Below are 51,145 nucleotides of genomic sequence, written 5' to 3'. Positions count from 1 at the left end.
TGGATGCTCATGATGTCTTCCTCTGGATTGTCCGGTCCAGGCTTGATTATTTACAGACCACTGGAATATTGCTGAGTGCAGTGTTAAACAACAAACAAACATATGTCATGTCTGTGTCAAATGTCTAGGTCAGTTTGCAGGCCATTCCCTCATGAAATGACATGTAAAGAGTTTCATTCAGGCAGTATTGGCAGTTTGATATGGAGACTTCATAGCTGTAGCACCACCTAATGCATGCAGATGCACATTTACTAATGCAAGTAATTTTACACATGTGTAACTATACATGTAAATTTGATATGCGTTCACATGAAAAGCATCTTAGGTGTGTAAATAAAGTATGTAAATTGTGTAAGAAACACATATTCGTCAGTCTGTTCACGACTTTCAACACACAACAGGTTGTTTTCCAATCAAATCGAGAAGAGAGTCAAGGAAGATTTTCGCGTGAAGTAACATGTGTTTGATATGATTTGTAGGCATAGTTTTGATTCCTGAAAACCAAATGACAACACCGTCCGGTCAACTCTGTACAGTGTATATACACATAAAAGTTGGCAACTGTTGACAATTTGTTTGGTGTTGGCGAAGGAACAAATATTAAGTACAGTCCGTTTGACTTCAAATGAGAACGATGAATTGCAAAATAACTCGAAATCCAGAAAAGTGTATGAAAAATCAATACGGTACTTGACCATGAATACCCTGTACCCAACAAAATCTGAATTTTGTTTATTTTAAGACTCATGACGGATGAAGTTCTTTAAGAAACTATCATGTAATTGTGTATAGAAATGTGTACACGGCACGTAGGGAGGACAAACCGTGGAAGGAACAGCGCAAGCGCGGATGCACTGCACGTTCTGTGGCAGGGGAAATGACAGTGTTAGAGGGGCCGTCTCATGATATTTTCAGTCGCAATCTGACTCGCTCATGCCCTAGATCTCGTCGTCGGAACTGTTGGTGCCTGAACCGACTGCCACTATTATAGGTTGGACTGTTGCTGGCCATCTCGTGACCAATAACGTGGCTCTATCTCGTCAACAACTAAGGCCACACAACGCCTCCATGTTTCTACTGTTACCCGACCAAGGGATTCCTTTACGAGTTGTTCAACGTCTCGTAATTTGAATGGTCGATCGTCCAACGTCACCCTTGACGATGCCCCATACCAACTCGATTGGATTCAGGTCTCAGTGATAAGGTGGCAGTCGTAAGACAGCGTGACCCTGACCCTTGATGTAACTGTCAACTTTATACACGGGGTCAGGTTTCATAGTTTTGATGATTTCATAGAGCTGTGGTTTCGTCGCTCGAGAAGGAATGGTAATGTTCCTCCGTTGCAGCCAAGTAACCATGTCTCCTCTACGGTTATTAGAGGTTGGAGTCTTGCTTTCTGGATACTGCACACTATGATACGGTGCATTGTCCATGACAATGACAGACTTGGTAGGCAAAGCAGGGACTAATTTATCTTTCACCCACTCCAGAAATACATTGCCGTTCATTTCTGTGTGGTAGTCCCTGTTGTCTTTGGCCTTGGCTCTAAAGACGAGGTCACAGTCTGGGAGAAAACCCTGACTAGCAGAACCAGCATGGAGAAGTATGAGTCTTTCACCCTTTCCCATTGGTAACTTTTTACCAGACTCCTTACAGTCACCACTGACTGCTGGCTGTGTGTGACGCATTTACCCATGTCTCATCTAAGAAGACGGGCTCATATCCTTCTTCACGTTTTTGCTTGATGGTACGAAGGTAATGATTTCGGAGACGAACAATGTCAGACCGTTCACACAACACAGCCCTATTTTCTCCAGTTATCTTTTTGCATTTGTAACCAAATGTATGCAACAGCTGCCATAGTTTGTACTTTGTAACACGTAAATCATGGTCAGTTTCAAAGTGTTTCTTCAAAATTCTTAGGGACAGGTACTTATTTTCTAATTGCAGTTTAACAATTGCACGTCTGACTTGATTCCTCTGAAAACTCTGTAATTTAACAACCTTGTGTGGTTTTGACATGTTCCCTACCTCCTTGGCCTGACTATTTGTATCTCGTCGACTAACAACATTTTTAAGTTTCTGAGGGGACATAGCAAGAGCTTTTGAAGCTCGTTTCAAGAATTTATTAATTGCATAAAAAGGCTTTGCTCTTTCTGCTTCACTTCTAAAGAAATCATACACATTCAACATCAACTGTTTAACATCTGCTGAGTAGCGCATCTTGTCATTGAATGAACACGGTCACTGTGTAGCACGTCCAGACCGTGCTTGCGCTGTGCCTTCCACGGTTTGTGTCCCGTACGTGTCATGTACACATTTCTATACACAATTACATGATAGTTTCTTAAAGAACTTCATCCGTCATGGGTCTTAAAATAAACAAAATTCAGATTTTGTTGGGTACAGGGTATTCATGGTCAAGTACCGTATTGATGTTTCATACACTGTTCTGGATTTCGAGCTATTTTGCAATTCATCGTTCTCATTTGGAGTCAAACAGACTTCTAGTGGTTTTTTCTTCCCTACCGGAAGAGGGCGGAAATAAAAAACGCACGTAAAATCCTCAACTTAAATAAAATGCGCACGTGAAATCCCCAACTTAAAATAAAAAGCGCACGCAAAATCCTCAACTTAAATAAGTAAGGCTGTCATTCGCATCAGGGTTGACAAGCAGAATAAACTGTATAGCTTGAAGAAGACAGAGGTGTCTCGAGCCAGACAGTTAAGAACATCTAGCCATACTTATTGTTTGACATTTAACCAAGGCTACTTGGAAGACATTTCACCACACAACCTGTCAACAGAACTGCACCGTTTATTGGACAGCGTGATTGATGACATCTACCAAGAGGTGTCAGGCCAGAAGTGTGACGTATTGATCTTTGTATCCCTCACCTCGCTTAGGAGTCTTCCGTACGGATTCCATTTCGCCACTTGGAAGATCTCTATGGCCATGATATCTTGTAAGCCGTGGAAAAGGTCCAGCAGTCCAACAAAGACCTTGCCGTCGATGACGCCATGGATGTGAAATTATTACATGTTGCAGATCCAGACCGACTAGGATCAGGTAGTGGACAGCATCTGAATAACGTGGTTGGGCTGGAAGACCTTTTAGAACGCAAAAGGTGCATTGTACGGATCAAGAACAAAGATCAATCCTGTTTGGCAAGGGCCAATGTGGCGCAACATTATGCACAGAAGACCAAACCCCCTACCCAAGAATGGCCAGATAAGGAGACTGATGAAAACAGGACGAGCCGGTGTGCAAGGAAAACTGGCACAGAAATTGTTTCGGCGCCTTGGCATCCCTGAAGGTCGCTGTCAGGGCCTGGTCTCCCGAGAACGTGCGGGACGTGCCTTGGCCAAAAAGTACTATCAACTGAAAGTCTACAGTCAAAGTTGACAGTTGTAAAAGAGTTATGCGGCTCTACCCGGCACCACCATTTTGCATTTATACCATCATCATGACCACTTTGATGTGATCACTGCCATGACAGACTTTTAATGGGTCTAACCATTACTGTGAGCACTGCGACTGTGGTTATGTTGATCCCGAAAGACACCCTTGCACCAAGCAATACCGCTGTCCTTCATGCCATCACCAAAGACCTTGTGGACCCAAGGTCTTGTTTGTCATGCAAAGGATCAAGCTATACGGTTCACTCTGCCAATGATAGCCTGATGTGCGTCTGATTTCCTTGATTTATAGATAAGCTTTCCAAAAACAGGATCGAAAATGCAACCAATCAGAAGCTTGGGTCTTGGACCAATCAAAAGACAGCAATCAGAAGACACAGAAGAACAGGGGAACATTTCGATCCGCGAAGCCAGAAACACTGCATTGTATGACAGCTTGGAGAACAGGGACACCATTTCTACGAAGACAGCACCATCACCACAATTGCCATCGCCTGCAACGCCTTACTTGTTTCAGTTGAGGATTTAACGTGCGCTTTTAATTTCCTCCTCCTCCTCGTCATCTTGGAGGCGCACGCCTCCCGGAACCGAAAATGCCGCCATCTTGGAGGCACTCGCCTCCCGGACGTGGCGCCCACTTCCGCTTCGGGGGAAGAGAAACCAAATCCGGTAGGGGAGATAACTCCTGCTGACTTGGGTGTGCTATTGCTTCCCTACAATACTGGCATGTCTCGTAAAACTAAAACACATCTGTAGTTACACCCTCTTAAGGCCCCTTTACACAGGGCTGCGACCGTTGTGCCAACTTTGAGCGATCAAAAGCTGGCCAGGACGCTCAATGGTCGCCTAAACCCAGAAAATCATGTTTCTATGTACACACTGAAACACTGCAGGTACAAGCCCTCTATTTATAGGCCGGCTGAGGAGGCATTACAGGTAGCTCAAATGAGGCAGAAACGAAGCAGAAGCATTGCCATGGTGTCTCAAGGGTTGCCGTGGTCGCCGAAGGGAGGCACGGCGGTCGCCATAGTCATCTTTCAATGCACGTTGTTGGTCGCCCAAGGGAGGCACAAGGGAGGCAGAAGCATCGCCCAGATTGACAGGAATATATTTCAGCAGAACGCATCTATTACCTGGCGACCATTTGGCGACCACTGGGCCTTCATTCTGCAACAACGACGATGCTTGTGCCTCCATTCAGCCCCCCTTTGAGACACCTTTGAGTAACCAACCTCCTCGGCGACCTTTGAGTGACTGTTTTGAACATGTTAAAAGATTCACGGCGTCCATGGCGTCCATGGCGTCCATGGCGATGCCTGAACCTCCTGTTTACCACATTGGAAGGACCTACGCAACCATTCTGCCTGCTTTGAGCCTCCAACGACGACCTGGGAAAGTTTATGGTTGCACACGGGAGGCACAAAGGTCGCTATCCTGTTGTAAAGGCACCATTAGTGTAGTGGAAGTCATTACGTTGCAAACTGTCCCGTGGAAATACCCAGACCGTGGTGGACCTCGCACTGCTGTCTAGAAGGGTCGCCGAAAATATAGACACTGTCCAGGCCGAGAAAAGTAGAAAAATAGGGATTTGCATGGGTCATATTTTTTGTCACTGGTGCTTCAAATTTGGAAATGACCTCCACATGTCTGCCATTAAGCGTTTTAAAAGCTTTACTGAGACTTTGGTTATTGTATCGTTGATCAGGCAACATCTGAGCTAGAGTCGTATGACGCCCTTTGAAATATTGACAGAAAGAGCATGCTCGAATGTACCTCAAAAGCTGTGAAATGTTGACACAAAAGACTTAAGGTTCAGGAGTATTGCTTGACAAAAAGGACAGTCGAAGTCTTCCTTCCCTCTTGTTATACACCCGTGTACTACTTTATTGTCCCCCTGAATCTACGTGGGGTGCAGGAATATTGCTCGACATAAAGGAAAGATGAAGTCTTCCTTCCCTCTTGTCATACACCCGTGTGCTACTTTATTGTCCCCCTGAATCTACGTGGGGTGCAGGAGGTGCAGGAATATTGCTCGACATAAAGGAAAGATGAAGTCTTCCTTCCCTCTTGTCATACACCCGTGTACTACTTTATTGTCCCCCTGAATCTACGTGAGGTGCAGGAATATTGCTCGACATAAAGGAAAGATGAAGTCTTCCTTCCCTCTTGTCATACACCCGTGTACTACTTTATTGTCCCCCTGAATCTACGTGGGGTGCAGGAGGTGCAGGAATATTGCTCGACATAAAGGAAAGATGAAGTCTTCCTTCCCTCTTGTCATACACCCGTGTACTACTTTATTGTCCCCCTGAATCTACGTGGGGTGCAGGAGGTGCAGGAATATTGCTCGTCATAAAGGAAAGATGAAGTCTTCCTTCCCTCTTGTCATACACCCGTGTACTACTGTATTGTCCCCCTGAGTCTACGTGGGGTGCAGGAGGTGCAGGAATATTGCTCGACATAAAGGAAATGTTGTCGATTGGAAATTTAAATAAAAGCAGCTAAACCCTTTCCATATTCATAAGGTATCTCTGCCAAAAACGACTGTACTGTGCGCGTTATTATTTCTATAAATTCTCAGACAACATACATTTACGTGGGAGGAAATTCATCCTTTTATATGCGAGCGTTCATCATGAATAAATGAATTTATTATGGGTTAAATACGGTAAGAGTTTGCCTGCCGCAGCCAGGTATATTGCACGTGAATGTGGTGTCACGAAGTCACGTGAGGAAGGTGACGTGTAGTGTTCAGTGACTGTGTTGAACCATTCGGGGTCTTCGCATTACACAGGCGAGCATATTTTACATCTTGCAAAATATTGGCTCAAGAATTTGAGGTTGCAAAGTATTGGAGTGTTTAGCCGTTGGGCAAAGTTGAGCCGTTGGGCAAAGTTGAGCCTTTGGACAAAGTTGAGCCGTTGGGCCAAACTGAGCCGTATGGCAGATCCTTGTATTTGAGTGGTACGATGCGTTTGGTATGATGTGGGAAGTTGCTGGTCAAGTTACACCTGGGATCCAAAACTGAGCCAAGGAACACGGACGAAAAAGTAGTCACAGATGAAGATTAATTTAAGATAAGTATATTATGATTATAATTTCAAACATTTCTGAATAACAACTGCAAAACTTGTTACATCACGTTTGCTTTGGTCACAATTTTAGTTTGGAATTGTATATTTCAGGTAACTGAAAACGAAGGCGTTTTTGACACGTGAATTCGCCTTGAAACACTGTTTACGAGTTTGACGAGTGTATTTATTTGTGATTGTTAATAAACCTGCTCGCTTGTCAGCTGCGGTAGGCATAACCCTTGAAATGCGGATGTTGTACATGGTAAATATTTTATGTTCGTTTGAGCGAAGCGAATTAGAACATAATGAATATAACCATCTATTCGAGGTAGCTTAGAAGGAGTGTTAAGAACGGCTTGAATCAAACCGGGAGGAGAAGGGGGGTGGGGTGGGGTGGGATGGGTGTGTGGTGTGTGGGTGTGTGTGGTGTGTGTGGGGGGGGGGGGGGGGGGGGGGGGGGGGGGGGGAGGGGGAGGGGGAGGGGGTGCTTACACAAATAATCATAAAGCTGACTGCAAACTCCAGAACTATACTGGCTGAATATTGTATCTCTTATAACCTTAGTAACAGACATTCCACAGATTCCTTGTTTAACAGTTATATGTCCACTGGTGTTTCTACATAGGTTATTTTGAAGCTTGCATTCTTCAACTTCGTTTGTAATTGTTTTCTTGCTGCTGGGTATAATATGTTCTGATTTACCAATCCAGATTTTTTTTCTGAAAATAAATATGTTGAAAACATACAGCTATAACATATCACGCTATACTGTCCTTAAGTCACGTCAGTCCTTGTAATACTGCTAATGTGTGTGAGTGGCCAGAGGTCGCAAGTAAGGGCTTTCGTATCAATAGTAACGATAAGAATAACGATATGTTATTACTTTCTTTCTTTCTTTTCTTTTTTAACGAAACTCTTAAAATTGTTCGAGAAGCAATTTAGAGCAGATAGGTTAACCGATATTCACGGGACAATAAAAAAAACCTGATTAAAGCTGTCGACGGAACTTCAAAAGCCAACTATCAAGCTGATCACAGGTGTAATTGGTGATAAGTTCACGTTAGTGCCTCTACGGACGCCCTGGGAAAGATCAATGGTCATTAAGCTGAGGCGTTTCTCCATTTAAAATTAGTGTAATTATATCACAATAACGCAAACGCATTTGTGTGACATGAATAACCAAAATTAGCGAATTGTGAGACGATGTTTGAACTGTGAAACCGCAGGGCAAAGATCTCTTCTCTTCTATCTTGGTCTTCCAGGCCTTTCTTAAACATCGACTTTCTGTGTTTTGTATTCACTGTAAAGCAGGGTTTATACAGCAAAGTTACGGTAGTGTTGTCTATGAACATACCAAGTCATCTCTTTATTATTTACCGTTAGACAACTTTATTGAAGTTTACTGAGTAATAAAAGCTATCATCATAACTTTGCAAGCATTTCTATATTATTATAGGGGGCACGGGTGGCCTAGTCGTCTAAGGCGCCGCGATTCGCTGAGCAGAGTTGCGTCCCTTGAACACGCCAGAAACCTATGGCCGTGGGTTCGAATCCGGGTTCGCCCCGATTCTAGGTTTGTCAGCACCATACCCGTGCTCGTGGGTTTCACCGAAGTGGTAAACGTATGAGACCTGCATCACTTCGGGCTTTCCTCCCACATTAAGCTGACACGCCGTGATATAACTGGAATAATGTTAAAAGCGGCGTTAAGCCGAACTCACTCACTGTTTGAAGGTGTGTAACAGACAAATAGATATTAAATTTTTGTTTCACCGCTGTACATAAAAAAACATGCATAAAATAGACGTGTATACATACAAAAATGACACTACAGTGCCGTGCAGACAACCCTGCCCTATGCTGTTTGAAGGTGTGTAACAGACAAATAAATATTATATTTTCGTTTCACCGCTGTACATAAAAAAACATGCATAAAATAGACGTTTATACTTAAAAAAAATGATACTACAATGCCGCTCATATAAAGTCATTAGGGACGATACAAAACTATGATATATACCGATAAAGATTCTTTACCCTTATAACAAATGCTTTCTGGGTTTTAATATTAAAAAGCAGATTTTGGCAGTGAAATATACCTCATGTTTAAAAAGGACACACAATTTCTCATTACTTGACAGGTTAAAAAAGTTGGGCATTTTTGCCGTTATACTCCTTATAAGACCGTCGTGTAATGGACATTGAAATAAAACATGTTCTTCATTTCCAAAACGATCATTACATTTCTCTGGGGCATACAGCTCTTGAAATAGTTTCCACAGCAACAACAATCTTTAAAAATCCTATACGTACGGAGTTTGCTTGTACCAGCATGAATATCATTTTTCCATTAAAGGTCCTGTCAGCTCATCTGACATTCTTTCATAAAACATATTGTATTATGCTGGAAATAGTTTTCGTTTTTAAACCAGTGGCGATGTTAAATATATGCTGCATGTGTGATTGCAGGGTGGGAGGACATCATGTAAAGTTTTTTCTTAATTAACAGAGCAGTGCAGTGCAGTGCAGATACATAGAAGTTATCATGCGAGTGTTTGGGGATGGTAAATATCATGCATTAGGAATAAACATTGTATTTAGCGAGCCTTGGCGAGCTAAATAAATAGTGTTTATTCCTAATACAGGATATTTACCATCCCTAAACAGACAAGCGTGATAACCTCTTTATCATATAATGTCATTCTTCAATTCTGTGCTTGAAAATCGCTTCCCCTCACTCACAAACATTACCTAAACATTGCGAGTGTTCCTGGAATGCGCGCATTAATATTTATTACGTCACAGGGTAGGTGATGTGTCAGTCGGACAGTGACAGCAGCCAATATAATTCAAACTGAAATCTGTTTCTTATACAGTGGCGAAGCAACATATACGCAAAACAACAATTGTTTTTACTTGCCTTTCGCGACAATCCATCGGTCTGTCCGCTAGAGTAACTGCCCTTTGTCAAAGGGAAGCTACTCTAACCCTAGTCTGAGACATCACGGCCAGTTATTGTTCAGTCGGCTTGTTCTGTCATAACGTTAAGAAGTGTAGTCAGATGTATACACAGCGCCAAAACGAAACAAGGTAACAAGTCATACATATTTCGCCTAAACCCAACTATTTTTATTTGTGGAAAAGGTTTCAAGCCGCAGAGGTCTACATGCACAGATATGGCTTCTGATCCCGCTTGGCTAGGCCTAGTGCCCTCGCAAAATTGTTTCGAAAATTATATCTCCAAAGTTGCCCAAACTTATAAAATGCCTTAGTTACGTCGCAGTTCGACACTGACTTTCAGTATATAACACTGTTTTTTTTTAATAATTGTATCAATTATCCCTGTAGTTTATCCAGATTCACGATGGTTAATTCTGACTCGATCGCCGAATGACAAGTGCGACGCCATGTTTGTTTATAAACAGTGAAAGTAGTCCCTATTTGACTTTTGATATTTGCATCTCTATCCGCATATGACCCCAACGAATATCGTTTTTATCCGTTGGCTTTATCCTGCCGAGAAACCTACCCATTATATGATAAATAGAGATTACTACACGAGTGTCTGTCAGATACCATTGATCTTACAACGAGTTGTTTCAAAACGGTTTCCGTCTTATCTGTGGAATATCAAGGCGATGATGAAAATGCAAACTAGACAAAAACAAAGAACACGCTGGGTGCCAAGTTGAAAGTTGACATCTCAAAGAAATTTCCAAATATGTACAACAGTGTTTACTTCCGTATGACATCACTACCGGTGACCGACGTTTACAAAATGGTGTGTTCACTGACAACAGTACGCGGGATTTCTAGAGGAGGATTTTCGTTGATTGTGGGATCGTATACACATAAATGTTTCACGTAAGTAATCAGAAACATTCTGACAATCTGCGTACTGTTATTTGTTTACCATGTTTTCCAATGTAACAAAGAGAATTAGTCAGAAATGCAGATATAACTACCGTCGTCGTTGTGCGTGATTTAGCGTCAGTCATGGCGACACACAGAACGGAAAAGTTTTTACGGCTCCTGTTGAATTTACCACAAGATTGTAATGTGTATATGTTTATTTCAATAGTTAGCCAATGTATGCACAAATTCGGCAAAGGTACCTCTACAAATGCTAGACAGTGTAAAATCTGAATTTTGCTTTGTTTACATTTACAAGTACAGTTTTCCGAGCACAGTTTTCGTTTCCATACCTAATTTATTTCGCATGATTTCATCTAGATAATTTGCATTGGTGACAAAGACCATTTATCCGTTGTTTCGAAAATGTATGAGGAATTCAGGGATGCATGTATAGCAGCTGAGTTTGAAATATACCTGATCAAATAGGCGTCTCATAACCGGCATTTTGTAAACAATCCAATATGGCGGAACGTACAATACGGCGTTCGTATATGCGTATTTTCCAAAACATTCTAAACGATTCTAGGCTTATCAGCGACGTTTCAGAATTGTCATTAGTGATGTGATACCCGTGATCACTAATATGCTATTTTTATACTTTAATTATTCGAGTTAATATCCGATATTTAGATTTCTAAACGCACAGTAAATATTTATATAACGCCGTGAATTGTGATTTGGCGAGGTTTACAATGTATCTAATTTTCAGAAGTCACTTTCAGTAATTTTGAATTGACTAAAATGACAGTAAATGATAAACAGAAGGGGAATTCAAAACTGCACATGAAGTGTATTAGTCTGCGTGATGTATTTTGAATTTTATTCGATTTCGAAGTGAGGGTTGAAGAGGAGGTATCCAGGGGTGTTAGACTCTGAGAAAACCCGATAATGTTGCCATAACAACAGATAATGTAACTGATAATAATACCAAACAAACTCGCAGACGAGGACGAGTTTGTTTATTTACACGGTCATTTACATTTATCAATTACACGGTCCTGTGGTTCAATACAGACGTAGGTGAACATTCGACTGAAGCACGAGCAACTTATGAATGACTTACACTCAGGGAAGTAGTCCGTCATCATCTGACCTCAGGTCATCACCATGGAGTAGCCAATCACGGGCCTGGAATTCGATCTCACACATATGTTTGATACCATATATATTATATATAGAGATTACTGCACGAGTGTGTCAGATACCATTGATCTTACAACGAGTTGTTTCAAAACGTATCTAACGAGCGAAAGCGAGTTAGATACGCTTTGTAACAACGAGTTGTAAGATCAATGGTATCTGACAGACACGAGTGCAGTAATCTGTTTCTTACACACCCTAAAATCGCACCTTTTTAACATCGAACCGATGAATTTTGTCAATTCTCATGATTGCAGTAGCGCATTAATACATGTAACACCACTGTCATAAGTGACGTCATCCTATGTGCTGCTGACTACTCATAAATAATGTAACCCTACGCAAAAAGTTTTCCGTCCTATCTGTGGATTATCAAGGCGATGATGAAAATGCAAACTAGACAAAAACCAAGAACACGCTGGGTGCCAAGTTGAAAGTTTCCACCGCGAAGAAATTACCAAATGTGTACAACAATGTTTACTTCCGTATGACATCACTACCGGTGACCGACTTTTACGAAATGGCGTGTTCACTGATAACAGTACGCGGGATTTCCAGAGGAGGTTTTCGTTGATTAAGGGATCGTATACACATAAATGTGTCACGTAAGTATTCAGAAACATTCTGACAATCTGCGTACTGTTATTTGTTTACCATGATTTCCAATGTAACAGAGAATTAGTCAGAAATGCAGATAACTAGGCCTACCGTCATCGTTGTGCGTGATTTAGCGTCAGTCATGGCGTCACACAGGACGGAAACTTTTACGGCTTCTGTTGAATTTAACACATCATTGTAATGTAAATATGTGTAATTCCATAATTAGTGCAACGATACTCCCTATGAATATTCTCAAACGCGTGATCGAGCCAATGTATGCAACAATTAGACGAAAGTACCTCTTTTATGCTACAGTGTAAAATCTGAATTTTGCTTTGTTTACATTTCAGTAAGTACAATTTTCCGAGCACAGTTTTCGTGTCCATACCTAATTTATTTCGCATGATTTCATCTAGATAATTTGCATCGGTGACAAAGACCATTTATCCATTGTTTCGAAAGTGTATGAAGAATTCAGGGATGCATGTATAGCAGCTGAGTTTGAAATATACCTGATCGAATATAGGCGTCTCATAACCGGCATTTTGTAAACACAATCCAATATGTCGGAACGTACACTTCGGCGTTCGTGTATGCGTATTTTCCAAAACATTCTAAACGATTCTAGGCTTATCAGCGACATTTCAGAGTTATCATTAGTGATTTGATACCCGTGATCGCTAAATATGCTATTTTTCTACTTTAATCATTCGAGTAAATATCCCATATTTAGATTTCTAAACACACAGTAAATATTTATATAACGCCGTGAATTGTGATTTGGCGAGATTTACAATGTACCTAACTTTCAGTCACTTTCAGTAATTTTGAATTGCCTAAAATGACAGTAAATGATAAACAGAAGGGGGAATTCAAAACTGTGAAGTGTTTGCGTGATGTATTTTGAATTTTATTGAAGAGAAGGGACATATGTCGCTGTGGCAGCCAGGGGGTTTACACTCTGAAAAAACGATAATGTTGACATAACAACATATAATGTAACTGAAAATAATAATAACAAACAAACTCGCAGACGAGGACGAGTTTGTTTATTTTTATTATTAATTACACGGTCATGTGGTTCAATACAGACGTAGGTGAACATTCGACTGAAGCACGAGCAACTTATGAATGACCTTACACTCAGGAAAGTAGTCCGTCATCATCTGACCCAAGGTCATCACCATGGAGTAGCCAATCACGGGCCTGGAATTCGATCTCACACATATGTTTGATACCAGTTATCTCAAATGGGTGTGTAAGAAATATATATATTCTAAGTATGGTAAAATATATTCTTAAGTTAAAATATCTAAGTCCATTTCCTAACCAAAAACAGCTTTGACATTACTATAAAGAAAAAGCTTTATATGTCGTACGTTACATAAGCTTTGTATAGACAAAAATTGGACATATACTTAAAGAGTAACGTCCATCCCTAAGGCGGTAAAACATAAATACATAAAACAAAAGGGTAGTGTTCATATCCTTTAGATAGTATTATGCATGGCAATATATGGTTTTCTGACTTTAAAAGATGGATAAGTTTGTTTGAATCAATCAAATTTGTAAAGATAGGTTGTGATAACATACAATGTTTAAAAAGTGTGTGTCTGAAATCTTCATGAAAAGGACAAACGGTTTTTATCTCATAAATACTTATTGACAAGTGATTGTAACATAAATACCGCCTCTGTTGTGAAATGTCCGTGTTTGAATCGGAACTTCGGGTCTGATATCTTAATATCAAACAATGTAGCAAACATTAAGAAATAGATGTTTAAGTAACCGTTTCATCTCCATACTCAATTTCCACACCCTTACATCCATTATCTGATTAGTTAAGATTCAAATTCATTTTTATACACATAAGAGAGAAGATTAGATACAGTATCCCCATGTTGGACGCCTGGGTCGTTTCAAGGCAAGAACTCAGATATGCTGTTGTTACTCGTAACTTTAATACCGGTTTAAATACCGAAATACATATTGTGGATAAGTGATAAAAAATACCATGGACTCCATTTCGTAGTAGTTTTAATCATAGTCAGCCCCCATACCTTGTCAAAGGCTTTAGAGAAATCAAGAAAAGCGGAATACAATTTTCTTTTGAAAGACTTTAATATTTTAGTGAGTTTGTGCGGAACAAAATTACTTTGAAGTAGAAAAACCTTTTTGGAATCCTACATCTGTGGGAGTTACGATTTCATTTGAATCGATTCTTCTTTATTTCATCCTGTGTTATATCATTATCTCTATCGTCATACATATAGATTAAGCTACGTTTATAACGAACACGCTTACAACGAACTTCCGGATATAACGAACATTTTTTTTTGTCCCGACCATATATGCTGTATATATGCTTCTAACGAATAACGGTTATATCGAACTAATATCAGTGGTCCCTTTGAGTTCGTTATAACCGTAGTTTACTGTAGTTAGTTTGTTTTGAACGTATTTATTTCAGAAAATGCATGAAGCTGGATTGCCTAATAGTTATATAGATATCGCTCCAGATGTTAAATAATGTTATTAGTTATAATGTACAGTCAAGGGTAAGTGATAGGCAGTTATTTTGCATAGTTTTTTCAGGGATTACCACTGTTAGGGTTAACATCGTCAGCTGATACATGCTTCATGTCTATGTTATTGCGGGAACATTCACCAGCTGGGCGGAGTTTACGGACTACAGCTCTACATTCCAAAGCTCTTCTGCTGAATGTTGCCTGTTATTACGAAAGAGTTTTGTCGGACTTCGATCTCTATATTCAGAGTTTCAGGACAATTTGTCAAAATTATAGGCAAATGTCATCTGAAGTTTTCTGTATGTGAAATGCTGGACTACCTCATTGATAACATGTGTGTACAATTCAGGGATAAGACATTCAGACAAGAAGTAGACATCCCAGTGGGCACCAGAAGTAACGAACGCTTTAACTACTAGGCCCCTACCTGAATTAGAAGTAAAGGAGACCAGTGAGACTAATCCATCTTTTTCATATTTAGATCTATACATAAAGATTCCACAATAGTGTCCACAATACTGTATGACAAGAGGGATGACTTCAACCTTCCAATAGTCAACTTCCCCTTTATGTCGTGCAATATTCCAGCAGCTCCAGCCTTTGGTGTCTACGTTTCACACCTTTTGAGGTATAATCGAACATGCTCTTTCATCCAAGACCTTAAAGAACGTCGTACGACTCTTACTCAGAAGTGGTGTGGTCAGGATTACAACATTCAAGACCCCAGTAAAGCTTTCCAAAGGTTTAATGGTAGACATGCGGAGGACACTTCCAAATGACGCGTCAGTGACAAAAATGATGTTCAATGCAATTCCCTATTTTGACTTATGACATGACTTTTGACCACATGTTCTAGTGTTTTAGAAGATCTACACTTGACTTGCCTTTGCATGTGTTTGTGATGGTATACCAACGATGGGGCAGGATACGCTCACCTTTTCGCGGACACCTGGTGTCACTATTTGATAGTGATTCATAAACACATAAACACATGTACACGATACAGTGGTACAATCGACTCTGCTTTTGGCACGTAATTCTTATGAATATGGAATTAATTTTGTGGCCTTTACTGTTTCTATTGCTATTGTTTTGTATAAATATATTGGTTTCTAACGTTTTTTCCTTTCATATTCTTTTTTGCTTTTCGAACTTCTTTTCGTTCCAATCGACATGCAAGCCATTCCTCTTTTTTCGGAGTGAGTATTACCTGTCCTCCATCTTAGTTTACCTTCGTCAGCGCTGTCTCGTTTTACCCCAGACGTTGCACATGCAGTGTCTCGTCCACGATGGCAATTGATCGCCTAGAATATTTACTGTCGGGAGGTCAGGATGGCCTTCCAGTGCAGGTTTTGTTAGCGTGTTTGTCTGTGTTTACCTCTCTATTTGCTCTGGGGGGCACGGGTTACCCAGTCGTCTAAGGCGCCGCGATTCGCCGTGCAGAGTTGCGTCCCTTGGGCACGCCAGAAACCCATGATTGGGGGATCGAATCCCGGTTCGCCCCGATTATGTTTCTAGGTTTGTCAACACCATACCCGTGATGGTGGGTTTCACCGAAGCGGTAAACGTCTGAGACTTGCATCACTTCGGTCTTTCCTCCCACATTAAGCTGACACGCCGCGATATAACTTGAATACTGTTAAAAGCAGCGTTAACCCCAACTCACTCACCCACACTCTATTTGCTCTGAACAAATCACCTTGGATTTCTTGGCATTGTTCACGTATATCCATATTGTTGCCAGTATGGTTAGTGCTAGCAGTAGGTCATTATCCATATTGTTTTCAGTTTAGCTAGTGCTAGCAGTGGATCATTATCCATATTGTTTTCAGTTTAGCTAGTGCTAGCAGTAGGTCATTATCCATATTGTTTTCAGTATAGTAAGTACTAGCAGTAGGTCATTATCCATATTGTTTTCAGTATAGTAAGTACTAGCAGTGGGTCATTATCCATATTGTTTTCAGTATAGTTAGTGCTAGAATTGGATCATTATCCATATTGTTTTCAGTTTAGCTAGTGCTTACAGTGGGTCATTATCCATAGTGTCTTCAGTATAGCTAGTGCTTACAGTGGGTCGTTATCCATATTGTTTTCAGTATAGTTAGTGGTAGCAGTGGGTCATTATCCATATTGTTTTCAGTTTAGCTAGTGCTAGCAGTGGGTTATATCCATATCGTTTTCAGTTTAGCTAGTGCTTACAGTGGGTCATTATCCATATTGTTTTCAGTTTAGCTAGTGCTAGCAGTGGGTTATATCCATATTGTTCTCAGTTAATTAGTGCTTACAGTGGGTCATTATCCATATTGTTTTCAGTTAATTAGTGCTTACAGTGGGTCATTATCCATTTTGTTTTCAGTATAGTTAGTGCTAGCAGTGGTTCATGAGCCATTTTGTTTTCAGTTTAGCTAGTGCTAGCAGTGGGTCATTATCCATTTTGTTTTCAGTATAGTTAGTGCTAGCAGTGGGTTATTAGCCATATTGTTTTCAGTTAATTAGTGCTTACAGTGGGTCATTATCCATTTTGTTTTCAGTATAGTTAGTGCTAGCAGTGGTTCATGAGCCATTTTGTTTTCAGTTTAGCTAGTGCTAGCAGTGGGTCATTATCCATTTTGTTTTCAGTTTAGCCAGTGCTTACAGTGGGTCATTATCCATATTGTTTTCAGTTTAGCTAGTGCTTACAGTGGGTCTCTAGCCATATTGTTTTCAGTTTAGCTAGTGCTTACAGTTGGTCATTATCCATTTTGTTTTCAGTTTAGCCAGTGCTTACAGTGGGTTATTAGCCATATTGTTTTCAGTTTAGCTAGTGCTTACAGTTGGTCATTATCCATATTGTTTTCAGTATAGTTAGTGCTAGCAGTGGGTCATTATCCATATTGTTTTCAGTTTAGCTAGTGCTTACAGTGGGTCTCTAGCCATATTGTTTTCAGTTTAGCTAGTGCTTACAGTTGGTCATTATCCATATTGTTTTCAGTATAGTTAGTGCTAGCAGTGGGTCATTATCCATATTGTTTTCAGTATAGTTAGTGCTAGCAGTGGGTTATTAGCCATATTGTTTTCAGTTTAGCTAGTGCTTACAGTGGGTCATTATCCATATTGTTTTCAGTTTAGCTAGTGCTAGCAGTGGGTCATTATCCATATTGTTTTCAGTATAGTTAGTGCTAGCAGTGGGTCATTATCCATATTGTTTTCAGTTAAGCTAGTGCTTACAGTGGGTCTCTAGCCATATTGTTTTCAGTTTAGCCAGTGCTTACAGTGGGTCATTATCCATATTGTTTTCAGTATAGTTAGTGCTAGCAGTGGGTTATTAGCCATATTGTTTTCAGTTTAGCTAGTGCTTACAGTGGGTCATTATCCATATTGTTTTCAGTATAGTTAGTGCTAGCAGTGGGTTATTAGCCATATTGTTTTCAGTTTAGCCAGTGCTTACAGTGGGTCATTGTCCATATTGTTCTCAGTTAAGCTAGTGCTTACAGTGGGTCTCTAGCCATATTGTTTTCAGTTTAGCCAGTGCTTACAGTGGGTCATGAGCCATATTGTTTTCAGTTAAGCTAGTGCTTACAGTGGGTCATTATCCATATTGTTTTCAGTTTAGCTAGTGCTTACAGTGGGTCTCTAGCCATATTGTTTTCAGTTTAGCTAGTGCTTACAGTGGGTCTCTAGCCATATTGTTTTCAGTTAAGCTAGTGCTTACAGTGGGTCATTATCCATATTGTTTTCAGTTTAGCTAGTGCTTACAGTGGGTCATTATCCATATTGTTTTCAGTTTAGCTAGTGCTTACAGTGGGTCTCTAGCCATATTGTTTTCAGTTTAGCTAGTGCTTACAGTTGGTCATTATCCATTTTGTTTTCAGTTTAGCCAGTGCTTACAGTGGGTTATTAGCCATATTGTTTTCAGTTTAGCTAGTGCTTACAGTGGGTCATTATCCATATTGTTTTCAGTTTAGCTAGTGCTTACAGTGGGTCATTATCCATATTGTTGCCAGTATGGTTAGTGCTAGCAGTAGGTCATTATCCATATTGTTTTCAGTTAATTAGTGCTTACAGTGGGTCATTATCCATATTGTTTTCAGTATAGTTAGTGCTAGCAGTGGGTCATGAGCCATATTGTTTTCAGTATAGTTAGTGCTAGCAGTGGGTCATTATCCATTTTGTTTTCAGTATAGTTAGTGCTAGCAGTGGGTTATTAGCCATATTGTTTTCAGTTTAGCCAGTGCTTACAGTGGGTCATTATCCATATTGTTTTCAGTTTAGCTAGTGCTTACAGTGGGTCATTGTCCATATTGTTTTCAGTTAAGCTAGTGCTAGCAGTGGGTCATTATCCATATTGTTTTCAGTATAGTTAGTGCTAGCAGTGGGTCATTATCCATATTGTTTTCAGTTTAGCTAGTGCTAGCAGTTGGTCATTATCCATATTGTTTTCAGTTAATAAGTGCTTACAGTGGGTCATTATCCATATTGTTTTCAGTATAGTTAGTGCTAGCAGTGGGTTATATCCATTTTGTTTTCAGTATAGTTAGTGCTAGCAGTGGGTTATTAGCCATATTGTTTTCAGTTTAGCTAGTGCTTACAGTGGGTCATTGTCCATATTGTTCTCAGTTTAGCTAGTGCTTACAGTGGGTCTCTAGCCATATTGTTTTCAGTTTAGCCAGTGCTTACAGTGGGTCTCTAGCCATATTGTTTTCAGTTTAGCCAGTGCTTACAGTGGGTCATTATCCATATTGTTTTCAGTTTAGCCAGTGCTAGCAGTGGGTCATTATCCATAGTGTCTTCAGTATAGTTAGTGCTAGCAGTGGGTTATATCCATATTGTTTTCAGTGTAGCTAGTGCTTACAGTGGGTCATTATCCATATTGTTTTCAGTTAATTAGTGCTAAAAGTGGGTCATTATCCATATTGTTTTCAGTATAGTTAGTGCTAGCAGTGGGTCATGAGCCATATTGTTGCCAGTTTAGCTAGTGCTAGCAGTGGGTCATTATCCATATTGTTTTCAGTTAATTAGTGCTTACAGTGGGTCATTATCCATATTGTTTTCAGTTTAGCTAGTGCTTACAGTGGGTCATGAGCCATATTGTTTTCAGTTTAGCTAGTGCTTACAGTGGGTCATTATCCATATTGTTTTCAGTTTAGCTAGTGCTTACAGTGGGTCTTTATCCATATTGTTTTCAGTATAGTAAGTGCTAGCAGTGGGTCATTATCCATATTGTTTTCAGTTTAGCTAGTGCTTACAGTTGGTCATTATCCATATTGTTTTCAGTTAAGCTAGTGCTTACAGTGGGTCATTATCCATATTGTTTTCAGTTTAGCTAGTGCTTACAGTGGGTCATTATCCATATTGTTTTCAGTTTAGCTAGTGCTTACAGTGGGTCATTATCCATATTGTTTTCAGTTTAGCTAGTGCTTACAGTTGGTCATTATCCATATTGTTTTCAGTTAAGCTAGTGCTTACAGTGGGTCATTATCCATATTGTTTTCAGTTTAGCTAGTGCTTACAGTGGGTCTTTATCCATATTGTTTTCAGTTTAGCTAGTGCTTACAGTGGGTCTCTAGCCATATTGTTTTCAGTTTAGCTAGTGCTTACAGTGGGTCATTATCCATATTGTTTTCAGTTTAGCTAGTGCTTACAGTGGGTCATCAACCATATTGTTTTCAGTATAGTTAGTGCTAGCAGTGGGTCATTATCTATATTGTTTTCAGTATAGTTAGTGCTAGCAGTGGGTTATTAGCCATATTGTTTTCAGTTGAGCTAGTGCTTACAGTGGGTCATTATCCATATTGTTCTCAGTTAAGCTAGTGCTAGCAGTGGGTCATTATCCATATTGTTTTCAGTATAGTAAGTGCTAGCAGTGGGTTATTAGCCATATTGTTTTCAGTTGAGCTAGTGCTTACAGTGGGTCATTATCCATATTGTTCTCAGTTAAGCTAGTGCTAGCAGTGGGTCATTAGCTATATTGTTTTCAGTTTAGCTAGTGCTAGCAGTGGGTCATTATCCATATTGTTTTCAGTATAGTAAGTGCTAGCAGTGGGTCATTGTTCATATTGTTTTCAGTATAGTTTGTGCTAGCAGTGGGTCATTACCATATTGTTTTCAGTATAGCTAGTGGTAGCAGTGAAGCATTATCCATATTGTTGTCAGTATAGTAAGTGCTAGCAGTGGGTCATTATCCATGAGTGGATATCACTTTAAGGAAAAGGTTATAAAGTTGGTTATGTAATCTGAATATACAGGTAAAAATCCATTATTTCCAACTCGCGACAAAGTAGCTAGCATGAAGGGGATTCAGTGACATAATCTATACACTTTTATCTCATCGTGTAGCACCTCCAACGTATTTATCATTTCTTTGTAGACAAACGATAACGTGCTTTTAGGAATATCCATTGATTTCAGCCCATTGCTGTTCGTTCCAGTTATATCTTCTATATTTCTTTGTTTTAATAGTCCCATATTTTCAAGGATAGTTCTCGGATTGATATCTACATATAATTTTTATCATCTAACTCCTTCCATTCATATAATTGTCGTAAGAGGCGACTAACGGGATCGGGTGGCCAGGCTCGCTGATTGGTTGATGCATGTCATCGTATCCTAATTGCGTGGATCGATGCTCATGTCAATCACTGGATTGTCTGGTCCAGATTCGATTATTTACAGACCGCCGTCATATAGCTGGAATATTGCTGAGTGCGGAGTTAAACAACAAACAAACAAACAATCTTAGGTAACATAGGGTAGACCAGTCAGTGCTTTCAGACATGACCTATGTTGTTTTAGTGAGTGAGTATTGTTTTACGCCGCTTTTAGCAATATTCCAGCAATATCACGGTGGGGGACACCAGAAATGGGCTTCACACATTGTACCCATGTCGGGAATCGAACCCGGGTCTTCGGCGTGACGAGCGAACGCTTTAACAACTAGGCTACCCGACCGCCCCCTATGTTGTTTTAGGAGGTGTGACAAATGGGACGTGTAACTAACGGGAGGATGCCGTATGTACATGAACTAGGGTCACTGACCTAACGCCACATTACGTAATTCCTCTACAAGACCTGACTGACATGGTCAATCAGAGAGTCGGGCCCAGATCATTGACAGAAGCGGATCTCTGCGCCGGGAACATTGGCCGCTCGGTCCCGGTGTGCGTTCTGTCACATTATCATCCACCTGTAACCTTGGGACTTATTTCAACCCATAAACATTAAACATGGCTGCTGTCGTCTGAAACTTCACCACTTCCGTCATCAACATGAGCTACCATCAGAGGGCAAAACAATGCCCTATGGACACTGTTGTTCTCCAAAACAGGGATGTTGTGATTTCATAAATACAACTTCCGTACATATGAATGTTTCTCTAAGAAATGTATTTTGAATTTGAACACAATGTAATGAAATGTAAAATCAAATGGCAACTATTTTCATGATATTTCCGCGGATAGAACACGCAACCACCAGGCAACAGACGAGCTGATAAATCACAATTCTTTTAAGAATGTCTTTTTCAAGTACCGTATGCCAGCAACAGATATTTTACGCCGGTTTCCCTAAAGGTTCATGGAAAGTGTGCTTGCAACATGTTGATAAATGTTGTGTTAAGTTTCCTTTTTCGGTTTTAAGTTAGTTAACTTACTTACCCTCTAGTTTTTAATGAGATTTAAAACCCTCATCCTCAGTTTTTAAATATGATAAAAACCCTCTGACGTGTCTTATCCAGCACATTAAGTATATTGGTCAGACTTGTCTTCAATGGCCACCAGGGCGGTGTTGGTAGATGTATGGACATCGGGGTCCATGCTAACACATTCAGTGCCAGTAGTAATAAGACATTCAACATCATTATTATTAGCCAATAATAACAATAGGTAATTTATATTGCGCATATTTCCACACCACTCGGATATGCTCCAAACGCTATTATTACCCCGGCCACTGAATTAGTGTGCACTCAAGAATCATTCTCATCTCCCTGGGGAGTATACGACGCAAGCTGCCTGTTATGCGCTGGGAGGTTAACATCTCATCCTACCGGGTACCCATTCACTGCTGGGTAAACAGAGGCACATTTCGAACAAAGTCACTTGCCTGAGGAGACGTCACATCAGTTTCATGTGCTTCAATGTCTGGTCAATGTTTAGTTTAATCATAAATTTGTCAGCTACTATAGAGTCAATGTTTCAGCGTTCAGTTTCATAATTATTAGTAAATAATTAAATATTAGTCAATATTCAAATGATCAGCATCAATTACAGATCGAAATTGTACAGCAGCACTCTGGACAGTAACCTGATCAGTACAGTGACTTGTTAACTAAACAATGGGTGATGTCTATCCATTTAACGGTTGTAACATTTCTGTATCAGAACATTCGGTTTTTTTACCACGGATTTCAAATTGGGGAATTGCTAATTGTGTAATTAGGATTTCCTTTTAAAAGTTAAAATGTTGAATTAAATGTTCAATTATATTTAAGTCTAAGAGGATATAGACATTTTGGCCAAGGCGGAACCGACACGTGACAGAGATTATGTCGAGAGTTAGAGGAAATGGCTTCACTTAAACAACCGAGGTCGTTAAAGATATACCCGTGATGTTTAAGTTAAATTTGAGCAGCCCTGGCCGTCGGACCAGACCAAACACATGTAATAGAGACTATGTTGAGCGTATAGAGTCAAACAGGTCTTAACTGTAACCAATGTGTTTGCTTTAATACGAGAAGCTTATATGCGACCATATTGTGAGACTTTGTATAACAGGAAACTGCTGCGGCGACAGGCCACTGGGCCACCGTACGTCCTTGACACATACGTGTCCGGGGTCAATGACTGTTTGTTGTTGAACGCCGCACTCAGCAATATATTCACTTATCGAGCCTGGACCAGCAAATCCAGTGGTTGATAAAATGAAAATCGATCCACGCAAAATGGGATACGATGATATGCAACAACGAACACAGCGTGCCAGACCACCCGATCCCGTTAGTCGCCTGGGTTGCTGGGTTGCTGAAGACCTATTCTAACCGGGCTTTTCACCCGTATCGCAATGACTGATCAAACTGTGTGGTTAAGGGTTACACCACGTTCTGTGTAGGCAACCTTCCACTTCGCGCAGAAGGAATTTCAAAGTCGCTGACATACACAAAACGCAAAGGAATTTAAGATACAAATTTATTACAAAACGAAGCGTTGTTAATGAAGGTTATTGGGACACACTGCCGTATATCCCATAACGGGCGGTGCAGCAAAATGACTCATTTTGAAGTTGAAGATGAAACTAAACCAAATTGTATCTACATGAATACTGTGAATGAGATGTAAAACAAAAACATGAAAGTAATACGTGTGACGGCAAGAAAAGGCTCATAAAGAAAGCACTACAGTTGACATTCACAACGAAACTCACTTGGGTCAAAGGCACTTAAGAACAGAGCACGCATCACATGTATTGATACGTTCAACACCTACGTACGTAGCGCAAATCAAACAAGTATAGGTAGCAATGTATGTTTGCACAAGTAGAGCGCCATGCAGTTAATTTAATATGGAGCGCATTGAAATAAAGTCGACATATGGTCGGCGAGCGCCATGCAAAAAAGTCGACATGTGGTCCGCGAGTGCCAGGCAATAAAGTCAGGGTATTGCGAAGTGAGGTTTCACAAAACCGGCGTATGCGGTGAGCTCTTGTCACGACTTAAGTATAAGACATTGTATAAGTATAAGACATACAAGTATAATTGAGTGAGTGAGTTGGGTTTAACGCCGCTTTTAACAGTATTCCAGTTATATCGCGGCGTGTCAGCTTAATGTGGGAGGAAAGCCCGAACCAATGCAGGTCGTTTATCACTTCGGTGAAACCCACGAGCACGGGTAAGGTGCTGACAAACCTAGAAACATAATCGGGGCGAACCGGGATTCGAACCCCCAATCATAGGTTTCTGGCGTGCCCAAGGGACGCAACTCTGCACAGCGAATCGCTCATACAAGTATAACACAGATTATGGGGTTCATTGGCGCGGACCTAAACCTCTGTAAAATGTTTGTTGTGTGAAACGCGAACAGTTGAAAATAAGTCTAGTTCACAAGATATCCAAGTTATACCCAGTTCACGCATCCAACATGTACCACTTATCCATAACAATAAACATCCAAATACACAATAATAAACAATAATAAACATGATATCAATATCATTCAGCTTGTGACGCAAACGTTAGCATTGTGACCATTACCTAAATGAAAATCCTAATTCCCTTTGAATAAATTTAGTATTCTTTGCTTGGCATCCGGTTGATTTAGGGGGCCCAAATTGTTGTTGCTAACCTAGAATAAAAACCCTCAATGAAATATCTGCAAAACAATGTGAACAATAGTCTATATCGAAACTACCACTGAATTTATACTACTCAACATTTGCTAAGGACAGACAATGACCTTTAGTAAAAGGTGTCTTTGACCCGTGAAGATCCATGGTCTTCAGCAACCCATGTTCGCTATAAAAGGCGACTATGCTTGTCCTAATAGGCAACTAACGGGGTCGGGTGGTCAGGCTCACTGACTTCGTTGATGCCTGTCATTGATCCCAATTGCGTGGATCGATGTTCATGATGTTAATTACTGGATTGTCTGGTCCAGACTCGATTATTTACAGACTGCCGTCATATAGCTGAAATATTGCTGAGAGCGGCGTTAAACAAGCAAATAAACAAAACAAAAGGTGTCTTTAGCAAATGTTGAATGGTATGGTTAACATGAGGGCGCAAACTGTAGATGTCTAATCGATCTAAAGCAACTTGGCTGCGGAAATGACAGCGATGATGGAGACGATGCTGTAACGGACGATGGAGGTGCCGCCAATAACGCTGGTCTCATACTCGGTGATGGCAGCCTGTCTCCTCACCGCGTCCAGCTTACAGTAGGGATACTTGACCCCTTCAAACACACGGCCGTAGATGACACCCACGGGGCTACAGTCGTCCTGGAAGGGGTCGGTGAAGCAGCCGGTGAAGGAGTCGAAGAACCTGAAGGGACAACAAACGATATTTGTTTACTTGTTAATCTCGACCCGTGAAGATCCGGGTAGAATAGGCCCTAAAAGGCGTCTATGTTTGTCGTAAGAGGCGACTAACGGGATCGGGTGGTCAGGCTCCTGACTTGATTGATGCATGTCATCGTATCTCAATTGCTTGGATCGATGCTCATGTCAATCACTGGATTCCAGACCGCCATCATATAGCTGGAATACCGCTGCGTGCGGCGTTAAACAAGAAACAATCTTGTTGATCCCGTGTCGCTATATTCGTGTCAGATCACGTACGTTTTACCAGAGGCGTTGACTATCACAAGCAGCAGTGTTAAACCTAATGAAATACGACAGTGCATGTGACCAAAGCCACATCTGGGATGTATGGTTGAGTCGGTGAATCTGGTTTTGTCCTGCTAAAAACCAATACAATGGGCACTGACATCAAGAGTGGGCTTGGCACATTGTATCCTTGGAGAGAATCGAACCGTGTTCAAGGTGAGGTGAAGGTGAAATTGGGTTTAACGTCGCGTCCAAGATTTTTGCACTTATATAGCGACGTACATGCACGTGTGTGTGTGTGTGTGTGTGTGTGTGGCTGCTTGTACTAGTCCGGACTGATGCCTATTTATAGTGCTAGCTCACTGAGATACCATGCCGCAGTTTAACATGAATACCCCACTCAGACACAGTATACTGACTCCGTGCCGACCAGTCCTTGTTTTAGCCCCTTAATGCCGAGCGCCAGACAGGGTAACAACAACTGCCATCTTTTAACGTCTTTTGCTGTGACGCGGCCGGGCATCGAACCCCGGACCTTCCGCTCTCCGGGCGGACGCTCTACCACAAGACCACGGAGCCCGTGTTCGCGGCATACCAAGCTACCAAGTAGTTAAAACCCTCACACTGTTGCTGTTACGTGAGGCTAAAAGAATAATAGTCTTGGTTCTCGGCCACCGCCCGCATCATCCTAAAGTCCGCCGCATGATTCGTTTTTATTTCCATTTAAAAAAAAACAAAAATCCCTTATACTTAAAAACAATGCGATCCAATATATCACACAGTTACTTCCCTTTACAATCTTGATGGCACACAAATATTTATTTGTTACATACTAGTTTGAACAAGCATGAAAACAAAACGAAAAACCGCCCGCACTATATTTTCAAACGTCATTGCCCGAGAACCAATTCTAATACTTTTAAAGCCTAATTGCAAAGCATAACGTGTACATAACTTCATTCAGAATATCATTTTGTCAGTATCGAAACTAAGGACACTTAAATAGGAGTAGGTACTGCTGTTGAATGGTGACCCACATTCGCCAACCTATCCCAGGGATACCATGGAACAATGCCCCATATAACTGCCGGTTCAGGCACACAATAAACCACTGGTTACAACATGGTTGTAAGGATCTCATTGTGGTAGTGCCCCGTCGAGATTCTGTGTTAGAATAGGACCCCGAGCTGGTCGTAAGCGGCGATCAAATGGATCGGGTAGTCAGGCCCTGTCACTTGCTTCATTGCCTGCCATCGTACCCGATCGCTTGGACCGATGCTCACAATATCAATCACTAAATTGTCTGGTCCAGACTAGATTATTTACAGGCTGCCGTCAAATACTGAAATATTGCTAAGTGCAGCGTTAAACAAGAAACAAACAAATCATAGCAGTAGAAGTAGCAGTACTATATTCATAACTGTATATATCAGAGCTCCGGAGTCCTTTTTGAGAGGCATTTAGAACTTAGAGTACTAAGTAAGGATAAGATATATTGATGAACAACTTCTTTATCTGATATCTACTCTACTGTATAAACACTGACCCCTACATATTATTTACTTGTCAACCATACGTTGTACTTCACTTGTTTGATAACGGTGTTAGAACTAACACTGAAATGTGGCTCCTAATTGTAAAAAAGAAGTTCATCCATATATCTTATCCTTACTCTGTAGTGCGCTACGCAATAGGACAACATATGCAAATAAAACCAGAGTGCAGCTAGACTTACTTGCAGACCATGTCCAGTCCAGACTTGATGTCAGTTGGTTCTCCAGCGTTGGTGATGGCAGCGACAGCGTTCTGTAGGCAATCAAAGAAACTCGACTCCCCAAAGGCAGAGAAACATGCTGCCTTCTCCACCAGAACTAGATCAAAAATGGTGAAAATGAGGCTCTGATATAAAGCAACGGATACGATGTTATACCTCACCTACATATTGCAACCTTCAGAATCTACCCAATGCAAAAAGTGGACGTTTTTAAATGCTATATACCCCACACAAAGGGCATACTGATCATTTAGTTCTGCTTCACTATCACACTATCTAAGGCCAATGTTTTTTTGTTTCTTTGTTTGTTGAACGCCGCACTCAGCAATATCCCAGCTATGTGGCGGCGGTCTGTACATAATCGAGTCTGGACCAGACAATCCAGTGATGGACATCATGAGCATCCATCTACGCAATACGATGACATGTATCAACCAAGTCAGCGAGCCTGACCATCCGATCCCGTATATCGCCTGCTACAAACATGGGTTGGTGTAGACCAAGATTAACACTGGTCTTCACGGGTAGCCAAGGCTTAATATACCATATACCTTAGGTTAATGACAGATATTATTGCACAGGCCAGGGAGGTAATTCACCAGAGATGTTATTGCACCCGTAGGGGAGGTAACTCATCAGAGATGTTATTGTACATGTAAGGGGGTAATTCACAAGAGATGTTATTGCACATGTAGGGGAGGTAACTCGCCAGAGTTGCTATTGTGCATGTAGAGGAGGTAACTCAGAGATGTTATTGCACATGTAGGGGAGGTAACTCACCAGAGATGTTATTGCACATGTACAATAGGCCTGCCCTGGTGTCGGGGATACTGACCAACAGATTCATCAGCTTCATCTCTTTCTGATTGTCGACACAGTCCTGCATGTGGCCTTCCATGCAGTCCGTGATGTTGTTCATGTTGTCTCTGAAAGAAGGTATGCTTATAGTTATGCAAGATATTGAAGTCCATACATGTTTTACGTTTTACTTCAGAAGACAGGAATCTACGAGAGGTCGTGTGGGGAACAGGGTAAACCGACCTACTTGCAGAACGTTTGGATGGAGGCCTCATCCTTAGGGGTTAAACTTGGGTTGAAGAGCTCGGACTTGAAGAGGCACTGCTGAATCTTACCGCTGGAAGTGGAATCACAGATGGCGGAGACAGAAGATCCTATAAACAAAACCCCAACAAGTGTTAAAGGGACATTCAAGATTATGACCACATGATGTTTGTTTGTTTCTTGTTTAACGCCGCTCTCAGCAATATTCCAGCTATATGACGACGGTTTGTAAATAATCGGGTCTCGACCAGACACTCCAGTGATTTACATAATAAGCATCGATCTACCCAATTGGGATACGATGACAAACATCAACCAAGTCAGCGAGCCATCCGTGACCAACTCGTGTTATTCCGGGACAAGCCGAATAGCGACTCGTGACCCTCTCGTGGCCATTTTTGCGACTGGGTTCCATCTAAGCGCAAACGGGCATAGATAAAAGAATTGTCAACTTGTTGTGTAATGATTCACGATTATTTCACCCATATATCATATATATTCCAGATGCTATTGAAAACAAATCGGGACTTACAGTATTATACAGTGTGATTGAAGACACTTTACTCTATCTTGGGTATATTTTTAAATGCAAGACAGATGCAAAATCAAAAGTTATTCCCGAGGGATTCTTTTGACCGTACCCTTAAAGTTATATGCGCATTTTGATTGGTTTGTCGTATTTTCGCACATAACATTCATCGATAGGGGCACGAGTCTTCTTGTAGGTTACACAGAGAGAGAGAGAGAGAGAGAGAGAGACCGAGAGAGAGACCGAGAGAGAGAGACCGAGAGAGACCGAGACCACCCTATCCCGTTTGTCGCCTCTTACGACAAGCATGGTCACCTGTTATGGCAAGCATTGTTTTTTTGACTGAATACCTATTCTAACCTTGATCTTCACAGGTCGACCACATGATGACCAGCGATGGTTTTGTGTGATTTACGAGTAACCCCGCTTTGAGCAGTATTTCCCATGTCACGGCATGACGTGTGTACTTTTAGGTGAGATGGCAGTCTTGAGAGGTATAGGTTGTACACAACTTTCAGTTCGGTTAACTCACTCCCATGGGTTTTCTGGTGATAAACCAAACATCGTAGTGGAAGTGATATCTGTGTGGGCACACCCCGACCTGTTATAATGTTCACCACAAACGTGATGATTTACTGGCGGAAATGAGCCTGTTTGCACCACCTCATTGCCAACGGAACCACCATGAAGTATCCCGCTGAATACCGCCGTTTTTAGCTGCAGATAGATACATTGTGTGGCCCTGGCACAATGGTTAGTATGTTTTACTTCATTGTGTGTTCTGAAATAGATTTCATCATGTTTGATAAGCGCTTTTTCTCATATCGAACACAATTCTTCTGGGTTATCGGCAGCCATTGTTATATGCATCGATGCGTAGCCTGTCGATAAATTGATGTTTTCATACGCAAGTTTTTTGCGTGAAAAGGCATGTTAATTTTCAGGTATCGAATGGAGTAAGGTGTTTTTAACCCTATTTGGCCCTATGCATTCGTCGGTGTCGTGGTAAAATTGGAACCATCGTGAAAGCAGAAGGTCAAAAAGATTGTCAATGCAATGTTATTCCACTAAATGGGGATTAAGGTGGGCAAGAGTCTGGACAAGATTTAAGCGGGAGACATGACGATGAACGTAGGCAAATTAGAAAAAAAAATCGTTGACCTGTAGGGAAAATGGATCATTCACGACAATCAGGAGAATACAACGTGGGCTAATGTTTTATAGTAATCATTAAATACGTCAGAAGAAATCAATCCCATTGTGTAGATGTGTCATGGGAATATCTGACTTCACTACACAACAGAGAAGCAAACTGAAGACACCATAACGGTTAGTCAAACACGAACAGTGTTTGATAGCTTGCTTTGTAAATACTGTCCATAAAAACATCATTGCTTCAGCCCCAGAAGAGTTTCTGGGTCACAATGCCCAAGCAACCTATGTTTGTCGACTATATGGATTAGGCGGTCGTACAGCAACTCTGGACAAGGTTTCTGCGAGAGACAATGAACAACATAGTAACATCAGTAAAAATATATTGATCTGCAAGCAAACGGACCCTTCACCACAATCCCGAGACTACACGTCCAATACCATATGGTAAACATTAAATACGTCAGGAAAATATCAATTCCGCATGATGGTTGTTTTACGTCATTACTCTGCAATGGAGCAGCTATTTGAAGATTCCATCACTCGCTACTCCTTAACTACACATGAAATATTCATTACAACGTAGGGGGGACGGGTGGCCCAGTCGTCTAAGGCGCCGCGATTAGCAGAGTTGCGTCCCTTGGGTTCGAATCCCGGTCCGCCCCAATTATGTTTCAAGGTTTGGCAGCACTATACCCGTGCTCGTGGGTTTCACCGAAGTGGTAAACGTCTGAGACCTGCATCAGTTCGGGCTTTCCTCCCACATTAAGCTGACACGGAATGTTAAAAGCGGCGTTAAACCCAACTCACTCACTCATTACAACGTACGACTAACGGTTGGTCAGGCTCGCTGATTGGTTGATGCATTCCATCGTATCCCAATTGCGTAGATCGATGTGCATGATGTCATTCATCGGATTGTCTGGTCCAGACTCGCCGTCATGTAGCTAGAATATTGCTGAGGGCGGCGTTAAACAAGGAAACAAAAACATAACAGCGTACACGACCTGGGTATTCCAACTCTCAGATTCTAAACAATGCCAAAGTAACGAATATTTGAAAAATTGTATTCAATATCAAAGAGGTAAACCTGGTAACGCTAAATCACTACCTTTTCACAAACATCCCACTGCTTGAGGTTCGAATTCGAGAGAGTGAGTGAATGATTTGGGTTTAACGCCGCTTTTAACATTATTCCAGTTATATCACGGCGTGTCAGCTTAATGTGGGAGGAAAGCCCGAAGTGATGCAGGTCTAAGACGTTTACCACTTCGGTGAAACCCACGAGCACGGGTATCGAATTCGAAGAGGTGACTATATAAATAGATCGGTTTGTCAGGCTCGGTGACTTGGTTGATTGCGCGTCATAGTACCCAAATGGCGTGAGACGTTGCTCACAATATCAATCACTGGTTTGTCTAGACTATTATTCATAACTATCCGTCATATAGTTGAAATTGTGTGATCACGGTGTTAGACACGAAACGAACAACCATATAGCGATGAAGTGTTAAATGACCCCTACAAGTATGGACTCTGCAAAGAGAGCCCCCGACTTGAAGCCACGAGAATGAACATAGCTGCGGTTGTCGTGGCAGTCACGGACGCCTACACGAGTAAGTGAAACTTAGACAATCAGACTGCAATGCATGAGGGCTCTAAATATAAACATATATTTGGCATAAACTGGACTGTGGTTTGGTAGGTTTATTGGACGTGAGCCGTAATTCCTTTTGCTCTTTCTCAAGTCTGCGTTATAGAAAGGAGTCGAAGCAGAAACGGGCAGTTCGCCATGTGATCTGATTTCATGGCCTCATTATTTCAGGTGGAATCTATAAAGTATAGAGTTGTGAGATGAACTCCCCTAAGGGCTACCACTATAGTAAATCAACGTCACAGTGTAGATGTTATGGCCATCGTAAGGGACACGGGTATCGACAGCGGCCGCATACAAATCCATTCTCAGGTCGAGATGTATTTCAGTCTGAGACGGGGACGGATCTGACAGTTGTGGGAAAAGACAAGCGTCTACAAGTGTTTGTGTTCCCCACTCTCGTGTTTGTTTCTCTCACTCACGTGTTGGTACATGCTTCCCTCTGTGACGGAGGATGCCCTCGCATATACACAGCCGGACACCCAGTGATGTGGCGGGACAACATGGTATCGAATGAGGTCGGTGTAACACAACACACTGTGTAACGCCGACTACGTAAGGCCTTCTGTACAGGTTCACTCAGCTTATTTAGGAGTCGTACATACTAACGCAATAATGCCTCGCTTGTGGATCTACGCCCAACAGGTTCCACATTGTCTAGACATCAGTATTTCATACAGCTCTCGCGGAAAAATACACAACCCACAAAGCGTCCCTGCACTAAACACAGTTACTACAGTATACAACCCACAAGGCGTCCCTGCACTAAACACAGTTACTACAGTATACAACCCACAAAGCGTCCCTGCACTAAACACAGTTACTGCATTAACCAACAAGGCGTCCCTGCACTAAACACAGTTACTACAGTATACAACCCACAAAGCGTCCCTGCACTAAACACAGTTACTACAGTATACAACCCACAAGGCGCCCCTGCACTAAACACAGTTACTGAATAAACCTACAAGGCGTCCCTTCACTAAAAACAGTTCCCACGCTACAGCATACAACCCACAAGGCGTCCCTGCACTAAACACAGTTACTACAGTATACAACCCACAAGGCGTCCCTGACCCGGAAGACTTGCACCGGTTTGTTTACAGAGGGCTTTGGACAGTGATGCCGTTGTTGTAAGCGCGGAACACATCACGCTCTGACGGCCAATAAATGTGGAAATATAAACCCCAGTTTACAATTTCTTCTGTTGCTATTGAACATGGATAAAGTGAGAAGGTATGTTTGTTCGGATATTCGTTTCGACACCTCCATCCTTTCAAAAATAAAGTAGGCGAGTTGAAACGTCGCGTTGAAGAATATTGCACTTACACAGCTTTGTTTGTCTATTTATTTGTCGTTTAACGCCGCACTCAGCAATCTTCCAGCTATCGTGAAGGTGGTCTGTAAAAAATCCCATCTGCACCAGATAATCTAGTGACTGATATCATGAGCATCGACCTACGGTATTGGGATACGATGTATCAACAAAGTCAGCGAGCCTGGCTGTCTGTGACTCCAATGTTTTAGTTTATTTTTCAAACAAGTAAAGTTTGGATTTCATTAGTGTAGTACATGTATGGAATCAAGTCACAAAACCGCAACTGCTACAGAAAAGCAAGCATTCCATGCAAAAGTTGACTTTTATGCAAGCCCCATGCATTTCACTACCCAGGAATGGTATAAAACATGTGCGTTAACGGGATTCCATGTGCATTGTTTAGCATCGTGCTGACAACCACACAGAAAAACAACAAAATTACGCAATTATTCAACATTACGAAATGCCATGGCTGTCCGAAAATAAGCGTCTGTGAGCCATTGGTATGTTTGAAGCAGGATTGAGTCAACGTGATGTTGCAAGACAATTTAACGTCCACAGAAACACCATTTGGTGTTTATGGCAACGTTGGCAACAGACGAATGCAGACCATCCTCGGAGTGGCAGGCCACGCGTAACCAATAATCGACAAGACAACTGGATTCGAACAACACCTACGAAATCGACAGTGACTGCAAGAAGCATCCCTGGCCTTCGACGAATATCTCCACAAACCGTACGTCGTCGCCTCAGATGTGCAGGGATTGTCGCCAGACGTCCCATCTTGACAGGAAACCACCGTCGAGCACGTCTACAGTGGTGCAGACAAGTTCTATTCCCTGACAAGTCTCGTTTTCACTTTAGCCACAGCTATGGACGGATTCGAGTGTACCGACGTCGAGGCGAACGTTACGTCAATCATTGTATCATGGAAGAAGATTGTGGTTTGATAGTGGTAGAGGGAAATCTCAATGGACAGCGCTACTGCGACGAGATCATCGGCCCTATTATTCTACCTTTTTTGCGTCGTCATGGCCCGGGCATTACCTTTCAACATGGCAACGACCGGCCTTATATTGCTCGACATGTTCAGGATTCTCTTCAACAAAACAACGTGAATGTCATTCCCTGGCCGGCTCGGTCCCCTGATCTCTCACCAATCGAGCACATGTGGGATGAGATGGATCGGCGCCTTCAGCGTCAACCACTTGTTCCACAGACACTCCAGGAACTTCGAAACATGCTCCAGCAGATATGGACAGATATCCCACAGGACCTTGTGCGATGCCTGGTCCATTCCATGAGACGAAGACGTGTTGCATGTATCGCAACCAGAGGTGGACACACACGCTATTGACTTGTAAATTGACATTTTGGCATGTTCATGGTTGGTTTTTTAATGAAATCACACATTTTCTGAAGTCAATGTGGCAAATGAAACCATTTGAACACTTACAGGAGTCTTTTATCTGTTGCAAACTGAAATTGTTTCAAATTTTGTTAAAAACCTAACTTTGCATTAAATCTTATTCAATGTCACAGGAATTTGTTGTTCAGTATATATAGAAAAAAGTGAGGAAAAAACCTCTTTGTATGCGAAGTACTTTCGTTAGTGCGTGTGCGTAGTTTCCATAAAATCTGCATGTCATAGAGCCCGATTGTGAGGATCGATGCTCATGATGTCAATCACTGCTTTGTCTGGTCCAGTCCCGATTATTTACAGACCGCTGTCATATAGCTGGAATATTGCTGAATGTGGCGTTAAACAAACAAAAAAACATTTACGCGGAAGGAAATCCATTCTTTCGTATGCGAGCGTTCAGCTCCAACGAGTTTCATCAGCTCTTACATAATGAATATAACCATCTATTCGAGGTAGCAGAGACGGAGTGTGAGGAACGGCTTAAATCAAACCAGTTATAACTACCTAAGCCTAGAATCTAATTAATTTCGTATTTACATCACATCGTGAATTGTGTGTGTGCTGAAACTCCAGGTCGACTCAGTGCAAATCGTTACAAGATGGATGCTGCCATCGTCCCGTCACCTTTGATCTGAGAAACCTGGTACCCTGGGTATGCTGCGCTGGCGCTTCACTGACCCAGACAATGACTGCACAATGGCCGCCTCCACTTGACGAACAAACATGGCGGACACGACATGTAGAAAAACTATAGAAAAACGCTAGAACGGGTGGTTATAATTTTTCTTAGCATTTTCATGAATGCTCTTGCAATGTATACGTCACGGGAATAACGTCCATTGTTACTTTAAGTGAAGGAAATCATTATTTAAGCTGTTTGGACCCGTTTTCTCCCATTGTAAAAAGGTGTGTTTAGAGGGGTTATTGAACGCCCAGTATAATAACTAGAAAAACAAACACTTTTGATCCGTAATAATGGTATTTAATTATAGGGTCTGTCATTGGTTCTGATTTTATTCACATGAAAAGCGATTTATTTGTTTTCTTATTACACAATGATTTATTTCATTGTGTAATAATTTTGGAGAAATAATTGATTAATTACAATATCGTGTTTTTTTACTAAGCGTGTTCTTGTAAAAATGTCGGATCTGAATGGCATAATAACTAAAGGAATATGTTAATTAATTTGGTACAGTGGCATACACATCCACGTGTATTCTCTTTTTCACGGGATGACAAAAATAAAAATTTAACCGTCGTCATGGTATGGCAATTAATTAACTGGAGACACTTCCACGTGAGGTTGTAGAAAACTGTTATAAATTACACCATAGGCAGGTTTTCTTGTTGATATGGAAAATCACTATGCCATGAAATTCTACTAGATATCATTGCCTTGTTTGAGATCCAGACACCCAAACAGTTTGTGCTGAAAGTGGCCGCTGATTTTGATAAGAAAACCAGAGGAATATATGTGTGAAGGGACTTTCAAGGGCTGTAGTTTATCAAAGACATATTTGGTAAAGAGCAAAGCAGTTAAAATTTAATAATGTTCCATCTGTCCATTGTCATAAACATTATATAAACATTATATAAACAAATAACCATAACTTCCTAGCAAATTTAACATAATTGTAATTTAAGATGATTCTACTGACCAATCTACACGAAATCCAAAGGGTTTTCAACAATCAGACATCTGAGAAAATTCCAACTAGTTTTTTACAGCAAACTGAACAATCTGAACACATGCAAAGCATGATGTCCTGAATAAAAGCAAAAACAAAAATTAACATAATCAGTTTTGGAGCTTGTTAGTATGTTAATTACAATGTACAATTGGTCAACAAGTTCAGTACAAATTCTCCTGAATTCAAAGATTCTGTGTTGAACCAGGCATGGAAGAAGTACTGATCAAGAGTTAGAGTGAAGCAAACAGATTCAAATGCATCATTTTTATCCACTGGCTGAATAAATGTTTGTTTGTTTGTTGTTTAACAGGGCACTGAGCAATATTCCTGCTACATGGCGGCGGGGCTGAATAAATTATGACATCATATTACATGTATGTGATTTATTACTTTTGTCAGATCTACATGTATATATCATGCGCTGAATGATGTCAGTGTATGCTTGGATCCTGGCTTTAAGCCCCCAAAACTATGGTGCATGTACTCATAGTCAACACAGGTTCCGTTGCTACCCGATAATCATCACCCTTAATTCAACACTTCACAAATAAATAGTGGAAAGTACACGTATCTCCAGCTTTCATCCTCAAGTATTACATTTCTGTGCACTTTTAATGTTATGTATTACCATCATGATCGTATTGGTGTTCTTTTCCTATACTTGAGCAATATGTAACTTAATTTCTTTTATTCGAGTAGATTATATGTGGATAACATCGTACACATATTTCATCTAACATGATGATTATTATCATAGCTATTTTTCAATAATAATGGCATGCACACATCTTTACGTTATTCTGTACACGATTCCCCAATGGCTATATTGCATCAAATAGAATACACATGAATGTGTATGCTACTGTACCAAATTAATTCAAAATTATGAACATAATCTTCATTATTATCCCATGCAGACGCAACATTCTTACAAGCTCACACAAAGTCCAGAAACACGACTGAAATTAATCCAATGTGTTTCCAAAATAATTAGATCTATTTATGATTAATTTCATTGTGTAATAAGAAAACAAATGCCAAATAAATGGCTTTTCATGTGAATAAAATCCAAATGTCAGAACCAATGACAGACCCTATAATTAAATACCATTATTACGGATCAAAAGTGTTTGTTTTTCTAGATATTATACTGGGCGTTCAATAACCCCTCTAAACACACCTTTTTACAATGGGAGAAAACGGGTCCAAACAGCTTAAATAATGTTTTCCTTCGCTAAAAGTAACAATTGACATTATTCTCGTGACGTATACATTGCAAGGGCATTCATGGAAAATGCTAAGAAAAAATTATAACCACCGGCTCTAGCGTTTTTCAATAGTAAATACATGAGGTGTCCGCCGTGTTTGTTCGTTAAGTAGAGGCGGGCCTTGTGCAGTCATTGCCTAGGTCAGGCTGAATCAAACGAAGGCCTCGTCCGCCATGTTTCATGGGGATGCAGGCTAAAACGGCACCGCAGCAAAACGGCTATGTACAATGTGTCAGGCGAAAACGGCAACTGTATTTTAAATAACGATAAGAGCGATTTGTGTAGTACTTGTTATTGTGTAGTACTTGTTATTGTGTAGTACTTGTAGTTATCTGGTGTATTTGATGTATCTAAATACAGTTTCAGCTTGACATCGAGTTAAATTGAGTAAATTTAAGGTACTTAAAGGGGATCTGATCTAAAGCAATTCCCCGGGACTGGTTGTTGCCTTTGTTATTATTTTTTCCTGTGAGTATCAGGACGATATCCCAGAAATCTAGACTAGTTTGCGACTTGTGTTCCCCCATCTGTAAGCGCATTTGTCACCTTTATTGATAGTATAAGGGCGGATGGTCATTGATCGACAAAATGAAATAGTTTTGGGAAATAATAAGGAAATGTAGGTATCTTTGTGGGTAGCATCGGTAATGGTGACGAAGTTTTGATAAGTCACTTGCTTGGTAATTGTGCGATTTTCGTTTACACTATTATGACTAGCAACACAAAGTAAATATTTCACCTGAGCATTGCTTATTTTGTAGTGTTTATACTTTAACAGTCAAAATGAGCAAAATTGCAATTAGGAAATTTATTAAACGACTAAATATTCAGTTATTTTACAAATTGACTGAAAAATATGTCCATCAGTACTATGATAACAAATTCCAATATTTTTTATGTTTAATATCATCACCAAGTGACTGAAAATGTTAGGATTAAAAGTACATGTGTATATTGTTTGGCTTCTAATCCTAGCATAATTAATCTACTGTGCTTTTTATATGCCCTTTTGGTCGTCTTAATCATTTTTAGTCATTCTCTAAAATAAATGGACATATTGTTCAGTCAATTTGTAAAACGACTGAAATATTCAGACATTTCATAAATTGCCTGAGTAAATCACATTTTACAAATTGACTGTAATATATGCATGCTTACAAAGGAAAAGACTTGTGAATATGTCTTTCGCGCATCGAAGAACTTCCCGACCGAGACGTAGAGGGACAAGAATAAATCTGTTCAATGCTGCAGCAAATGAATAAAAACAAAATGCAAATATCATAATTACAACCTATCAAATTAATATGTATAATTTTAGGTAGCTTCCTTGTTCGGGGAATGTATTCGTGACTATCCACGCAAAGGAACAATATCCCACACTTCTGCAGCTGTATAAAGAAATCTTTTCGATGTCACGTGTCTGTAACATCAAAATTTTTAATATATATATATATATATATCGTTTCGGGATTTTATAACCTGTGTTCGTTTCTCAACTGATCACTTAGATTGTTTCAGGTGTTTCACATTGGTGTCAAGTCTCAAATGTCAGCTGAGAAAGCCCACGTGACAACTATTTCCATAATGTCCCAGGTTCTTACAAAAATCCACTGCGTTAGATAACAATGAGCAATCAATCAACCGATTATCGGTTAACCCTTTAAACACGACATGATTAAGTGTATTCCCTTTGCTGTAGTAAACCTACACATGTAAACACTTACTTTCTGACATATCCACTGTGCAAGATAACAGTGATAAATCAATCAAGGTATTTTGTGTTGATCCTTTGATGGCTCAGTTGATTTACAAAAAAAATTTACAAAACAGTAAATCAACTGATCGTTCATCTCTTGCTGGGTTGCCACGTGCATATCACATAACACACATTTCACCTCACTTCAAACCTGGATTTAGATTGAATAATTACCCCAGGCCCAAGAAATGTCAAATTGGAACCTTTATCGGGTAATGTGAGTGGTGCTGCCACTAATAATAGCTGTAATAAATCCATTAACTGAGCATCTTTTGAATGACGACAAATACACAAGTGTAGGACCAACCAGAAAACGTGGATGACAAGGGGGTAGTAACCATAGTAACCGTATTATCCACGCAATCCGAAAATGTTTTCACTGCAGGGATACTTTTTTTATTAATAAACTATAACCATCATAGGTATTTCCAAATGACGACATCCGATGAGCTTCCGCCGCTCTTTTAGTCTGTTTAGGCTGTAGAAATTAATCAAAATGCGCCCTTTGCCGAGATCACGGGTAACCAACAAGTGTTAAAAAATGCGTAAGAGTTGTCTTTACAGACGGTAGCCCAGTCTCTTGTCACTCTGTTGCGTTGGCGAGCAAATCGACTCACGGCCAGTGTCTAGAAGCACTAATGTGAAAGCAGCCAGAGATTAGTGCTCCTTTAAAACTTCAAAGCGTATGTTTTCACCATAAGTTAGCTGCGCCTCCCAATTAGAGTCGGCGAGTAAATTGGAATAGGGGGGCTAATTTCTAAGGTAAACCTGTTTTAACATTTCACAATTATTTGTGTTTGTAAGAGACGATGTGGGTGTGATTTCATTTATGTAAATTACTGCAAAGCATGTTATGTTTTCACAATAAGTTGAGTATAGGCTAAGTTGGAATATAGTTGGAGGTGCCGTTTTAGCTATAACCCGTTTCATAGACATGCAGTGAATTCAGAGCACGTCTTCATCTCAAGGTCGGCCTTAGGCGCTAAGTTAAAGCGGAATCCACGACGGCTCTTGTCCTGCCCATGACCTATACACCCTGCATTCCAGGAGTCACGGTTATTTGCACACACTGATCAAGAATGCGACACACATTATGAACTTTTGCAACATACGACATAACGGTCAGTCTTTGCGTCATGGAATGCTGTGGATTTTTATGTGATAATTATAAACTACACGTACAAAATATCATATTTGGAAGAAAACATTAGAGAATGCAAAATGTTCTTTTTTATAAAACATTCATAAATTAGTTATGATATAGCCTCTAGGGCAACACATATGAATGTTATACAGTCTGTCACGAACTAACTGCAGCCGACATATGAACCTGCCAACAGGGTCATCCATGGCTTCAGATTACCAGGTAGGACTGCTACAAGTTCTAGTCGGCCGATCGATCCATGGCCTGGTTAGGGATAGTAACCCATATAATTATGAAACGAGAATGTAAAACTCAAACATTATTTGACGAGAATCTGTTTCGGGCATACGCGTGCACGTTTCATTAAACTATGTGGGTTGTTCCCCACAAGTAAAGGTCCCGGTGTGGAGGCTGCACAAACTACAGGTAAACTACCTGTTGAGAACGCTACGGTCTACATACCTCCAAACAGCACAGAAGCCAAAACTGCTACAATATATCCGTTCATTTTGGAAAATTCAAATGTCGATCTGTTTCACGAGTGAAAGTTCCCCACGTGCTCGTCTGCAGCAAATAACTTGATGTCGATCAGCCGCGGGTTACTTTAAAGTTGCATGCCGGGAAGATGTCGCCAATCAAATCGAGGCGAATAACAAAGGACAAATAGACGTATTGTTTGGCACGACAGTTACAGCGGCCTTTCCGTGCCTACAGTATGGGCGCCGCAATTAATTTTAACTGTGGAGGATATTCACGAATACAAATTACTGCTCATAGCTGCCAAATGGAATTTAATCATACAGGAATATTGCTGATGCAGCCTTAGTCACCTTCTTGCACCTCCTCTATCCCTTATCACCCCTACAAAAATAGAATAAAATTTCATCTTGTTGCATAATGTTCTCAAAGTCTGTTCTGTCAGTAATAAAATGTCAAAGTGCGTTGGGGCAAAAACTATCTGACATATCATCCCCAAACATTGTTATTTTTTCTGTTTCCAAAACCTGAGTAAGTGAGTATCGTTTTATGGCGCTTTTAGGAATATTCCAGTAATATCACAGGAGGGGACACCAGAAATGGGCTTCACACATTGTGCCCAGGTCAGAATCTTCTGTGTGATGAGCAAGCGAACGCTTTTACCACTAGGCTACCCGACCCCCCCAAAACCTGACAATACATTTAAGGAATCACTATTCTTATTTGGACAACCTGGAAACCAAATAATAAAAATCAATTCTTATATCTAGAACAGTCAAATAGATTGTGTGTTGGTTCAATTAAATATTTCTGATTTATCTTATGGTCAGATATTAGTTAGTGCCTGTGATGCAGCTATCTGGATTCCTCATATTTAACAAAGAAAAACAAACCAAAATTTTCATGTCTTTACTTCTCAGAATATAAGATTGTTTATCTTCAGTTATACAGACATTTCAAAACTTAACATGGCCCGGGTGTCTTTGTCAGTCAAAAGCACCCTTATTAAATTCCAGGAGTAAACAATTTTCTTGTTTGTAAACAAATGGTGCAATGTGCTTTTTAGAACAGTTACATTCAAACATCATGAATCTGATAAATATTAGCCATGTTGTCGAGTGAGTGAATAAGTGAAATGTGTCACAGGAAGCACATTGTAACATCCATCACCGGAGATGGTTTCAGTTTCAGCATAAATCTCTTCAGTGAAAAAAGGAAATCAACAGAGTGGATTCTGTAGACTGTGTAGATATTCATTGTGTTGAATCTCTGGACTCAAAGTGTGAAATAAATAATTCAATAATATTGTAATAATATTTCTACTTTCTAACAATGAATATTCACCTTCTCACAAAATATTGCTTATTCAGAAAACAACATTCTTCTAAAACAGAGAAATATTACATGCTACTTTAGAACAATCTTGAAGGTATCAATTCATCTGATATGTCTAAAAACCAAACAGTAACTTCTGTGTAAACACAATAGATGCATCAATTTAATAACACAGTGTACTACAGCTCTTTATATCAATGTCACACAGAAATTCACTCTTGTTTTAATGAAACACGTTTTGATATTTGTATTATGTATTTAATCATGAAATACTTTGTTTAGTCTGACCATACTGAAAACATACTTTCGCTTGAGTGAAATAAATAAGATTATTAAAATCAGGTGAAATATCATGTTTTGTCACACCTACAGTCAGTCTGCCTCATTGACACTATGGTTTTCTGAGTAAGGTAATGAAGATCACAATGATAATAGAATATGAATTTTTTTTTGACAAATAATATGTTTATCTCACATTGTGGTTTACTAAAGTTGATATTTTGACTTGTGGCTGTGACACTCATGAAAATTTTAACTTTGTCAGATCACAAGATGAGATAAATGCATACTTTCATCTTTATTTTATCTTTAAGGAGAACAAATTTCCATTATGTATTTATACATTTTTTTATTTCTCGTCTTGATTGAATTATCAAAATGATCACACCACTTGACATGATTAAAATAAAGTTCTAAAGATTGTTAACAATAGCAAAATATTACATCATAATATAATTATTGCACACTGTAAGCACAACTATTATCTTATATATGCACGTAATATGATTAAAAATCAATAATACATTACATGGCATTTGCTTGCACAAAAGAAATTATTTTTTTAACAGCTTCAAAACATGTTTGAGTACATAAAACAAGATGGGTTTCACAATAAAACAAAGGGAATAAATGAGTGATGATTGCAATACCCATGGGAATTACACAACATTCATCAAAATTATTCTGTTTATAGAAATCTCAATCTCAGTTTATGAATTTGAAATATTTGAATACAGACTGTTGAGTTATCCGTTTCTGTACATTCCATAAATCATTTTGGTAGAAATATTGTTTACAAAATTGCAGATGAAACTGCACTTCACTTTAAATATTTACACACCCTTTATGTAATAATTCAGTTGAAATTTTACATCTCATGCTATCTAGTCTGTCAACATTGATGATTAAAGTAACTACTGTTCACAATCACAGCAGCACTAGTAGACCTAGAGGTTAGGGCTGGGACAGGTCCAAATGTACTACCCGGATACCCACCTCCCTATTACCCGACCCTACCCGGGTACCAGCTGTAGATTTTTAGAGATAGGTACAAACTGTCCAATTTGGAAAAGTTTGACCGTAGCCCTGGCAAAATGTATTTTGATACACGTGTAAGGCGATCCGCTCATGTACACACTGAAGTTTAATGCATGACGTTTTATCTTTATTCAAATATATAAAAGTCAGTAGGAATGGGTGCATTGTCAGAAAGAAATGGGATATTAGTGACTTATAGTGTAACCATAGAGTTTAAGATAACTTTTGTCATCAAACAATATATATCATGTGACTAACTACGGGTCCGGGTAGTCCTGTGGGTACCCGGGTCCTTACTCAGGACCCACCCGACCCCAGTACCCGAGTTACCCGTCCCAGCCCTACTAGAGGTCTAATATTGTAATTGGAATGTCCAATTTGAGTCCATTACAGTTAACATCAATTACACAACTGATGCAAAATTCTGATTTGTTTAAGATTGTGAATTCTCAATAGGTAACAATAAGATAAATATAATCAACATATCAATTTAGTTAGTTTCTGACATCTATGTAGTTATGGTCAAAAGGTCAATATTTTCTAGACTTCAAATAGGCCTACAACTCGCTAAGTTATTCAAACTCATTCCTTGACTAAAACACATAAATATATAGTTTGGGTTAATGGTGTGTAAACAATGAATTATTCCTTACATGATCCCAGTATGATCTGTATCAATGATGTTGGACACAATAAGTGAAACCCACTACAACACTCTGAGATGTAACATAACATGAAGAGAGTGTATAGTATACTTGTACCGAATAAAAAAACAACTGTACCTTTCCATTCCCTATTTTATTGTAGGTGGCACCCACCTCTAGTGGGGTAGGCCTCAAATGACATGATTTACCATCACTATAAAACATTGCTTAAGCTGACACCTTGAAACACATTAACCTAATAGTGTTATTAAACTTACTTTGTAGTATTTATTACTATTTATCTTAACTACATACAAGTCGAGAAACAATTGAGGGAAAATAGCAACAAATTTAATGTGGCTCGGGTATCAAAGGAGAAATAACTCATGTAAATAGTTATTTAGAAGATCAAAACCCACTACAGAGTGACCATTTTCACACATAACGTACAATATCCACCAAGCAGCATATATTTATAAAAAAATCTGTAGGTCTCCATGCAAAATATTGAGTATTTGCATGCCCAAAGAAGTCGAGGGATGACATTCCTGAAACCTGAAAAGGGAGATAACTCATTATCTAGATATGATCAATCACATATTATGCTTGTCATTGAGTATTGTTTAGATATAACATAATAGGCAGATTTGATGTTCTACAATGCTTTCTGTTTATCCATTAATAGCAATTACTTAATCATAAATAGCTATGCTTCTCGTTCAGGGAGGAGAATAAAATGTGCGAAGTTACTAAAATAATGTGTAGGAACTCTACACACTGTTTTCCCACTGCATCTGAAAATTCAGAAATGCATTGGAACAGTTATTTATATTATTTATCGGCTCATGTTTGGGAAGGTACATGTTGCAGGTTTCCACAATCACAAACGGACATCATGTTGCTTCTACCACCAATTGTGTAGGGGATAGGGCGCGTCAAGGGAGGTAATTCATCACGGTAAACTCGCGTGCAACGGCGTGCTGAGGTGCGCATGCACGAACTATTGTATCAAACGTCTAAATCTGTTCAGCTACCATAAAGTGCACTGGGAGTTACCAGGTGGCCATGGATATTTGAAATTGAAATCACAACAGAACGGCCAGACGCACTTCCTAATTTTATATCAGTAACGAGGCCAGATAACAGTAGAATATTTCGTCAGTGATCGATAAGAATAATGTTCAACACTTACGATAAATGTTGCCGTGATAGTACTGGAATGGTTAAATTGTCACTGTTTGTCCCGATTGCGTGCCTTGTTGACATCTCCATGTGTATCATGTGCCATCCAACCTTCACCTTCTGCTCTCCAAGCCTCGCTTTAAAACCGGATGTAGCGAAGTGTGAAAAGGCATTCGTGACCAACTCGTGTTATTCCGGGACAAGCCAAACAGCGAAAAATCTTCTGTGCAGGTTACGGGAATGGGGGAGTGGTGAAGAATGGTGAAAAAGGTCTATAAGAGTGACAAGCTCCTTCCCAGCGCGTGCCACCTTCGTTACACGCAGTAACATCGCTGCCACCAGTGTGGGCGCGGCCATTACAAGAATTGAAATTTGGCCTCTAACCCCAAATGATGTTGTTGGTTGTTGGTTTGTTGTTTAACGCCGCACTCAGCAATTTTCCATCTATATGACGTCGGTCTGTAAAATAATCGAGTCTGGACCAGACAATCCAGTGATTAATGTCATGAGCATCGATCCGTGCAATTGGGATTGATGATGTTACAGCTGGTTAGACGCCAAGACATGACTCGCTGTGGGGTTGTGATCGGTTTTATTCAGATTTAGAAATGGAGAAATGGACCTGAAACAATTACAATAAAATAGTAACGGCCATAAATTATATCAATTATACATAAATATCACAAGAAGCTTACAAAAAATATATTGGTACTATGGCATCTTACAACACATGTAAATTGTTACACACTTATCAATTAGTCATGACATACGTTATCACGCCAAGGGAGAATTTCCCACCAAATACAACATTTTGCCCACATACTCAAAATTAAAACATATTTACATATATACCTAACATACACATCATTCCACAAGTAAGATGACGTACTTTTAAATAAGCATGCCGTAACCCTCAAAGGTTACACAAAACGTGTACATGAAGATAAAATATATTTAAACATGCTAATAAGCCTTACCTATTTGTGGAATTGAGCCATGTGAGTAAGGAAAATATCGTCGTCGTCATACATCCTTTCTTGTGAACAGTCAACGACACAGTGTCGTGTGGTACGACGCACGCGATTCTTTCTGCACGTACAGCCCTCTTCTGCACGTGCAGTCCGCGCAGCGGCCCGCGATAACAACTGTTATAAAGCGTGTCTCGTTATACCGCTTATTTGCGACCCGTATACCGCGTATATATAAGCTCCAAAAATGACATAGATTAATGGATAGCGGTTTATAAGTTGGACAAACCATTCCACCTCAGGAATGGTATGATTGTACAGAAAAGCCTCGGACGCTCTCGGGAAGATGGATTTGGTTTGCAATCGAAAGGCCAATACAATGGGTCAAATATATTCTTTAAAAAAAGTAGGGGACCATGAAAAATACGTGTGAATCCAAAGTATTAGAACAAAGGTTAGTGTTGACGACAGGCATCCTGTGCAAGAACGTTTATAAATGTCTGTTCTGTAAAACCTAACACCCAAACACATCCTATAGTTTGCACATACCTCACGCAATAGCGCCACACACGTGCGTAGGGTGTCATCTGATTTTGACACTTTCAACGAAGGGAGATTAATCTCTGTGGACAATTATGTCTGTCGATCGTATTGATTCTGCTTATATGTAGCAGGGTTGCGTCCGACGCACACAGACCACAGATGCTACATTGTTCTTCAATGGCCAATCTTTATTCCCAGATAGTATGAACGTTAAAAAAACACCCTGAAACAATCAGGTCTACAATATGACACATATAAACAATATACACGTATTATAAACACAGATATACACATACAATTCATACGCATACTAATAAGATTGTTCGTTTGTACGTTGTTTAACGCGGCACTCAGCAATATTACCGCTATATGGCGGCGTTCTTTAAATTATCGAATCTGGACCAGAAAATCCAGTGTTTTACATCATGACCATCGATCCCCGCAGTTGGGATACAATGACATGTATCAACCAAGTCAGCTAGCCTGACCATCCGATCCCGTTAGTCGCCTCTGACGACAAGCACAGTAACCTTTTCCGGCAAGCATGAGTTGCTGATGACCCTATCTACCCCGGATCTTCACGGTGGAATAAAAAGATAAGATACAGTACGTAGCGTTGTTGTGAATGCACTTCCTAGAATGTATTTATATACTAGTACATTTCAAAAGTATTTATGTCTAGATATATAATCAAATGCATACACTAGATAGACTATACACAATTAATAAATTACCTATAAACGACATGTAGACCTACCAGGTGTGTGAGTCTGGTTTGATGTCACACCTGGTGACGATGCCGTACCAAGTTTCTACACAGTAGTGCCAAACTCGTCTGCAGAGGAAATAACAATACATATATACAGTACATGCAGACATGCCAATAAGAACAAATACAGAACTTATACCTTCTATGATATATACAAATATACATGAAGAAAGACAAGTTCTATGGATGTACAACTTCTTTATTACAATTAGTGCGACGTTTCGATGTAGATCCTAAAAGTACTCACGGAAATGGAAAAAAACCTGTTTTTCTCAATTTAAAAATCGAAATAACAAAACAACTCGAAAAGTACTAGTCTGGATTTGATAGTTTGATCTCAGTGAACAATACAAAATGTACTTTACGGGAGGTAATTTGTCGTCACTTTCAACATTCAAAAATAAAACTAAGTTCAAATTGACATAGCAGAAACAGACTATAGGCATTATGCACCTGTTCTCACCTGTCATCAAGGCGTCATAGTTCATGGACATTCACCTTACACCTGGTTATGCCCTGTTTCACAATAGTCTGTTTTATTCACATTTTTACACACTTTTACTTGTAAAAAGGCATAAAACCTTCGATACGCTGTATTTGTGCCAAGGCCTAATTAGTACTAATTGAGTTGTTTGAATATTTACATATTTTGTATATCAACTGCATTTGTTTAAGATCTGAGGCCGAAAAAACAGGTTTTTTTTTTTCATTTCCGTGAGTACTTTTTTTAACACCTTTATCAAGCAAGTGATGGATAGTGCCGAACAACATAGGTATATATACTTATTAACATCAATGTTTATACAGTAAATTGATTGATGGACACAGAGAGCTGATTAAGATAATTGGAAGCCATTGAATGACATTGGACAGGGTAAACAACCACCGAAGCTGATTGGGATGATTGGGAGCCAGTGAATTAGAAGCCAGTGAATGTCTAATGGACACAGAGTCAGCATGCAGACTGATAGAGATGATTGGAAGCCAGTGGATTAATTGGATGGACATAGGGATTTATCAATTAGGCGATGGTAAGCAGGCGGGATGTATAGTCTGGAAGGTAATTTAAGGTACCGACGTTTACTACAATATCTGAAAAACTATCGGACCTACTCCAGTCAAAGTTGGTATGAGATTATTCATCATCATCATCATCATCATCATCATCATCATCATCATCATCTTTTATACCAATAAGACCGCTCACAGCGGTACATGGTGTACAGTTACAATAAGTAGCAACTATGTTACAGAGGCTGTTGATATATGTTTACAGCTTTAAATATACAATGGATAAATTTACTCAATTTTCTTACAGTTGAAATCTTTGGGCAAGTCATTAACTGTTGAAGCTTATAATAGTTTGGATAAGTATAGTAATATTCTTGGAGATATTGTTCTCGTTCATTATTAAAATATGGACATTTGAGCAGGTAGTGGTATTCATCTCCCACAGAGGAATTGCATAAATGACATAGTCGTCTTCCAAATGGTATATTTTTCTACAGGTAGAAAATGATTAGTTGTTCGAAATTTTAGCAAGGGAATGGAGATATTTACACTATAAGATAAATATTGTTCTAGACTAAAGTTGGGTTTTATACAACTATAAAATAAACCTTTTGATGATGCCGTTTGGGCACTATGCCAATTTTGAAGAAAATGGTCCTTTAATCTGTGTTCCACTAGATTTAATAATAACTCTTTACTGTTTACTGTCTGATAGTGCCAAACATAACTTAAACCACAGCTATCCAGAATGTTTTTGACATAACAACCAAGGTGAATGAAAAATGTTATTACAGTGTTTTTTATATAAAGCCTTATACATGACAAAAGAGAGCTTATTTACATTTTGTGACAATATCAGGTTGCACCAAAAGGCCAATACTCGTTTTTTAACAATAATGCTCTTACGTAATCTTAAACATAATTTTAAAAATAACTTGTGGACATTTTCAATGATAGAAAAGTCTGTAAAACCCCAGACTTCACAACAATATAGAAGAATTGGGACAACCATGTGGTCGAACGCAATAAATAAACAATCTAATGGTAGATTTAAGTTTCTAGCTTTGGATAACAAATAATACATAGCTTTAAGTCCTTGTTCCTTAAGAGATATTATGGCTTGGTTAAATTTTCGGTTCATGTGGAACTTTATACCTAGATAAGTGTAACAATCACAATTATCTAGTTCAACATTATGAATTTTAAAAACATACTTTTTCTTACGCAGAATAATTGCAGAAGTGCCAAAGATAATAACCTTTGTTTTTCGCATATTTATCTTGATTTTCCATTCAGTGCAATATTTCTCGAAATTATCTAAACAGTGCTGTAGACCTTCAGTGGATTCAGCAAAGAGCACCGTATCATCAGCGTATAAAAGAAGGAAAAGTTTAAGTGTGCCAATGTTGATACCATCACAATCATTAGATTGCAAATAGGTTTCTTTGTCGTTCAAAAAAATAGCAAATAACAAAGGCGACAGATTTTCTCCTTCACGGACACCATTATCACAGTTGAAAAAAACAGATATTTGACCGTTTAGACAAATACATGACTTAATATCATTGTACATATTCCTTATAAGAGTAAATAATTTTCCTGAAATACCATAGCTTACAAGTTTAAGCCACAGTCCGTTCCTCCACACATTATCAAAGGCTTTTTGAAAATCGACAAAAACACAAAATAATTTTTTACCTGAATATTTCAATAGTTCAATGATACTATTCAAAACGTAGACATTATCAACAGTAGAGTATCCTTTACGGAATCCGGCTTAAGCTTCAGATAGTATTTCATTACTTTCAACATAACGTGTTAAACGCAGATTAATAACACTTGTAAACAATTTCCCTAGGCAGGATAAAATGGTTATTGGTCTATAGTTTTCTGGTTTGGAAACATCCCCCGTTTTCTTATAAATTGGTTTGATCATTCCTATTAACCAGGGTTCAGGCAAATGTCCTGTCTGTAAAATTGGTTATATCCCATTAGTTAGACGTCCCAATTGTTAGACATGTTTATTTAGGCAAAGAGGGAATATACCTACAGGTGTAATGGATCAGTCCTAATTAGATTAAAGTACTGAGTAGGGATAGGGGACTCACAGTTTAGGGTGTATATATGTTACAATTTCGTTTAATTAACCTAAA

General features: G+C 39.8%; 1 protein-coding gene across 1 annotated transcript; it reads right to left on the bottom strand.

The window, feature by feature from the left end:
* Positions 1-23,824: 23,824 nt before the first annotated feature.
* LOC139469845 (uncharacterized) lies at positions 23,825-41,376 on the bottom strand. The gene is made up of 5 exons (XM_071252157.1): positions 41,209-41,376; positions 28,792-28,918; positions 28,527-28,672; positions 27,708-27,843; positions 23,825-25,688 (listed from the first exon to the last, which is right to left on the bottom strand). The coding sequence occupies exons 1-5, from the start codon at positions 41,252-41,254 to the stop codon at positions 25,451-25,453; spliced, it is 693 nt and encodes a 230-aa protein (XP_071108258.1). The 5' UTR covers positions 41,255-41,376; the 3' UTR covers positions 23,825-25,450.
* Between the last annotated feature and the right edge of the window lie 9,769 nt (positions 41,377-51,145).

The sequence above is a fragment of the Haliotis cracherodii genome, unplaced genomic scaffold, assembly GCF_022045235.1.
Source record: "Haliotis cracherodii isolate W230 unplaced genomic scaffold, xgHalCrac1.p SCAF_1, whole genome shotgun sequence".
Lineage (NCBI taxonomy): Eukaryota > Metazoa > Mollusca > Gastropoda > Lepetellida > Haliotidae > Haliotis > Haliotis cracherodii.
Note: the sequence above shows the minus strand (reverse complement) of the source record. Positions and strands in the feature narration are given on the sequence as shown.

Excerpts from the sequence above, each read along its gene's own strand:
- LOC139469845 (XM_071252157.1), bottom strand. The coding sequence starts at position 41,254 with ATGAACGGATATATTGTAGCAGTTTTGGCTTCTGTGCTGTTTGGAG. Across the intron at positions 27,844-28,526 it reads CATGTGCAATAACATCTCTG|TTCTGGTGGAGAAGGCAGCA; the intron begins GTGAGTTACCTC and ends TTTTTGATCTAG. Across the intron at positions 25,689-27,707 it reads GGACTGGACATGGTCTGCAA|GTTCTTCGACTCCTTCACCG; the intron begins GTAAGTCTAGCT and ends TTGTCCCTTCAG.